General features: G+C 32.8%; 1 protein-coding gene and 1 long non-coding RNA gene across 6 annotated transcripts; both read left to right on the top strand.

Moving 5' to 3' along the window:
• Positions 1–50,034: 50,034 nt before the first annotated feature.
• On the top strand, positions 50,035–51,223 carry LOC107912967 (uncharacterized). The gene is made up of 2 exons (XR_001688371.2): positions 50,035–50,558; positions 50,911–51,223. It is a non-coding gene; the product is annotated as an uncharacterized lncRNA (long non-coding RNA).
• Positions 51,224–54,557: 3,334 nt separating this feature from the next.
• Positions 54,558–69,077, top strand: LOC107912951 (pleiotropic drug resistance protein 3). Of its 5 annotated transcripts, none has more exons than XM_016841355.2 (24): positions 54,558–54,928; positions 55,005–55,128; positions 55,201–55,289; positions 55,365–55,449; positions 58,587–58,746; positions 58,994–59,070; positions 59,214–59,258; positions 59,339–59,429; positions 59,500–59,801; positions 59,901–60,182; positions 60,283–60,596; positions 60,676–60,836; positions 60,914–61,023; positions 64,830–64,983; positions 65,068–65,184; positions 65,258–65,331; positions 66,030–66,362; positions 66,454–66,744; positions 66,849–66,932; positions 67,029–67,162; positions 67,583–67,816; positions 67,905–68,076; positions 68,163–68,417; positions 68,690–69,077. In XM_016841355.2, exons 1-24 carry the CDS (start codon positions 54,642–54,644, stop codon positions 68,954–68,956), a joined length of 4,242 nt encoding a protein of 1,413 aa, XP_016696844.1. In that variant the 5' UTR covers positions 54,558–54,641; the 3' UTR covers positions 68,957–69,077. The 5 variants fall into 5 exon arrangements, with proteins under 5 accessions (XP_016696844.1, XP_040947474.1, XP_040947472.1 ...); XM_041091540.1 differs by having other exon boundaries at positions 54,645–54,928; positions 59,336–59,429; positions 65,068–65,178; XM_041091538.1 differs by having other exon boundaries at positions 54,646–54,928; positions 59,336–59,429.
• Positions 69,078–72,089: the final 3,012 nt, after the last annotated feature.

The raw sequence follows: 72,089 nt of genomic DNA, 5'->3' as shown, positions 1-72,089 counted from the left end.
TCCTTCTTACTCTCTTCTCCTCACGTTGGATGCATGGAAGATGATGGGTTGGTTTCTTTTCATCTTTCTTTTCACACATATATATACAAAATAAATTAATAATAAAATGATAAAATATCATTTAAAAATCGAATTAAAATATTAATAAACTAATATTTAATTAATTAATTAATCTAAAATATCACCAACATCATCATTGCCTTCTAGATTTCTCTCTCGTCTAATTGACCATTTTGCCCTTTATGTTCTTTTAAAATTGCATCCTTGAGTCATCACTTGATTTGGTAAAATTACGATTTAGTCCCTCAAAATTTTTCACCTTTTCAATTTGGTCCTAATCCATCCATTTTCCTTGGTTTCTAGATTATTCTACCCTTTAAATATTTAAACTATTGGTCCTTCAAATTTTTCATATTTACACTTTAACCCCTTAAATTTTGAGTATTTACTCTTGGGCCACAAAACTTTTCTCACTTTTGCAATTTAAACCTTTCTTGAATTAATATGTCATAATATACTTCTCAATGTTGACATAACTCAAAATTACCCTTTTTATCACTTTATTTCATTATTTTACTATATCAGGAATATTATCTTACTTTCTTACTGTAGTAAATTTTTTTTTGGGTATTACAGTGTTGGCTGGGTGGGTCGATTTTATCCCCATATGGTGTGTTGGTGGTACGGAGTGGTGTGTTGGTTGGATTGGGATGGGATGGGTTGCATTATTGCACTGTACTAGTTACTATATTGGGCTAAGGCCCACACTGTTACAGTATTAGGCTAAGGCCCACAGTGTTACTGTATTGGGCTAAGGCCCACACTGTTACTGCATTTTTGTACTGTACTAGTTACTGTATTGGGCTAAGGCCCACACTGTTACTGTATGGGGCTAAGGCCCACATTGTTACTATATTGGGCTAAGGCCCACACTGTTACTGTATCGGGCTAAGGCCCACACTATTACTGTATCAGGCTAAGGCCACACTGTACTGTTACTGAATAGGGTTCAAGCCCAAACTGTCACTGTTTGTTGTATACTGATTAACTAATAAGGGATTACACACTGAGTTTTGTAAATTCACTCTTTCCTTTTAATCGTGCAGATAATCCTCAGTCTTAGGTGATTTGGTGCTGTGAGAGACTTGGAGGTGGCCACACAACTGCAGTAGTTCTACATTTTCTTTCATTTAAATTTAATGTTTATGTTGGGTTTTTTTTATGTAATAAGGCCTTTAAGTTTGTTTAAATTTTTAATTGGGCTCTTGCTTACTTATTTTAAACTGCTAGTTTAGGAGATGACGAATTTCAAAATAATTACTGTTTTCAAATACATGAAATTTAAACATTAGAGTTTTCAAAAGCTTCCGCGACTTTAGATCAACCTTTTATATCAAAAGTAGACAACAAGACAAATGTTTTGGGTAGATGATTTGTTAAATAATAATTACGGGGTTTTTAAGCCTAAAATCAAAATTTTACCAACGAATTTAGTTTTTCGTTAAACACCTCAATGTGACACCGCCAGATTCGACCGTAACGTCTAGGTCAGGTTTGGGTTGTTACATTAATTACTTCTATTGTGGTTATAATTCCTGGTTGAAACATGTGGGCACGATGATATAGATCTCAGATTTATAAAGATTGTGTTATTGCACTAGTTATTATTGAAACTACATTTGATTTTTTTTCTCTTTTATTTCGGAGTGCACTATTGATGGTAGAGGTATTGTTCTATCTATACGATTGTAACGCTAATTTTATTATAGCACTATGCTTTTAATTCATCTAATGGTTATGGCTTCGATATGGTTCAAAACTCTGATGTTAATAATTGAAATAGTTTCATTATATATTCAATTTTTAGATTTCATGAAGGGGATAGGTAATGAAAAAGTATAGATGGTGGAAGATCAAGCTTAACCTTGCATATTGGTTCTCATTACTCAGGTAGTCTCGAGTTATGTCAACGAGTCAAAACGAGATGTTATATTTTGAGTGAGTTAATGTAGTTTGTGGTATTCTAAGGAAAGTACAATAGATTGTATGTCTAGGTTGTCTTGACAACAAGAAGAAAGAATTATTCTGAAATGTTATTACCCGAATGCTAAGATCGACTCATTTGTTTTAATCAGAATGGATTATTCATTTGAAAATTTAATTGAGTTGTATGCATATGAGTTTATCCCTAGGTTCAGAAATCAATTTTGTGAATTCACAAAAAAATAGATGGACTGCCAGAATGGGAAGTTCATATTGCAGAAGACATGATACAGATGATACAGTTTGAAGCTTTTTCATGAAATACAACTTTTGTTAGTTGGAAGTTACAGATGCAGATATGTTAGAAACATCGGTTAGAGTCTGTTGTGAAAATTACGAACTTTAACTAAACTCTTTGAATTGTCTAATGTGCCTAGAATCTGATAATTTGGGTTTTCTTTCGATTATATTTTGATAGATGATTGTTGGAAATTCGTTAATATTACTGATGATAAAGTTATGACAGGAGAACTTAATAGTTGTTCAGTTAAGTCCAGATATAGCATCAAGTTCTGATATGAGTTTTGATTCGAGACAAGTTATGATTGATTTATTTATGCACTACTATTGAAAAGGTGGAAGAAAGACTTGACTTGATGGCTATTAACAAGTGAGAAATTTCAAGGACAAAATTTTCGTAAGGGGGGAGAGTTGTAACAATCCGTTTTTCAATGGTGTCAGAAACAGTGGTTTTAGGGCCACAAATTCAATGAGTAAGTTCGTAAATATTATTATTTAATATTTACGAGTCAAATATGGTTTTAAAAGGTTTTTGATATGATAATTTATGTTATATGAACGATTAACTAGGTTTAAGTGGTATGACCCTAAAGTCAAATGATTAAAAATGTTGTATCAAAGTTTCATTAAAAAAATTGTAATGTTTAGATTATTAATTAATTGAAAAGGACTAAATTGTAAAAGCTGCAAAAGTTGAATTTTATTAACTAAATGAGTCAAATAGATTTATGGAAAGGATTTAAATGGAAATTATACTATGTTGTATTATGTTGGACGGTAAATGAGTGATTTTAGTGATTTAAATTAAAAGTTTATAATTAAAATATTATTAATAATAAATTAAACATAAAATAAGTAAAGAAACAAATATACCATCTTTTTCATTTATTCTCTACCACCGAATGTCACCATGGAAATGGAAGTTGAAAAGCTTCAAGCTTTGGTTTTACTTTGGATGATGCATGGTAAGCCATTTTTCATCCATTTTTTTATAATTTTTATATTTTTGAGATCGTTGCAATTAGGTCCAGCTTGCTCGTACCTTTATTTTTGAAAATGTTAAAGATTTTGAATGTTGCCATTGATGAATCTATGTGATTTTAGATGTTAAATAATGAATTTGAAATATTAGTTGTCATTTATAAATATTTTGTTAAATGATTTTTGATGAATTTAATAATTAGGGACTAAATTATTGAAATAGTAATAGTTCAAGGACTTGACATGAAATTGTTGTAAAAATTGGCTGAAATGGAAGCTATGAATATTCAGTTGGCATGTTTTTTCAATAAAAATGGTTAATTTGCATGTTTTAGGCTCAGAGACTAAATTGAATAAAAGTAAAATGTTAAGGACAAATTTCTAAAAATGTCAAAAATGAATAAATTGTATAAAATGAATTAGTTTTACTATATAAATTGATGAATTGAATAAAATTATTAATTTAGATCAAGAACGAGTGGAAAATCGAGGAGAAGGGAAAATTACGAAATAGCCCATGTACTTAGTCAATTCTGTAATTTAGCCAGGTAAGTTTATATGAACTATTATCACTTAAATGTTGATTAAATTGAATGTTTAATGTGTTGTTCTAATATAAATGAATCAATATATATGTTATTATGCAATTTATCATGTAAAGAAATGATGGAAATCCAACAATATTTCGACGATTATCGAACCCCGTTTGACCATTAGGAACATATATGATACAAATGACATGTGATTAGGGTTTTCATGTTTCGGGTGCTGGTCCTGAATGTTCTACCGATAGCTGAGGTCCGACATTTGTTGCAGAACTCACCAACTTGTGTGAGCAGCATTGTGTAGCTTACATTCCGACCGTCTGCTTGTGTAAGCAGACCCAGGTTACCATGTTTTGGGTGTTGGTCCTGAATATGCTATTGATGGCTGAGTTCCGGCATTTTTTGCATATACTCGTCATCTTGTGTAAGCGGCATCGTGTAGCTACATTCTAACCGTCAACTTGTGTGAGCATACCCGTTTATGGCTCGAGCGAGCAATGGTGAGAAACAATGGTTTCAACCATATGTTTAGCACACTTTGTATGAGCTTTCTCGCATATCTGATATTATTTCTAAATGGTTCAACGGGAATGAAAAGGGAAGGAATGGTAAGTATTCAAATGACTTATATCATGAAAACTATGAAAAGGAATGAAAAGGAAATGTTAAATGAAAATATATCTATGTCCATGAAATTGATGATTTCAAGTGAGGTTATTCATGTTTAATGACTTATCTTATGTTAATTCAAGTGAATTGTGAATTGATGCACTAACATATGTTGTTGATGATACTTAGGCTTGTGTCAAGCTATTGGTTGGATTGTATTATGTTTAATTTTAAAGTTATGCATTGAAACGGTAAGTGTCCAAATGAAAATATGCTTAAGTTCATGAAATGTTGGTAAGAACCAAAGTATGTATTTTCTAATGAAATGGTTTATCATGTGGTTGATGTTTATGCTTATGTCTTGCATTATGCAAATGAAATAGGTAAGAAAAGGTAATGAAACAGTAAGTTCAAACTTGAGATGTAATATGATGAAAAAGGGATTGATGAGTTGAAGAATGTACTTATATATGAGAAATTTAAGTATGCTATGGATGAATTTACCTAGTTCATGAACAAATATAATAATTAGTGAGTTGATGTTGTTATTTAAGCTTATGTTAAGTAAATTAAAAGGAAAGTAAATAAGTGGAATGGTAAGAAAGTAAATGGAGTGGTACATAGTTTATGAAAAGTTTAATGATTTTATAATAGGTCTTATAAATCCTATGATGGTAGGAATGAAAAATATATGTGATATTGATGGACTTGCTCATTTGTGAGTTGATGATTATGGTTTGATAAATCTTGTAGCATTGGTATAGGTTTATATTCACCTATAAAGTTCGTTACTGAAATTAAATGTTATGTTTAAGTTTATATGAGCTTACTAAGCATTCATTGCTTACGTAGTTATCTTTCTCTTACTTTATAGATTATCGGAAGCTCGATCGATTTTGAAGCTCATCAGAGATCTATCACACTATCCAGAGATTATAACGGTAGATTTTGATGTTTTAATCAAGGTTATAATGGCATGTATAGGTGGATTTGTGTATAAATGATGTAGTTGTTGTTTTGGTATGTATAAGTGTCATTACGGTTAATGTACTTATGGTATCTTGATGGTTGGTGTTAATATGGTTAAGTTGATGCATGGTTTTATGACCAAAGTGGTAAGTTTGTCATGTTTGCAATATGGTTAGTTAAGTTATGCGTAAATATGAAATTTAGTTAAATATGATTGTATGAAAAATGATCAATTGGGTATATGTTGGTGTAGTTCAATGTGGTTAATTATGGTATAACTTGGTATGGAATTAAGCTAGATATATATATGGATGAGTTATGGCCAAATATGTACAAGTTTAGGTATATGTGTTTGAGATGCATGAGAACAATGGTTCAAATGGTAAGTTATATTGACATGGTATAAGTCAAGTATGGTATGTTTTAAAATGGTAGCAAGGTGACCAATTATGCATATGTGTAGTTAAGTTGAATGATTGCTTTTGAGGTGCCTTATATGGCATATTGGTTTAATGAAATTTGGTCATTCAAATTGTTCATATTATGTATGTTTTGGTATGTTTATGATGCCTTGATCATATGTGCAAAATGTGTTTAAGTACAAACTTGAAATGGGTGAAAGAAATGACTTGATTTTGGCCATTTTCATGTCCACACGGCCTAAGACACAGGCGTGTGTCTTAGCTGTGTGTGACACATGGCCATGCGACACAGCCTTGTGTCCCCTGTAGGTTTTAAAGGTTGCTTTTTGAAAGTTACATGGCCTAGCACACGGCCTAGCACATGACCTGGCATACGAGCGTGTGGCCTGGTCGTGTGACACAACTCAAAGAGTTACACGGGCACGGACATGGGCTAGGACACAACCGTGTGTCCCTATTTTGAATGTTGCACGGCTTGAGACACGGGCATGTGTCTCAGCCGTGTGACCCCTTCAGTTTAAAATTTTCTAACTATTTCTTCAATCAATGTTTCAAATTTTTTCGATTTAGTCCTGAATTATTTCTAAAGTGTTTCTAGGGACTTGAAGGCTCGATTAAGGGACAATATGCATGTGTATGAAAGGAATTTGCTATGCTTAATGAAATTTTTAGAAATGAATGCTTTGATGATACAATTTTATGATAATGCTCAGTAACCCTATTCTGGTGACGGATACGAGTTAGGTGTGTTACAAGATGATATATTGGACTGGACCCAAGATGAATTAATTCTGAATCCGTTTGTGAATTAATTCACTTATGACGTTCATAGTGTGATTTATCTAAATCTTGAGTTAGTCATTAACCATGCGTATGCAACTTATGTGCTTTGATAAAATTGGAGGCTTAGCTTTAAATATGATCAAGTGCATAGCCGATATGTTGGGTACATGACTTGTGTATGACATGGCTTTACGAGCAAAAATGGAATTCATATCTCAATTAAAGAGTTAACGATATCCTCTCATTGGCATTATGTGGATTGATAAATATGGAATATGGTCACGGGTTTCTTGTTCTCGAACGAGTAATTTATCATAGTCATTTGTTGACAGTGATTATATTAATCATTAAGAAGACACAATAGTGACAATGAGATAAAATAGAATTGTATTGAGTGAACATATTTAACTCAAAGGAGTCAAGGATATCATATGAGGGTAAAACACACATGACGAGGTCATTGGATAAAGCAGTTGGATGAATTGTTTTCATAAAGAGTATACAATAAGAAGTTTTCAATCATGGTACTTCTTGTGGACTGACTCTATAATTAAGTAATTGGGAATTATCGAAATGATGCTTCTAGACATAATTGCAATCACTAGAGCCTAATTGTATATGTTTGATTAGTCCCTTTGCTATCTCAATAAAAGCTCAATCAGACTGTATTTGAATCAGAAGAAAATTCTACGACTTTGGGAATAATTTAATTGAATCAATTTATTCAATGTGGAATTAAATTAGGTGGTCATGATAATTGTTCAACTAGAGAATTTGATTAAAGAATTTTCCTAAAAAATAATTTTGGAAAAACTAAATGATTTTTGGAAAAATTAATTTTGATCAAGTAAAATTAAATTAATCAAATCAATTAAAATTAATATGATATTTTTGGAAGTTAATTTTCAAGTTAGACAATTGGCCCAATGGGTAATTGAACTTGAAAATTAGACATAAGATCGTAAATTGGGCCCTAGAGCCCAAAACCGAGACCAAGACCCAAAAACTGGTCAAACCAGGATAAGTATGTGAAACCGGGCCGACGGTCCAATCGATGGCTAGACCGAACTGGTCAGGTCATCACTGATCTGGACCGAACCGACACCAGTCGAATCGGCTCGGGGTGCCGTAAGGGTGTCAAACCTGCATTACCGGACACAATGGTGCTAATGGCTATGATGGCGGCATTTCAATGGCCGGCAGCGGTTGGTCGTCGGTGGTTGAGCAGTGGATGAGTTATAATCTTATTGGGGCTCTACCAGAGAATTTGATTTCAGATTAATTATTCCAAAAATAATATTATTTTAATAGTTTAATATTAAATTAAATTTAATACTTATCTTAATAGTATTTTATTAATTTAATATTAAAATGATTATCTTAATATTAAATTTAATTTAATGTTTACCTTGTAGATAAACATTCTATTATTTTAGTAAGATTTAATATTAAATTTAATATATATTAAAGTGATTAAGTTTAATCATAGTTAAACTCTTTAAACTCTTCCTATATAAAGAGAGCCTTGGGTCATTATTTATACACGCTTGAATTTAAAAGAAAGTTGTAGAGGTAAAATTTTTTTAAGAGATTATTCTAGAAATTTTCTAGAGATATTTTTCTAACTTACAACTTGCCCAAAAGTTTAGAGAAATTATAAAATTACCCCACTGGTAATTTTTGTGGAAAATTTTTTGATTCGAAGCGAGCCCACACTCGACAAACGTGAGCTTGAGGATATCGAAGAAGACTACTTGGTCGAAGCGCTCACCCTAGACGAATCGAAAAGGTACAACTTTGATTAAGTGTTTATTAATTTAGTTATCACAACCAGGATCTAATTTTGGAAAAATATTTAAAACTTTGGTTTTTCACTAAATTTATTTTCCACTGCATTTTTCAAACCTGTTTTTCTAATGTCAAGTGGACTGAGGAGCAACAAGGAAGTTTTGAGAAGCTTAAGTCTGTGTTGACTCAAGCACCTATTTTGATCCAGCCTGAGTTCGGGAAAGACTATGTGGTATATAGTGATGCGTCTCATACCGCTCTTGGTTGCATTTTGATGCAAGATGGTAAGGTTGTGGCCTATACCTTGAGACAACTTAAGCCACATGAGCGTAATTATCCAACCCATGACCTTGAGCTAGCATTGTTGTCTTCGCCCACAAGATTTGGAGGCACTATCTATATGGTGAGAAGTGTATCATATACACAGATTACAAGAGCCTTGAGTATCTCCTCACCCAAAAAGATTTAAATTTGAGGCAAAGGAGATGGATAAAATTACTTAAAGATTATGACTGTACCATTGAGTACCATCTGGGAAAGGAGAACGTTGTGTCTAATGCATTGAGCTGGAAATCGATGATTGATTTGAGAGCGATGTTCACTAAGCTGAGTTTGATTGATGATAGAGGTTTGCTTGCGGAGTTGTAAGTGAGACATACCTTAGTAGATGAGATTTAGTCGAAGCAGCCTTTTGATGCATTTGTTGCACCTCGGTTTAGATAGATTAAGGAGGGTAAGACTACAGATTTTTGGCTTAATTTTGAAGGAGTTCTTTGTTTTTGTGGGGGATACTGTGGCCTGATGATCGAGAATTGAGATAGTCTATTCTTTGAGAAGCGCATAGTAGCCCATACGCTATGCATCTTGGAGGGAATAAGATGTACCAAGATTTAAGGGAACAATATTGGTGGCCAGGTCTTAAGCGTAAGGTAACCGAGTATGTGGGTAAGTGTTTAACATGCTAGAAACACGTAAATTTACACATTTGTACATACCCTTTTTAACATAAAATCATACAGTTTCGATAAAATTCTTGTCGAAAAAATAATTAGTTTTTACAAAATAATTAAAGTGCACCTAAAATATGAACATGTTGAATTTTATTTAATTTTATAATTAATTTTGATAAATTTTGGTTATTTTCGACAGATTTGCACAAAGGGCGACAAATGGCTCGACAGACACTGCTAGAAGCGCAAAACTAAGAAGCAATTTGAAGTATCGAGGTGAACTAAATTTCAGCCTAAGACGGTCCAAAATTATATGTATTAATTCATAATATAATTAATTTTAATTTATATCCAATTTAATTGGGGTTAATAAATTATTATTAATTAATTATGAAAAAGTGGTCCAGTTGAACTGAACCGAGTGAATTGAACTGACCAAGAAATGGACAGCCCAAAAATCGTGCCAAGAGCTGACCCAAATCAGCTTATTAGTTAATTATTTAATCTTGCAAAGAGGCCCTTGAAGACTTGTTCAAGTTACATTCAAACCCCTGCACAATTGGTAGCTTTATAGATTTGCCTCAAGCCTAAATTAGCAAAGTTGAAACTATCAACCTTACCTCATGTGTGGCCGGACAAGGGAGGGCTCTTTGGCTAATAATTTTTGCTATTTTTAGCAGCCCTCCTCGGCTATAAAAACCCCCTTAGGCTGGTCATTTGAAAAACACAACTCAAGCATTCACATCTTTCCTGTCTTCTCTTCACTTTCTCTCTTATTTTCCATTCCAAAATTCCCTTGCTCTCTTGCCGATTTCAACTCTTGGGAAAGGGGCATTCATCAGCTATTTGAAGTAGCAATTAAGTGTTCTTGGTCGACGAGGACAATGGAGAAGGAAGAAGGAGCAACTAGTCAAGCCACGGAAAAACACCGGATTTGATTCTTGTTCCCTATCTCTTTAATTTTTGTTGTTGTTATGCTAAACATATCTATGAATATTTATGTTGTTGGAATGTTTAATTTAATAAATTTAGCTTGAATTTAATTTGTGTTAGGTTGATTACACTTCGTTTGTTAAAATTATTGAAATTGTGTTTATGTTGTTATAGGCCTCGGTAAGATGCTTGATTAAGTAAAATCATGACTAAGTTATTCTTACATTACAATTGTTAGGTAACTAATGAATTAATTATTTAAACGGATTGAAATTGTAATTAATGGACACAGTACTTAATCAGTGCATGTTTAATCATCTAAGGTAGCTGAGGGTTAGATTAGCAATGGTATCTAGCGATACATTTGCCTTGCATAACTTGCAAGATTATTGTGATTAAACTATTTCAAGGTAAGGATACTTTGTTACCTCACATAGTCTTTTATGTGCTTATTAAATTGAGTTAATTGTTTGAATTGACATAGGGATATGTGCAAGAGATTATTTCGATTTAATAGGTATGTGTGTGCAATAACATATTGCCTATTAAAATGGATTTTGGTAGGTGAGTATGTTCATAAGTTAGCAAATTACTGACTTGCCGTGAACTTATTCGTAACAATATAAACATGAGTTTAATAATTCTAAGTTAAGAAATGTAATTAATCTAACACAATTATGTTATCTTGATTAAAATCGCATTTTGGAATGGTGCATTTGAGATTTATTTATTTAGTTCACTTAGTTTAAAATCTTAGTTTTTAATCACCATCTTCAAACAAAATATTTTTCTTCAACAAAGTGTTTTAAATAGTATTTATAAATAATTCTTTTCACATTCCTTGTGGGCAAGATAACTCGACATTTACTTGTCACTTTATTACTTGTTGTGATTGTGTACACTTGTATATTTCAATCGTTCCACATGCCAGCAAGTCAAGGCTGAGCATTAGTTCCCCCTTTTTTTTATTACAGCCTATTCAGATCCCTCAGTGGAAGTGGGATCGTGTGACTATGGACTTCGTTAGTGGGTTGCCTTTGACACCTACTAAGAAGGATTGAATCTAGATAATTGTGGATAGATTGACCAAGTTAGCACATTTTCTGCCTATTCTTACTGATTATTCGCGACATAAGTTGGTGAGATTGTATATTTTAGAGATTGTGAAACTTCATGGAGTACCGACATCTACCATCTTCGATCAGGATCCTTGATTTACATCATGATTTTGGAAGAAGTTACACAAGGCTTTAGGTGCCCAATTGAACTTTAGTATGGCTTTTCACGAAAAGTCTAATGGGCAGTCAGAACGAGTAATTCAGATTCTAGAGGACATGCGGAGGGGTTGTGTAATTAATTTTAGTGGCAGTTGGGAGAAACATTTACCGCTAATTGAGTTTGTGTATAACAATAGTTTTCAGTTGAGCATTCAGATGGCTCCTTATGAAACACTATATGGTTTCAAATGTCGTACACCTCTGTGCTGGTCTGACATGGGGGAAAGTAAGGTGCTAGGTTTGGAGTTGGTACAGGAGACTGAAAATGTTGTGAAACTGATTCAGGATCATTTGAGAGCAACATCCGATCGATAGAAATATTACACCGACTTAAGGCAGAGGGATATAGAGTTCAGTGTTGGGGATGAAGTTTTCCTTAAAGTATCACTTTGGAAAAAGGCACTGAGATTTGGTCACAATGGCAAGCTGATCCCAAGATTTATTGGGCCCTACAGGATACTTAAGAGGGTTTGACCAATGGTTTATCAGTTAGAGCTACCTCCGGAACTAAACGAAATTCATGACGTCTTCCATGTTTCTATGTTGAGGGGATATCATTCTGACCCATCACATGTGATTCAGATCGATGAGGTTGAGGCGAGACCATATTTTTCTAATGAGGAAGAACCAATTCAGATTTTGGATTGAGAGGTCAAGATGTTAAGGAAAAAGCAAATCCCTCTAGTAAAGGTTTTATGGAAAAATCATGGAGCTAAGAAAGCTACTTGCAACCCCAAGATTTGTTGTGACGTCAATATCCCCACCTATTCGGACCACATAAATTTCGAGGACAAAATTTATTTTAAGGAGGGTAGAGTTATCATGCCTCATATTATTTTTATTTTATCTCGTTAGTGCATGATAAGAAATTAAAGTAGCTTAGTGGTTAAGAGTTCAATAAATATCCTGAAGGTCTCCTGATTAAGCCCCCACTCTCTCATCTTTTTAATTAAAATTTTTGACAACTTTGCTTGGGTCAACCCCATCATTGTCATCCCTATAGTTTTCTCGTGGGGAAGATTTTTTTCCCCTTTTGTTGAGTCAACATTCCCAATTTGTTCCCTTTTTCACTCCATTTGTCCCCTCCATGATACACTATTCATGCCATTGTCCCCAAACTTACATTTTCTCTCCCTTGACTAGCTTGTCTTGTCCATTGCACCTAGACATAATGTTCACTTTTGTTTTTTTTTTCATTTTGTTTCTTCTCCTCTCCCTTTTGCTACCCCTCCCCCTTACTCCTCCCTTTTTCATCTTTTTTTTTTTTCCATTTCAACTCTTAAACCACCTTTTTTTTCATTTTCTTCCACCTCACCACCACCACACCACTGTCGGACCTCCACCGTGACACCGCCATCACTTTGACGTACGAAAGCCGTGCTATAGTTGTCATTCTCCATCAATTTTCTCCATTTCTCTTCCTCTCCTCCTCCTCCTCCTATTCACAATTGAATTTCCATTCATTTAGACACTTATATTTTTATTATAAAGGATTTATTAACATCTTTTTACTAATCCACCATCACTTTTTATATTTTTATTCTACTTTGTAAGTCGTGAATCCTCCTCTTTAATTGAACTACTGTGGTAATCATTGAGCCTCCTATTCTCTCGATTTTATGTAAGTAATTGGTAAATTCTTCAATAAAAATAGTTTCCTTTCCATCTATTTAGGCTGAATCTAATTTTATTTTTCACACAGTTGTGAAGAGTCCCATTCGAAATCGCTTATATATGCATCCTTACTATAGGAAGTGTGCGTATACTTGGATGATTGATTATGTAAAACATCTTGCTTAATCAACAATGAAGGACCTACATGAATGTATTAATATTCTGATATGGTATTGATTTTATCAAATCTAAAGGATTCAAGGACAGATCTCCTTCCTTAGAGTTTGGAAATGGAATCGGTATTGTTAGAACATACAAATCAAGATGTGGGTTTAATTTACTATAAAAAATGTGAGATTGTTTGTTAAGTAAAATATATGTATTAATGTTAAATAATCTTATAAGAATTCAAAAATGTGAAAATATGAGAATACACTTGTAACACCCCTTACCCAAGACCATTGTCGGAGTTTAGCATGAGGCGTTACTTGACTTAACTTAAAAGTTCGGGGTATAAAATTTTACTATTGAAATTAATCACTATTCACAACAAAGTTGTCCACCTGCGCAACAGTTACTAAATTAATTATAACTTGAGCTACAAAACTCAAAATTTAGATCCATAAATTTTCCCTGAAATTAGACTCAAATATATGTTTATCATAAATTTTTCAAAATATTTGGTTCATCCAATTAGTACAGTTTATTAGTTAAAGTCTCCCCTGTTTCACTGATCGATTGTCCTGACCTCTCGTCACTAAAATTAAATTATCTCATTGTAGAGACTTCATATGGTGTTCTCACTTGTTTCTACAGAAAATATACCCAATAAGGAATCTATAAATATAAATTACAACCCATAACTATTTTTTCACAATTTTTAATGATTTTCCAAATTTAGAACAGGATCTTAGAATACATAATTCCTTTGTCTACACTGTTATTTTTCTATGAAAATAGACTCAATAAGATTTAATTATATATCTCATCCATCCTCTAATTCATTTTCTACTATCCTTGGTGATTTTTCAAAATCACGTCACTACTGTTGTCTCAAAACTGATTCACTACCAACTTTTACTTTTTCATGATTTCTATGCATAATTTATCACCTAGGCATTTATAACAACAAACACCTTCATACTTAGTCATTTTAATAACTATTCAACATCAAATATTTACATATCATCTTTTGGTCATAATTTAAGAATATACAATCGAAATGACTAAGTTGCTATACATGCCATAGCTCGAAACATTTATCGTCTTAAAATACCAAGTTGTGGTGGTTGATAGTGTGAACGCTCTCCGACGTCTTCAAGATCCCGACTATACTTGATAATACTATATGAAAGAAAAAGAAATAAAAGAAGTAAGCATAAAGCTTAGTAAGTTTACAAGTAAATAATTAACAACATTTAACACAAATAATAATATGCAAGTATCATGTTCTTAAGTTTCCTCTATACTTACTCTTATTTACTTGTTTATTTACTCAAGTATCATGTTCTTAAGTTTCCTCTATACTTACTCTTATTTACTTGTTTATTTACTTACCTATTTAGATAGCTTAAGATTACAACTTACTCTTCTCTTGTTGAAATATTGGTTCTCACTGATATCATAACATATTCTTAACTCTTATAACTCACCTGAAGTTGCTAATTATGCTTTTACTTGAACTTCCATAGAACATAATATGTTTTCTAGCCCGTTGAGCCACATTGGAATAATAAGGAAACTTGGGTCTCTTTTCTGATAACAACATGCCAAAGCCATGTCCCAGACATGGTCTTACATGGGATGTTTCTTGTACAACCAATGCCATATCCCAGATATGGTCTTACATGGGAGTTCTCATATCGGTGCCCATGCCATGTCCCAGACATGATCTTACGGGGGACCTCTCATCTCGGTGCCAACGCCATGTCCCAGACATGGTCTTCCATGGGACCTTTCATAACCTCAATGATGCCAATGCCATCTCCCAGACATGGTCTTACATGGGATCTCTTTACCCAAATGTCATAACATTTGTATCCAATACACTCCTAATGTTTCAACGGGGCTTTTATCACTGATTCTCTGTCATCTCATACTTAAGTCAACATTAAATAATTTCATGAAATAAATACATAATTTCTGGAAAATAGCAGAATTAATAATAATTATTGAAATATTGCATTTATTTACCGTAAACTTACCTCGGTACAAAAATGTGATCAAATCTAACACTTTAGTCCTCAATCTTTTTCTTTCCCCGGTCTAGCTCCGGATTTCGTTCTTCTTGATTATGAGCTTTAGAAAGTGAAGAAACCCTAGCTATGGCTTCCTTCAAGTTTCAGCAGCAAGCAAGGATGATTAACACAAATTTACATCTTTTTCCCTTTTAATTCTATTTATTTACTAAATAACTAAAATGCCCTTACTTAAAAAAAATACTATTTCACTTATCTCATGTCCATTTTTGTCCATCACTAACTAATGGTTTAATTACCATATAAAGACCCCTAATTTATAGTTCCATAACAATTAAATACCTTTAACATATAAAACTCAACTTTTGCACTTTTTACAATTTAGTCCTTTTGACTAAATTGAGTCCCAAACGTCAAAATTTTTGAACAAAATTTTCACGAAATCTTTCCGTGAAATTGTAGGCCATAAAAATATAGTAAAAATAATTTTTTCCTCATCGAATTTGCGTCCTGAAACCACTGTTTCGACTAGGCCCTAAATTGGGATGTTACATTTCTCCCCCCTTTTAGGGATTTTCGTCCCCCAAAAATCTTACTTGTGAAGAGATTTGGGTTCTGTTTTCGCATGGCCTCCTCAGGCTCCCATGTAGCCTCATCAACTCCATGCCTATTCCATAATACTTTGACAAGTACAATACTTTTGTTCCTTAGTTGCTTAATCTCTCGATCAAGAATTTTTATCGGTTCTTCAACATAAGTCATGTCTGGCCGAATCTTAAACTCTGTCGGTGAGATCACATGTGATGGATCAGAACGGTAACGACGTAACATAGAGACATGAAATACATTATGAATCTTCTCTAACTCAGTTGGTAAAGCTAACCGATATGCTAAGGGCCCAATTCTTTCAGTCACCTCGAACGGTCCAATGAAACGTGGATTTAGTTTGCCTTTCTTGCCAAATCTAAAAATTTCCTTCCACGGGGATACTTTCAAAAACACTTTGTCACCAACTTGTTACTCAATCTCTTTTCTTTTTAAACCTGCATAAGACTTTTGTCTGTCTGAAGTTGCTTTTAAACATTCTCTGATAACTTTTACTATCTCTTCCGTTTCTTTGACTAAATCAACCCCGTAAATTTGATTTTCCTTAAATTCTGTCCAATATAAAGGCGTACGACATTTACGTCCATACAAAGCTTCATAAGGTGCCATCTTCAAACTCGACTGTTAACTATTATTATAGGCAAACTCTACCAGTGGCAAATATTTCTCCCAACTACCTTGAAATTCTAAAACACAACATTTGAGCATATCTTCAAGTAACTGAATAACTCTCTCTGACTGACCATCGGTCTGAGGATGAAAAGCTGTACTGAAATTTAACTTTGTACCCAAAGCTTCCTTCAATTTCCTCCAAAATCGCGATGTAAATCTCGGATCTCTGTCTGAGATAATCGATAACGGTACTCCATGAAGTCTAACTATCTCTGAAACATACAATTCAGCCAACTTGTCAAGTGAATAATTCATACGAACCAGAATAAAATGAGCTGACTTCATTAGCTTATAAATTACAACCCATACTGCATCTTTCTTTGTCGGTGTCAACGGTAACCCTATTACAAAATCCATGGTAACTCGATCCTATTTCCACTCAAGAACTAACACAGGCAGCAATAAACCTAAAGGTACCTGATGTTTAGCCTTCACCTGTTGACAGATCAAGCATCTAGAAACAAATTCTGAAATATCTCTTTTCATTCCTGCCCACCAGTACATTTTCTTCAGATCATTTTACATCTTTGTACTACCTAGATGAATAGACAAAGAACTGCTATATGCTTCCTGTAAGATCTTCCGAATAAGCTCATCATTCTTTGGCACACATACTCTGTCTCTAAATATCAAACAACCATTAGAACCGATCTGAAAATCTTACTCTACACCCGATTCGCATTGAGCTCTTTTAACTTGCAACTCACTGTCATTTTTTTGAGCTTCATAGATTTCTTCAAGAAATATTGGTTTAGCCCTCAACTCAGCTAAAATGGAACTGTCATCTGATAAAGCCAAACTGGTATTCAAAGCTCTCAATGCAAATAAAGATTTTCTACTCAAGGCATCAGCAACAACATTTGCCTTACCCGGGTGGTAGTCAATTACTAACTCATAATCTTTAATCAACTCTAGCCATCTTCTTTGCCTCAGATTCAAATCTTTCTGAGTCATCAAGTACTTCAAGCTTTTATGGTCAGTAAATATTCGGCACTTCTCACCATACAAATAATGTCTCCAAATCTTCAATGCAAATACAATGGCAGCCAGTTCTAAATCATGCGTCGGATAGTCTTCCTCATGTGGCTTTAACTGTCTGGAAGCATATGCGATTACTTTATCTTCCTGCATAAGTACACAACCCAATCCATTCAAGGATGCATCACTGTAAATCACAAATTTGTTTCCCGGTTCTGGCTGTACTAAAACAAGAGCTTCATTCAATAATGCCTTTAACTTATCAAAACTCTACTGACACTTTTCAGTCCATTCAAACTTGACATCTTTCTGCAACAACCTTATTAATGAGGTAGCTATCATGGAAAATCCCTTTACAAATCGTCGGTAATAACCAGCTAATCCAAGAAAGCTTCTGACCTTTGATACATTTTTAGGAGACTTCCAATTAACAATTGCTGAAATTTTACTTGGATCAAATTTAATACCATCACCTGAGACAATGTGTCCAAGGAAACCAACTTCTCGAAGCCAGAACTTATTAAGTTGCCGGTAATCTATGCATAATCTCATTGAATCGTCTTTCTTTTTCACAAAAGCACTGGTGCGCCCCACGGAGAACAACTAGGCCTTGCAAAACATTTATCATTTAATTCCTGCAACTGAGCTTTCAATTCTTTCAATTCCAACGAGGCCATTCTATAAGGAGCAATAGAAATAGGAGTTGTACCTGAAATCAACTCAATATCAAATTCAACTTCTCTAACAAGAGGCAAACCTGACAATTCTTCCGGGAACACATCTAAATACTCACGTACCACTGGCACTGATTCAATTTTCAACTCTGGATCTTTAGTGTTCAATACAAAAGCAAGATAAGGTTCACACCCTTTTCTCAAACATTTCTAAGCAGACATAACAGAAATCATAGAGAAAGAACCATCTGACTCATCTGAACCAACCCGGATAATATCACCATTTTCACATTTCCACTCAATGTATTTTTTTCCGCAATTTACTATCACATCATGGGCAGTCAACCAATCCATACCAAGAATCACATCAAACTCATCAAATGGCAATAGCATGAGATCGGCCGAAAAACAGTGACCTCTAATCATCAAAAGGCAACTCTTACATACTTTATCTACTAACACATACTAGCCTAATGGATTTGATACTTTAATTACAAATTCAGTTGATTTTATAGGCATGTTCATACTAGGCATCAATCTCATACAAACATAAGAATGAGTCAAACCCGGATCAATTAAAGCAATAACATTAGTATCATAGAGAGAAAATGTACCCGTAATCACAACAAGGAAGGATACCTCTTCCCGAGCACGAATAGCATATGTTCTTGCTGGTGCTCTAGCATCTGATCTAGCTGCTGATTCTCTAGACGTACCCCTGTTACTTGCTCCAACTCCCGGGTTCCTCTGTGATCTGCCTATGTAGGAGCATTTCCTGATCTCGCACTCAATATTACTTCTCTTTTAGTTGTTTCGGGACAATCCCGAATAAAGTGGTCTGGTGAACCACATCTGAAACACACATTTTCATTTGCTCTACACTATCCAGGATGACGTCTACCGCATTGGGCACATTCTGGCCTAGTGGGTCGAGTACTACCCGTACTTGCAACTGTAGTAGTTTGAGCTCTAGAACCCTCAAATCTTCTGCCTCTACTTCAACTAGAATATCTGGTTGGAAAATTTGATCCACTAGGGAACTCTCTAGGCCTCTTGGAAGCAGACTAAAATGATATGCTCATCTGCCTTTTCTTCGTGTCTTGCGCTTCAATTTCAGCCTTTCCCTTTTCTTTTTCTTTTAACAAATCCTCTACTTTACAGGCTCTCTCAACCAGAACAACAAACTCTCTGATTTCTAAAACACCCACTGAGAGTCGAATATCATCATTGAGTCTGTCTTCAAATCTCTTGCACATGTTAGCTTCAGTAGACACAAACTCCCGAGCATATTTACTAAGTCTAACAAATTCGCGTTCATACTCGGTCACAGTCATCTCACCTTGTTTTAACTCAATGAACTCTTTTCTTTTCTAATCTATAAATCTCTGACTGATGTACTTCTTATGGAACTCCTCCTAAAAGAAATTCCAAGTAACCCTCCCACTAGGTACCACTGACACAAGAGTCTTCCACCAATGATAAGACGAATCTCTAAGAAGTGAGACAACACACTTCATACATTCTTCAGGTGTACAAGATAATTCATCAAAATCTCTGATAGTATTCTCGAGCCAAAATTCTGCTTTCTCTACATCATCGTCTTTAGTAGCCCGAAATTCTTCATCCCCGTGTTTTCTGATCTTATCAACTGGTGTCCTTTCCCTGATAACTATACCTGCGGCTGGAGAAGCTACATGGGGAACCTGAGAATCATGAAGGGGTGGAGGTCTAATAGCTGGATTCGTGCGAACGAACTCGGCAAACCAATCATTCATAGCTTGGAAAAAGGCTTCTCGAGCCCCTCCTCCCTGACTAACTGAAATCGACCTTTCACTAACATTAACATTTGGTGGCACATTCCCTTCTACGGGAGCGGGTGCATTACTCTCTACTTCATCTGTACCAGCTCATTCAGGAACCATAACTATAAAAGAAAACATTTCAAAATCGTCAGGAGTCGTAACACTATCAAAATATATAAGTATGGCATGTGTAGTTAGACTCTTATTCATACTGAATATTCCGAGAACTGACTAAACCTGCTCTGCTACCAATAAAATGTAACACCCCTTACCCAAGATCATTTTCAGAGTCGAGCATGAGGCGTTACTTGCCTTAACTTAAAAGTTCGGGGCATAAAATTTTACTTTTGAAATTAGTTTCACTATTTACAATAAAACCGTCCACCTGCGCAGTATTTACTAAATTATTTATAACTAGAGCTACGAAAATAAAAATTTAGATCTGTAAATTTTCCCTAAATCTAAACTCATATATATTTTTACCATAAAATTTTCAGAATTTTTAGTTTAGCCAATTAGTACATTTTATTAGTTAAAGTCTCCCGTGTTTCACTGATCAACTGTCCTAACCTCTCGTCACTAAAATTTAATTATCTCATTATACATACTTCATATGGTGTTCTCACTTGCTTTCAAAGAAAATATACTCAATAAGGAATCTAGAAATATAAATTACAACTCATAAATATTTTTTTACAATTTTTAATGATTTTCCAAAGTCAGAACAGGGGATTCCGAAAACCACTTTGACCTTGTCTAACTAAAATGTAGATATCTTAGAATACATAATTCCTTTGTCTACACTGTTATTTTTCTATGAAAATAGACTTAATAATATTTAATTCTATATCTCATCCATCCTCTAATTCATTTTCTACTATCCTTGGTGATATTTAAAAATCGCGTCACTACTATTGTCTCAAAACTGATTCACTACCAATTTTTACTTTTTCATGATTTCTATGCATAATTTATCACCTAGACATTTATAACAACAAACACTTTCATACTTAGTCATTTTAATAACTATTCATCATAAAATATTTACATATCATCTTTTGGTCATAATTTAAGAATATACAATCGAAATGACTAAGTCGCTATACATGCCATAGCTCAAAACATTTATCGTCTTAAAATACCAAGTTGTGGTGGTTGATAGTGTGAATGCTCTCCGACGTCTTCAAGATCCCGACTATACTTGATAATACTATATAAAAGAAAAAAATAAAAGAAGGAAGCATAAAGCTTAGTAAGTTTACAAGTAAATAAATAACAACATTTAACACAAATAATAATATGCAAGTATCATGTTCTTAAGTTTCCTCTTTACTTACTCTCATTTACTTGTTTATTTACTTACCTATTTAGATAGCTTAAGATTACAACTTACTCTTATCTTGCGAAATATTGGTTCTCACTGATATCATAACATATTCTTAACTCTTATAACTCATCTGAAGTTGCTAATTATACTTTTACTTGAACTTCCATAGAACATAATCTGTTTTCTAGCCCGTTGAGCCACATTGGAATAATAAGGAAACTTGGGTCTCTTTTTTGATAATAACATGCCAAAGCCATGTCCCAAACATGGTCTTACATGGGATGTTTCTTGTACTGCCAATGTCATATCCCAGATATGGTCTTACATGGGAGTTCTCATATCGGTGCCCATGCCATGTCCTAGACATGGTCTTACGGGGGACCTCTCATCTCGGTGCCAACGCCATGTCCCAGACATGGTCTTACGTGGGACCTCTCATAATTTCAATGATGCCAATGCCATGCCCCAGACATGGTCTTACATGGTATCACTTTACCCAAATTTCATGACATTTGTATCCAATACACTCCTAATGTATCAACGGGGCTTTTATCACTGATTCTCTGTCATCTCATACTTAATTCAACATTAAATAATTTCATGAAATAAATATATAATTGCTGGAAAATAGCAGCATTAATAATAATTATTGAAATATTGCATTTATTTACCGTAAACTTACCTCGGTACAAAAATGTGATCAAATCTAACACTTTAGTCCTCAATCTTTTTCTATCCCTGGTCTAGCTTCGGATTTCGTTCTTCTTGATTATGAGCTTGAGAAAGTGAAGAAACTCTAGCTATGGCTTCCTTCAAGTTTCAGTAGCAAGCAAGGATGATGAACACAATTTTTACATCTTTTTCCCTTTTAATTCTATTTATTTACTAAATGACTAAAATGCCCGTACTTAAAAAAATCTTATTTCACTTATCTCATGTCAATTTTTGTCCATCGCTAACTAATGGTCTAATTACCATATAAAGACCCCTAATTTACAGTTACATAAAAATTAAATATCTTTAACATATAAAACTCAACTTTTTCACTTTTTATAATTTAGTCCTTTTGACTAAATTGAGTGACCAAACGTCAAAATTTTTGAACGAAATTTTCACGAAATCTTTCCATGAAATTGTAGGCCATAAAATTATAGTAAAAATAAATTTTTCCTCATCGAATTTGTGGTCCCAAAACCACTGTTCTAACTAGGCCCTAAATCAGGATTTTACAACACTAAGTATTTAGAAAGATTGATAAATCTGTTAAAATGGAGTATTCCAAGTAAGTGATTCTAAACTATCAAACCTGTGGTGTTATGATTGTGATTGTATGTTTTACTGTTAAATGAGCTATCATGTTTATTTCTTGATACTCATGTATTGTGACTATATGGCATTATTTGATAAGCATGAAATAACTGTGCCACTATTTTTGTTGATGATTATTCGATTTGCTTGTTAAGCATGCCCACTAAACTGATTCGTAATAAAAGACTGATTCGCATGTAAAGTATGCCTACTGAAAAATCTATTTTCTGTATGTCATATGACATGCATAGGGTTGGGATTATCTTAAAAGGTGGGAGATTTTGATAGTTTAATAATCTACATATTCTGGTGGTTTAACCACATTTTCTAGTAGTATATCTGTAAATTCTAGTAGCTTGACCACAGTATTATGTATCTGGTAGCTTGTCTACATTATGTGGTGGCTTTTCCACACTACTGGTGTGTTATTAGATGGATGATTTTGGGGAACTCATTTATGGTGTGTAGCGGAGTAGGGTAGGAATGTTTTATGAAAATCTATACTATTTTTAAAAAAGCTTTGCATCGACATCATCGTTATGTGTACTGCTATATGTGAATTTGTGATGATATATATATGATCTGATACTTATAAATTTTATGTCTTAAAATATGTTGCTTAACCAATTAAACTCACACTGGGCTTTAAAAGCTCACCCCTTTAATTTTTTGACTTTTCATATAATAATCGAGGTTAGGACATGGGCTCAGCTTACGAAGATGCACTCGGATATATTTTAAGTATAAATTTTTACACTTTACCATTTGATAATTTGAGACTATTTATGTATTATTGCAGACTGTGGCATGGGACTATTATTTGGATTTTGGATTTTTGGATTTTTTGCATGAGTTGGTTTTTAAAACTATTATTTAAAATGATTTATCAATTTTCTAAAAAAAACTAGATTTTCAACTAAATGACAAAATCAATCCAATATTATCATTTGAAACTCAAGAATACATTTTTACAAAACTTATATCTATTTATTCACTTATTCAATAAAATATGATATGTGTTATATTACGATTTATAAATCAACAAGTACAATTTAGTCATTCTTCCACTGCGACATTTAAAGGTACGATGTTTTCTTCAAAGGTTCAAAATCTTAAAACACAACTCCTCTCAAAGAGATACAAAGAAGCAAATAAAGAAATAATCCTTACAAGATTGATGTGTATGCAAATTAAGCTTAATTATAATGAAAAATAGTTTAGCAGAAGAATGCAAATAAAGCTCACAAGTGTTTGAAGGAAAGGTATGGAAATATATGGCACAAAGGTTGTTTTGATTGATCTTTAAGCTTAAATATTCTTTCTTATTGTTGTAGGACCTTTAAAAGCTAGTATTTATACCCTCTAATTCATTTCCAATTGTTGTGGTTGTTGAGAAAATAAATAGAGCCGTTGGGGATGAAAATACCAAATCATTGAATTCACTTGCAACATAAAGTATTAATACTTTTTATAAGAGTATCGTTACTAGTAGCATTTAATGTTTGATTCAGTGACTGTTAAAGTTAGTTTCTAATGATACCAAAAATGATTTATCGATACAGGGTAAAAAGTATCAATATATTCTAATGGGTATCGATACTTTTGTTATTTTTTAAAGATCATGAAAAACATAATGCAAAATCAGTATGGATATAAAATTTTGGTATCGATAAAATTTTAAAGGTATCAATACTTATTGTTAGTGTTCAATTTTTTATTCAAAAAAAGATAGCAGTTTTTGTATCGATAAAAAATAAGGTACCGATAAAAATTGCACAAGTATCGATACATTTTGGAAAATATCGATACTGCTTGTAGTGTGCAGTTTTGCAATTTATTTGGAATAGTTTAAATTAAGTTCAAAAGTTTAAATTCGTTTTCAAAACTTTTTCAAAAGTATTCGAAGTGCTTCAAAGCATTTTCTAAGATGTTTGGAAGTTTTGAAATATTATTTATGCTTTGAATTCTTTATCCAAAAACAATTTTTTATTGAAAGATATTTTTGTTTTTTATTTCAAAATAATTTATCAAATAAAGCTAGTTCAATAATCTCCCTTTTTTTTTATATAACAAAACATTTTGGTAAAATTTTTTTTGAGTTTGTTACTCCCCTTTTTTCAAGTTCAATTTGAATCAATGACTTGATTTTGAAACAAGGATTAGATATAAATAAAATGGTCATTTCATGTTGGCATTAAAAGATTAGTCATAAAGAAAATCAATCAAATACCAATAATTTACCTTTCTCTTCTGCCCCTTTTTGTTATATAAAAAATCAACAAATAAAGCTTAAGAGAGATATATTGTTAGTCCAAAAAATAATTTGACAACCAAAGAACTAATAGTAATGTACCAAAATAAACCATCAAGCATCTACAAATAAGATACCAAAATAAACATTAAGTTCTAACATAGAGATAGGACATGTGCAATGAAAATGAGTGAAATGCATGAGAAAATGAAATATATATGCATCCTAGTCTTCTTGAGGTGAAGGAGAAGGAGGGAATTGAGACATTAGAAATGCAATATTTTCCTCTATACTAGACATCCTAGAGTCTAGACCACTAATATTTTTATTAACACGCTCAAATGCATCATTTACTCGAGTGCGAAAACCTTTAAACTCCTGAGTTAAGAAAATAATGGCACTAATGAGGGTGGTAGACATGTCATCGGAGAGAGGCAGAGTAGATGTTTGAGTGGAGGAAGAAGTCAGTAGAGGGTCTTGCTAGATCAGAAGAATGCAATCATGATCTTCTTTAAGTTCTTCATCATCATCGTCATATTGTGGGACATGATGGCCATCTTTAACCCAATTTTTAGTAATAAGATTCATTTTAAAACCAACTCTATGAATGGTAGAAAAGCTAATGGGTTCATATTTAACAGCCAATGGAGGATCGACATTTGTAGGGATGTTAAGAAATTTAAAAATATATGACAAGAACATACCAAAAGACAGAGAGAGCTTACTTTCGAGCTTTTGGCCAATGCTTTTGGTAATGTCGTTAAATAAGATTAAAACAATATCCAAACACCTATTACTATAAAGAGAATCAATCCACCAATAGTTGATAGATCTAAGAACGGCATGTTTGGAAATAGAACGTAATATCCATGTAATTATAAAATAAAAAATATGATCATGGACATTTAGCTCAGATGCAAACGAGCGTGGAACGTTTAAGCCTTGATTATAAAGGCCTTTCGCATTTGACTCACCCCTGAGAGGAAGTTTCAAAACTTCACAAAATTTTTCTAAAGTGAGACGAATAGGAGTGTTCAAAAGAAAACAATTAACAGCAACCATAGTCTCACTGGATTCATCATGTCCGAGTCTAGCGTTTGAATAAAATGCTCGAACAAGATTAGCATGAGTTCGTGAACAAATTTTAAAAATGTTGATCCACTTCCATTTGATTAAAGTTTCAAGACACAAAAAACTGATTTTGCCAAAAAAGTTGATATCAAGGGTGCGAGAAATATTATCTTTTCATTTTAAAAAAATTATTGATTATAACGGTAAGAATCATTGTTATCTCTAAAACAATAATCGAAAGAATCGGGTTGACCACTAGATGATGACGTAGGACCAAAATTAGGACGTTCCCTTACAAACATTCTAACTAACTAGACAATAAAAACCCTATTAGCACTTAAAATTTTGGTTGGGGAATTTTATCAAACACTCTGTGGGCAAAAGGTTTAAAGAAAAATCGTAAGAGTTTGGTTAAAATTAGGCAACCTCTTGCATGAAAACACAAATATATATTCCAAATCAACCCAAAACACAATTTCTAACCAACATTTTAATAAAAATCCAACAAATTTTGTAATGAAAAACTAGAAAATTTTACCATGGAAATTTCTCTAAAATTGTGAAATTCGAGAACAAACTTGAAGAATCCTTGTGGAAAATAATAATGTTGGTTGATTTGTGCCAAGATTTTGCAGAAAAGGTGAAGATTTTGAAGAAAAGGGTTGAGAGGGGTTTAAAAAAAAAATTAAGGTTTAGGTTAATTTGTTGAAAATCATGCTGCAGATACCTTTAAAATCTCACGTGTATCGATACTTTTTAAACGAGTATCAATATTTTTCAAAAATTATCGATAAAATAGTATCGGTATCGATACCAAATGCTGAAACTATTTTTCAAATTGCAGAAAATTTTCCCAACATGGATTTTAAGTTTTAGCAAGTTCTCAACTAACTTAGAATGACTTAACAACAATTTCTAATGAATTCATATCCTTGAATATGCTAAATTTGAGTATAATGCATATGAAACATAGGGGTAAGGTATGCAAAAATTGAATATTAATCACTCAATAAAGTTTAATTTAGCACAAACAAAGGCATTCAACAATCATGCAAACTAGATCAAATGAGTAAAAAATAGACCAATGATGCAAAGACAACTCCCCCTAACTAATAGCATACAAGAGCCATATAAAACATGCATAAATACTTTTGCAACAAACTTTAAGTTATAAATCATTTTGAAAATAAAAAAGTACAAAAATTCATTTGAACACAAAATTAAGGCAAGGTAGTAATACCTAATTCTCCCCTAAGTGTCCAAAAATTTTCTTTGTCTAATAGTTTTATAAAAATATTTTCTAATTGATTTAAGGTGTCTAAATACTTTATAACTATTTCTCCTTTTTGGACATGATCTCTAATGAAATTATGTCTAATCACAATATGCTTAGTTCTAGAATGTTGGATGAGATTTTTAGTGAGACAAATAGCACTAGTATTGTCACACTTGATGGGAATGGTATCTACATCAATTCAATAGTCCATAAGTTGTTTCATCCAAAAAACTTGCGCACAAAAACTACTAACATAAACATATTCCACCTCAGTGATGGACAATGCAACATCATTTTGTTTCTTTGAAAACCATGATATTAGCATGTTTCCTAGGAATTTACAAGTACCGGAGGTGCTTTTCTTATCTAATTTGCATCCTCCAAAATCCACATCTGAGAATGCGTACAAGGTAAATGATGAGTCTCTAAGATACTGAAGACCTAAATTAGAAGCGTCTCTAAGGTATCTAAAGATTCTCTTAAGGGCTTGTAAATGTGATTCTTTAGGGCATGATTGAAATCTAGCACACAAGCAAACATTAATCATGATATCGAGTCTACGGCAAGATAAAGAAAAAACCCAAGCATAGACCTATATAACTTTAAGTCAACACATTTACCTTCATCATCTTTGTCAAGCTTTGTAGAGGAGCTTATAGGATTAGCTTGTGGTTTGAGAGTGTCCATCCCAAACTTCTTGAGCATTTCCTTTGTGTATTTAGCTTGATTAATGAAGATGTTATCCTTTTTTTGCTTGATTTAGAGTCCAAAAAAAATTTAGTTCTCCCATCATGCACATCTCAATTTCACCTTTCATTAGCTTAGAGAATTCTTGAAAAAATGATCATTAGTAGAACCAAAAATTATATCATCAACATCTATTTGAACTACTAATAAATCTACCTTTTCTTTTAATAAAAAGTGTTGTGTCAACCTTCCCTTTACAAAAATCTTTTTCAATGAGAAAATTTGATAATCTTTAGTTCCAAGCTCTAGTAGCTTGTTTTAAACCATATAAAGCTTTTGAAAGTTTGAAAACATGATTTGGCAATTTTGAATCTTCAAAACTGGGTGGTTGTTCAACATACACTTTTTCATTTATAAAACCATTTAGAAAATTACTTTTAACATCCATTTGATATAATTTTAAATCATTAAAGCGTGCAAAAGTTAAAAGTATTTTAATGGCTTCCATCCTAGCTACAGGAGCATAATTTTCATCATAATCTATTCCTTCTTCTTGAGTGTAACCTTGAGAAACAAGTCTAGCCTTGTTCCTCACTATGTTACTACTCTCATCTAGCTTGTTCCTAAAAACACATTTAGTACCTATACTAGATTTATCACAAGGTCTTTTAACTAGGGTCCATACTTTACTTCTCTCAAATTGATTTAACTCTTCTTGCATACCTAATATCCAATATTCATCATTTATGCTTCTTTGATATTTTTAGGCTTAATGCATTAGATAAATGCAACATAATTACAAGTATTTCAAAGAGACGGTCTAGTAGTTACCCCTTTGGATGGATCTCCTAAAATCTTACCATCCTTCACATAGTCGAACTCTCTTGGATGAGTGACTTCCCTCTCCTCTATTGTAAGCTCCTTTAGAACATCTTGTGTTTGTTCCTGAATTTTTTCATTTGATGAGTGATCAACTTTATCATTATTTTGAAAATTTTCTACATCATCATCATCATCATTATCATCAATACAAGAATCATTTCTAAGAGGAAAGTTAGAATCATCAAGAACATGTATAGACTTTTCTACTACTAAATTTATTTTTTTTAAACACTCGAAAAGCTTTAGGATTTAAAAACTAACCAAGAAAAATTCCTTTATCACTTTTTGCATCGAATTTACAAGATTATCTTTGTCATTGTTTAAAACAAAACACTTGTATCCAAAATGATGAAAATAGCTAATGTTTGGCTTTTTATTTTTGAAAAGTTCATATGAAGTTTTCTTTAAAAATGACCTAATCATTACTCTATTAACAATATAGAAGGTGGTGTTTATGGCTTCTGCCCAAAAATATTTTGGTAAATTATTTTCACAAAGCATGGTTCTAGCCATTTCTTCTAAGGTTCTATTTTCTCTTCTCAAAAATTCCATTTTGTTGAGGGATTCTAGGTGAAAACAAATTATGGCTAATTCCATTCGAGTTCCAAAAATTTCAAAACCAATATTTTGAACTTCAGTTCTATGGTTACTTCTAACACTTGTAACAAAGTAACCTTTTTCATTTTGATTCATTTTTTAAAATGTGATGAATTTTTCTAAAGCTTCATCTTTAATACTTAAGAAAAGAACCCCAAGTAAACCTAGAATAATCATCAACAAGCACAAGCACATATTGTTTTCCACCTAAGGTAGTTCCCTAATAAGACCAGCTAAGTCTATGTGAATTAGTTGAAGAACTCTACTAGTTGATACATCATTAATAGGTTTAAAAGATACTCTTCTATGTTTATCAACACATGCATCACAAACTTATTTAAGTCAAAATCAATTTTAGGCAATCCTTTAAGTCATTTTTAGATAGTTTATGCAATATGCTCATGCTAGCATGTTCTAGTTTTCTATGCCATAACAAAGAATTATTTTCATTTTTAGCGGCAAGGCATATGAGTGAATCATGCAAATCATTTAAAAACACCATATATATATTTCTTATCCTGTGTCCTACAAGCATAACCTTGTTAGACATAATTTCAACTATTTTCCATCCATTAGACTCAAAAAGAACATTGAGACCACTATCACACAATTGGCTAATACTAAGTAAATTACACTTAAGACCGTTGACATAAAGAACATTTTCAATAAGAATTGAAGAGCTTGTACCAATAGAGTCGATTCCTTCTACTTGTCCTTTAGATTTGTCACCAAATGTAACTATTCCTCCATTTTTTGGCTTCAAATTGATGAAGTGGCTCTTGTTATCAATCATGTGCTTTGAGCATCCACTATCAAGGTACCATGAGTTTTTTAATGAATCGTCCACCTTGAAGCAATGTTCCTTTTCCTACAAACATATAATTAAACTTTGATTTTTGGTACCCAAATTCTTTTGGGTTCATAAGCATTAGTTCCTATATTTTAGTCCCTCTAAGTATCCATTTTGAAAGGATGTCTTTATTTAAAGTGTTTATGAGTCCTTTAGGGACCCAACACTTTTATTAATTTTTTCTTTGTAAAAAAATTTGGGACCTCTATGTTTATAGAAATTAAAGCTAGTTTTGACAAAGAATTCATCATCAGATGTCACTGCAAACTCCTGAGAAAGTATTGTGCTTTGGTCATTGAATTCTTCCGCAATTAAATCATCTAGCACATCGATAGTATGACATTTTTATTTATCCTTACATTGAATAGATTCAGAAACACTAAAGGTAACGTGTTCATCATTAAGTCGCATAGTCAGTTCACCTTTGTAAACATCAATAAAAGTTCGTCTGGTGGCTAAAAATGGTCATCCCAAAATTATGGGAATCTCGTTGTCTGTCTCGAGTCAAATATGATAAAATTAGCCGAAAAAAATTATCCACACAAACTAAGATATCTTTAATTTGCCTTTCAAGTTGAGCCAAATATTGATTAGCTAGTTGCAATGTCACTGCAGTATGTTTTATGTGACCAATTCCCAACTTTTTGAAAGTTGATAACAGTATTAGGTTGATGCTAGCTCCCAAGTCGCATAAAGACTTGCACAAATAATGGTTTCCAATTGAACATGGGATAGTAAAGCTCCCAGGATCTTTCATTTTGGGGGGTAACTTATTTGTCAAAAGAGCATTATAACCCTCTGTGAGTGCAATAGTTTCCATATCACTGAGCTTCTTCTTCTTGGACAAGAGCTCCTTCATAAATTTCCCATAATTTAGAGTTTGCACAAGAGCATCTACTAAAGGAATATTGACTTGAAGTTGCTTCAATCTGCTCAAGAACTGTTGGCGCTGCTTATCCTGTTCATTCTCCTTGAGTCTTTATGGAAAAGGTAAGGGTGGAGATACATCTGATTGGGCCGACACCTTTGGTTGCATCGATAGTTTCAAGGGTCAGACATTAGGCATATGAGTGACAATTTGTGGAACTTCTTTATCCGATGCATCGACAAGCTCTTCAGATTCAACTTTCTCACTAGGGATCATTTCACTAGTAGTTGTGGTGCGACTATAGAGTCTGTAGTTGACTCGCCAGTTTGTTTACTACTCCTAAGCGTGATAGCCTTACAGTGTTCTTTCCCATTGGACTGGGATTTTTCGTGTCACTAGGTAGTGTGGCTGGTGGTCGAGTATTCAAATTCAAAGCAAGTTGTTCTAATTGTGCCTCCAACGCCCGAATGGAAGATGAATTCCTATGCATAATAGCTTTTGTGCAAGTTATATGCTCTCGCATTAAAGCCTCAAGAGCAGCTAACGGGTTAGAAGGAGAAGCTTGCGTGTACTATTTCGTCGATGTTCTGAAGCATACTGATTTGACATTAAAGAGTGTTGTGATTGTGTCTGATTCTGGTGTGGGTGCATCTGGCTTTGTTGTACCTGTATCTGAGTGTGCTGATTATAGTTCTATTATTGTTGATTGTAATTCCCTTTTTTTTAATTATAATTGCCTTGAGTAGATATATTCCCATATCGGAATGTCACAACATTTTGTGCAGCATTCTGAGTTCCCCAACACTGTTGATTGCGTGCAAAATTATTATAAGAGTTGCCATAAGAATTGTTGCGGATGTTACTGACATAAAAATTATTATAAGAATTATTATAAGAGTTGCCATAAGAATTGTTGCAGACAATCTTCATAGTTGTGGTTGTCACTGCAAATCTCACAACAAAATGTAGGAACATCAACTTGTTCAGCGACTTGTATAGGTGCAACTTCACTAGTCCTTTGCATATTTTTTTATCATAATTGCAAGAGAAGAAACTTGAGCACTAAGTGCAGATATTGCATCCAATTCAATAACTCCCGAAGTAGCTTTTTTTGTACAGCTCTAGAGATAGGGTATTATTAATCATTCTGAGCAATTCTCTCAAGAATTTCAATCGCATCATTATAAGTACAATCCAGAAAAGGTCCATTGGCTAATGCGTCGACAACATTCCTCATGTGTGAACTTAGCCCATTATAAAAAATCTCAATTTGTGTTTCCTGTTGAATGTCGTGCATGGGACAACATCGAAACAAAGATTTATAACGTTCCTATGTGGTGTGAAGATTCTCATCGTCCAGCTGATGATAAGCTGTAATATCATTTTAGAGACGAACATTCATTGTCGGTGGGTTAAATCATAAAACAAGCAATGTTGCTAGTGCATTCCAAGAAGTATTTGAGCCGGTAGGTAGCCCAAGGAACCATGTACGAGCTCTTCCCTGTAAGGAATAAAGAAATAATTACATCTTCAAAATGTCATTAGGAACGCCTTGTTGACTAAAGGAAGAACAAATGAATAAAAATGATTTAAGATGTTCTCGGGCATCTTCATGTGCCAGCCCAGCATATTGCCCACTAGAATTCAGCCTTTGAAACATTACTGGCATGAGTTCAAAATTTCCAACTTGGACTATTGGCCTAACAACTCCGTTTGTATGTCATCCAAGACAAGTACAACAAAATCTCGTATAGTCCTATTTTGTATTTGAGCGTCTTGCTGCAACAGTGGGTCATTAGCATTTTGGTTTTGCATCGGGGGTATGACTGCATTGTTTCTTGGTAAAGCCATATTCCTTTTTTTCTCGAAGTCTCTTTTGAATGGTTCTTTAAATTTCTAAATCAAAATGGGCAATAAACTCCGAATTACTTTAGGTCACACAACACCTAAAATAAATTGTAGAAATAACGACAAAAAGAAAACCAGTTAGTAGTAACTAAATATTTTGAAATCAAAACAAACAAAAATAAACATCAAACAAACATCATCCCCGACAACAACGCCAAAATTTGATCGGTTGTTTAACGTCACAGCAATAATGTGCAAGCCTACATTCTCAATGCAAATATAGTAGACAGATATGAGTTTGCCGGATATCGATCCCATGAGGATGGTTGTCTTTTGTATGTCAATGCAATAAATAGATAGGAATGAGATAAATTGTGAATGTAGTTGTTGAAGAAACAACTTGAAAACAATAAGATAAAATATGATACTGATAAACTGGGATCCCCAACGTGAATATTCAATAGAATGCTAAGTGCTCACAAGGTATAAAAGGATAGGTGATTATCGATACATTTAATTGCAATGAATATATTACCAAGCTTAACTTCTATATTTAATCAAAGACTTAAACATGCACATTAGCCACACCTTTCGATGATGGCAATGGAGCACTATTAAAAATAAATGGGTTAAATTCCTCTAATCCTCAAGCAACTTCTGTTGTCATGCTTGTTAGCTTGAACTGTCACTACACTTCCAATGTCAGTGACCACAATAACACTTCCATGCTAAAAACACTCAAACCCAAAGATTAAACCATAGAAGCAAGATTGAATAAAATAAATATTAACCTAGAAATCATATGTACTTCTATACTAACATGAAAAAGAAAGTAATCACTAGTGTTTAGAAAAGAAAAAAAAAAGAAACAAGTGGAGAATACTATTCCTAGACAACTTGACTTAAATCTATTTATTCCTTTTTGTGTCGCACTCAGGGATCCTCATCAAGAGCTAAGCTACATCCTTTTCACGTCGGCTCACCCGTCGGAGCTTAAGCCGCCATAGTCGAAAGCTTCAAGGGATAAGTTCAAGAAGATGATCCAAAAGCTCTATCCTTTTTTTCGTTTTGTGTGAATATTTATCTTTTCCCAAATAGCCCAAGTGTCATTTCATCAGAATCATGCTACCTCTATACGTACAAGTTAGCTGCAGCTCAGGCATTTGTTTTCCTATTGAATAGCTGTTAGGTGCGGTGACAATTCTAGGCTCAATCTGAAATTACTCATGCAGCGACATCAGTACCAAAATATGACAAAATTAAGGGTAAATAAGCTAAGATCCACTGAGTCATAAAATGTAAATTACTGAACTGAAAATACTAAAATATGTGCTAAAGATAACTAAAAGGGAACAAATTAAACAATAAGTAAAGAGAAAACATATGTTCTTTCTAGTACTATCAGGTCCGTTAAAGGATTCTCGACGATTACTACACTGTTGATGAGACTATTGCAAAAAGATGTGAAATTTGAGTGGTCTGAGAAATGTCAGCAAAGCTTCGATCAGTTGAAGGCATTGTTAACTGAGGCACTAGTGTTAGTTCAGCCTGAATCAGGTAAAGAATTCGTGATTTATAGTGATGCATCTTTAAATGGTTTGGGATGTGTTTTGATGCAAAAAGACAAGGTGATACTTTATGCTTCTAGACAATTGAAACTGCATGAGAAGAATTATCTGACACCCGATTTAGAGCTTGCGACGATTATTTTTGCACTGAAGAGCTGGTGACACCATTTGTACGGCGAAAAATGTCACATCTTTACAAATCACAAAAGCTTGAAGTATTTAATGTTGTAGAAAGAGTTGAATTTGAGATGCAGATGACTCAAGCTATTGAAAGACTATGATTTGATCATTGATTATCATCTAGGAAAACCAGATTTAGTTTTTGATACTTTGAGTAGAAAGTCTTTGTTCGTTTTAAGAGCGTTAAATACGCGTTAGACGTTGCCTGATGATGGTTCAATCTTAACTGAGTTGAAAGTTAGACCAATCTTTTCACAATAGATTTATGAGGCTCAAAAATGTGGTAATGTGTTGTTAGCTAAACAGAAGCAAAGTGAGTTGACTCCTGATTTAGATTTTTAGATTGGATCCAATGAATTTTATACTTCAAAGGTAGAATTTGCGTTCTGAGAATTTCAGATCTCATTCAGAAAATTTTGCACGAAGCTCATTATAGTAGTATGTCTATTCATCCTTGTAGCAACAAAATGTACAATGATTTGAAATAAATGTACTGGTGGCCAAGTAAGAAAAGAGAGATTTATGTGTTCGTATCAAGATGTTTAGTATGTCAGTAAGTTAAAGCTAAACATCAGGTACCTTCTGGTTTTTTACAGCTAATTATGATTCCAGAATAGAAGTGGGAATGCATCATAATGGATTTTGTATCGGGATTACCTTTGTCTCCAATAAAGAAATATGCAATATAGGTTATCGTTGATCGTATGACGAAGTTTGTACATTTTATTCCAGTACGTATAGATTATTCTCTTGAGAGATTAGCCGAGATATATGTTGTTGAGATTGTCAGATTGCACAGGGTGCCAGTTTCTGTTATTTCTGATAGAGGTCTGCGGTTTACATCACGATTCTGGAGCAAGTTACATGAGGCTCTAGGTACTCGTTTGCATTTTAGTACCGAGTTTCATCCGCAGACTGATGGTCAGTCTGAGCTAGTAATTCAGATACTCGAGAATATGCTTCGATGTTGTGCTTTAGAGCTCGAAGGCAACTAGGAGAAATTTCTACCGTTAGTTGAATTAGCGTATAATAACAGTTATCAATCAAGCATAAAGTTGGCACCGTACAAAGCTTTGTATGGTCGTAAGTGCCAAACTTCATTGTATTGGACTGAGCTCAGTGAGAAAAGCTTCACGGGGTTGGTTTAGTACGGGAAACTGAAGAAAAGGTAAAAGTGATTCGAGACAGTTTAAAATCAGCTTCAGATTGACAGAAGTTGTATGCGGATTTGAAAAGAAAAGACTTCGAGTTTCAAGTCGACGATAAAGTGTTCTTTAAAGTATCGCCCTGGAAGAGAGTTCTTCGATCCAGTCGTAAAGGAAAGCTAAGTCCACAATTTATTAGGCCGTATGAGATTATCAAAAGAATCAGGCTAGTAGCTTACCGGTTAGCTTTGCTGTCAGAGTTGGAAATGATCCATAATCTGTTCCACGTATCTATGTTACGACGGTACCGATTAGACCATTCACATGTAATCTCACCTATTGATGTAGAGATTTAGACTGATATGTCGTACAGCAAAGAACTGATCAAAATTTTAGCTCAATTGCTTAAAGAGTTGAGGAATAAAAATATAGCTTTAGTACAAGTCCTTTGACAACGACACAGTTTAGAGGAGGCCACTTGGGAATTGGAAGACGCTATGAAAGCGCAATACTCGAACCTCTTTTCTAGTAACATTTTCGAGGACAAAATATTCCTTTAGGGGGAGAGTTGTAACACACCGTTTTCAATGAAATCAGAACAGTGGTTTTTGGACCACAAATACGACATGAAAAATATTTATTTTATTATTATTTTAATGTTTATAGAATGATAGTAGTGTCATATAAAAATTTCGTTAAGAAATTTTATTGTTTGCATGTTTAATTTAGTAAAAAGGACTAAATTGTAAAAGATAAAAAATTAGAGTTCTATAAGCTAAAGGCACTAAATTGCTATGAAATTAAATGGTTAATGGATTTAAATGCTAATTATACCATAACTAAATTGAGTGGACAAATATGGACATTAATTAAGTGGTTTTAAGGTTTATAATAAAAGGTTAATTAAGTAAATTAATAAATAAGGTTAGTAAAATAATCAAAACAAAGGCCATCATCTTTGTTTGTCCATTTTTTATAGAAACTAAGATTAGAAAGAAGCCATAGCCAAGCTTGAGTATCCGGTCATCTCTTCCTTGTGCATGTAAGTGATTTGTCATCCCGTTTTTAATGATTTTTATGTTTTTGAAGTCGCTGTAGCTTAATCTAGCTACCCTAGGGACTAATTTACAAAATTGTTAAAAGGTTAGGGTTTTTCCATAAATGTATTCATGTGGTTTTTGATGTTTGATGGAAGAAAATGGATCCTTGTTAATTTATAAACAACTTTTGTAAAGTGAATTTTGTTGAAAATGTAAAATAGGTATTTAATTGAAAAATGTGAAATATTCATGGCGAAAATTGTGAAATAATGAATTGTATGAATTGATTCAGACTTATGTTGAATTCGGGTAACTTGGGTTAGTGATGAATTTGCATGAATTTCAATTTACGAGCTTAAGAACTAAATTGTAAAGAAATTAAAATAATAGGGGCAAAAGCATAATTTGTAAAAATATGATTTTTGGATTGAATTGAATAGAATGATTATTGAATGGATTGAACTTGATTATTTAGATCAAGTTAAGCCTTGTACGGATTCAAATCAAGGGAAAGATAAAGTGTCAGACTAATCGATCGTATTTCATTGTTTTGAGATTGAGGTAAGTTCGTACGTTTAAATAACATTTTAATGTATTTGATTTAAATGCTATTATATAATTTTTCATATCATGTCATGACAGAAAATCCAAGGATGTTTCGATAACTATCAAGCCCCGTTTGAACCTTAAGAATATAGAGGATACAAATGACATGTCATTAGGGTTACCATGTTTCAGGCGCCGGTCCTGAACGTCCTACCTATGACTGAGTTCTGAGATTTGTTGTGGATACTCGACAGCTTGTGAGCGGCATCGGGTAGATATCTTCTGACCGTCAGCTTGTGTGAGCAAGCCCATTTATGGCTCGTATGAGCATCTATGAAAAGGAAATGGAAAAGGATGGTTTTGACCATATGTTTAGCACACTTTGTTTGAGCTTTCCCGTGTATCCAGTATTATTCGTAGTGGTTCAATGGGAATGAAAAGGGATGAACCGATAAGGGTTCTGATTAATTTCATTCTGGAATTATGGAAAGGTATGAAGTATTGATGATCAATTTTGTATAGCCATGATATGAAAAGTATGCATTCATATGTATTATGTTCATGAAAATTTCCTTACCATGTGATGATATTATTAAGTGATGTGTTTAATCACTAACTTGTGTTGTTGATGATGCTTAGGCTTGTGCCAAGCTATGTTGGATTGATTCATGTTTGCTTTTAAGCTTATGCATTGAAATGGTAAGCATTGTTCATGATTTACGAACTTACTATGCATTATATGCCTACGTTGTGTTTATTTTCTATATTTTTTAGATTATTGGAAGCTCACCGGTTTGGAAGCTCGTTAGAGAACTATCACACTATCGATCGGCTATATTGGTAGATATTGATGTTTTGAGACATGGTTATAATGACATGTATAGGTGAATTATGTTTGATGAAATGAACATTATATTTGGCTTGTAAATGTGGTGTTTTGGTTGAACTTTTGGTATTTTTATTCTTTGATGGTTGGTGTTGAATTGGTCAAGTGAAGTTATATTTTGAATAGCTCTTTTGGCATGTTTTGAATGACCAATTGGTATGTCTAATTGTGGTTTGGCATATGGACAATTGTGTTATGTTTTGGTATGGAAAAATAGGTAGTTATATATGATTGATTCATGGATAAGTATGTTATGTTTATGTTTAGGTAGATTTGATGCTATGTGATTGATGTGTCTTTTGGCATATTGGTTGTATGGATAAATACAATGTTGAACTATCTTTATTATGCATGTTTTAGGTGCATTTTTGTGGCTTGAAATTATGTGCAAATGGCTTGTAGGTGTAAGCATGGTTTGGGTGAAAGAAATGGCTTGAAAATGGCCTATTTCTTGTCCACATGGCCTAAGACACGGGTGTGTGTCTCAGTCGTGTGTGACACATGTCCATGCGACACGGGCGTGTGTCCCCTATAGGTTTCAAAGGGTTACAAGTCAATCAGTTACATGGCCTTGCACACGGCCTGGCACAACGGCATGTGGGGCCATTTTGAGAGTTACACGGCCTGGCACACATGCGTATGGCTTGGCCGTGTGACCCAAGTCAGAGAGTTACACAGGTACGAACATGGGCTGGGACACGGCCGTGTGTCCCTACTTCGAATGTCCACACGGTCTGAGACACGAGCGTGTGTCTCAGCCGTGTGAGTCATACGGTCGTGTGACCCCTGTAGTGTGTAAAATACTATCTTTTTCCATGAAGATCTAAATGTTTCCGATATAGTCCCGCATCATTTCTAAAGTGTTCAAGGGCTCGAATAAGGGAGGTTATGCATGAGTTTGATTGAATTATGCCATGATTTATAAAATGGTTGAAATTGAATGTTTTAAGTTAAAAATTTTCGGTAATGCTCTATAACCCTGTTTTGGCGACGGATATGGGTTAAGGGTGTTACATGGAGTGGTTCATAGTCTTATGAAAAGGTTAAAGATTGTGTGATATGTCTTATAAAATCCTATTATGTTAGGAATGAAAAGTGCATGTGATGTTGATGAACTTGCGCATTTGTGAGTTGATGGTCATATAGTTTGATAAATCATGTGGCTGTGGTTTAGGTTTAGGTTTATATTATCCAATAAAGTTCATTATTGAAATGAAAGGTTATGTTTAAGTTTATACGAGCTTACTAAGCATTCATTGCTTACGTAATTACTTTCCTTTACTTTACAGATTATTAGAAGTTCAATCGGTTTGGAAGCTCATCGGAGATCTATCACACTATCCGGCAATTATATCGGTAGATTTTGATATTTTTGTCAAGGTTATAATGGCATGTATAGGTGAACTTATGTATAAGTTTTAGTTGATGTATATGGCATGTAAAAGTTACCTTGAATTTGTGGTACTTTTGGTACTTTGATGCCTTGATGGTTCATGTTATTATGGCTAAGTTGATGCATGATGGAATGACCAATTTGGTATATAATGATATGTTTATATTGTGGTCATGTCAAGTTATGCTTTAAGATGGTTATGAGCTATGTGTTTTGGTATGAATATGGTCAATTATGCTTATGGTTAGGTATATTTGATTGCTTGTGTTTAAGGTGCCTATATGGCATATTGGTTGGATGGTTAAATAGCCTATTGAATTGGTATTAATATGCATGATTTGGGTATATTTTAAGGCCTTGGTTAAATGTACAAGTTTTTTGTAGGTTCATGGTTAAATGGGTGAAAGAAATGGTTTGATTTTGGCTACTTTCTTGTCCACACGGCCTCAGACACGGGTGTGTGTCTTAACCGTGTGTGACACACAGCCATCCGACACATTCGTGTGTCCCCTGTAGGTTTTAAATGTTGCTTTTCAAAAGTTACACAGCCTAGCACACAGCCTGACACACGGGCGTGTGGCTTGGCTGTGTGACCCAAGTCAGAAAGTTACACGGACATGAGCTGGGACACAGTCATGTGTCCCTATTTCAAATGTTGCATGGCTTGATACACGGGCGTGTGTCTCAGCCTTGTGAGTCACACAGCTGTGTGACCCCTGCAGTGTGAAATTTCCTATCTTTTTCCATAAATTTCTAAATGTTTTTGATTTAGTCCCGAATCATTTCTAAAGTGTTTCTAAGGCCTTGAGGGCTTGAATAAGGAACGATATGCATGTGTTTGAATAAATTGTGCTATGATTTATGAAATTTTTAGAATTGAATGTTTTAAGTTACGATTTTACAATATTGTTCTATAACCCTATTCCAGTGACGGATACGATTAGGGGTGTTACATTTAGTGGTATCAAAGCTACGGTTTAGTCAATTCTCGGACTAAACGTAGCAAGTATGAAGTCTAGCAATACATGTCATTGTATAACTTGTGATAGTGTGATGTCTCCTGACTTTGATTAGATTTGTTTCACTTATAGATAGAGATGTTTTTCAACTGAGCTAATTCTGATAATGCTGAAAGCGATACTAAAGTATTTGATTAAAAAGTTGCTCTTAATGGGCAAAAACTCATAAAGGTAGGAGTAGAGGTCCATAATGTTGTGTTGATAATGACATTTATGTTTGAAGTGTATATATGATAATTAAATTTAGTGGCTTTACGACCTCCATCCCCTCACCCTCAAAGTCTTATACAATGAAATTTACAATATTTGTGTTGATTAAGTCGGCAAACAACAAGCTAATGAATTCAGCTATTGAATTAGTAATAATGTGGTTAGAGCCGAGAATCGGTTAGGAAGTAAAGAAGAAGTTATTCACTGGTAATCGACTTTATCAGGTATGGTATCTAAAAAAGGGTTAGTCGGGATTTCTTCTGAATTGATTTCTTTAGTGAAACGGGATAATGTGAAATCATTGATGACTTTAGTAGTCAATGGAATAGTGTTTGAACTGCAAATATATCTGAATGCAACTATTAGGTCCGAGTATCTTACAATGATGTCCTCTGGATATTCTATATGTTCTTTTATCCTTAGAGACATATACAACTGTTCATTTTCAAATGTGATTCTTATCATATGCACATAATCAAGACATCAAAACTTTACCAAAACATACATATAATGACCAATCCAAGAGTCCTGAATCAACCAACCAATATGCCATTCAAGGCACCTCAAATACATTCATCCAAAACCTACCTAAACATGTATATGTTACCATATTTCAATCATCCACATTAGCTCAATATTTTCCCAAAACATACCATATCTTGACCATATCCAAACTAATTCAACACATACCATTTCAGCCATTCAAACATGCATCATAACATAGCCACATTAACACAACTAGCAAGGCACCAAATGTACCAAACCAAAATAACTTATACATACCAAATCATCAACTAAACATCATTATAAGTCCACCTATACATGTCATTATAACATTTTCCAAAACATGCAAAAACTATTGACATTTATGTTGGATAGTGTGATAGATCTCCGACGAGCTTCCAAACTGATCAAGCTTCCAATAATCTATAAAATGTAGAAAAGAAGCAACGTAAGCACATAATGTTTAGTAAGTTCATAGAACATGAAACATAACTTACCATTTCATTTATATAACATTAAGTATGATCATAATACAATCCAACCACAAGTTTGACACAAGCCTATGCATTATCATCAATACATAAGCTAGTGCATTTATACATTATTCACTTTAATTAAACAAATGATAATTCATTTCTATATGAACATACACCATTTGATTCATTCGTCATTTTCATAAGCATGTGCATAGTTCCATTTGGAAACTTACCATTTCAATCCCTTTTCTTTCCTGTTGAACCATCTAGAATATCATTAGATACTCAAGAAAGCTCACACGAAATGTGCTTAAACATATCATTGTAACCTTTCCTTTACATCATTGCTCACATGAGCTGTGAAATGGTTCTTCTCACAAGAGCTCTGGGTTGAAATGTAAGCTAGATGATGTTGCTCACACGAGATATGAAGTATCCGCAACAAATGCAGAACATCAGCCATCGATAGGACATTCAAAACCAGCACCCAAAACATGAAATCCCTAATGACATGTCATTTGTATCCTACGAATTCCTAAGGTTCAACCGGGACTCAATAATTGTCATAACATTACTTTGGATGTAGATCGTTCAATAGCATTACAATTACATAATAACATACAATTGAATAACATGAATATAGTAATTCGTACATACGAACTTACCTCGACGACTAGGGCATAAAATAGAAGTCGAACTAAACCAAGGCTTTAGCTTTTCCCCGATCTAAATCTGTACGTGGTCTCTATTGATCTAAATAAACAAATTCAATCCATTTAATATCTCTAGTATTCAGTTTCGTCCAAATTTCATATTTATGCAAAATTACCATTTTACCCCTAACATTTTAATTTTTCACAATTTAGTCCTTAAGCTCATAAATTGAAATCTAAGCATTTTAATCCTCTTTTCAAGCTAGCCAATTTTTTCTAGAGACTTAAACCAAACCATACAAACCATCATTTCATTAATTTGCCTTGAACTTTTACTATTTTTACATACAAGTCCATAAATGAAATTTTCATCAAAATTCACTTTACAAAACTTGTTTATTTAACAAGGACTCATAATCTATCCTTAGACATCAAGAATCATATAACAACATTCATGGAAAGTCCCTCAATCTTTAACAATTTTCCAAATTGACCCCCGGGCTAGCTAGATTAAACTAAAACGACTTCAAAAATATAGAAATCATTAAAAACGAGGTTTAAAATCACTTACATGCAAGACTTGAACATAACTGAACCTTCAAAGTGCATAAACACAGTTTTTCTTCTCTAAATTCGGTGGAGAAATGCATTCAAGAAGATGCTACTATGTTTTTACCATATTTTACTTTAACCTAATTATTAAATTACCTTTTTAACTTTACCTATTAACCTTAAAAATCATTTAAATTGTGTCCATAATTGTACACTAGCTTTATAAATGGTATAATTACCATTTAAATCCACTTACTTCAAGGTTTCATAGCTATTTGACTCCTTTAACTAATAGAACTCTACTTTTGTACTTTTGATGATTTAATCCTTTTCACCTAATTAATCATACAAACATTAAATTTTCTTAACGAAATTTTAATACGACCTTACTAACATCCTATAGGCATTAAAATATTACTAAAAATGGGCTGTTACAACTCTCTCCCCTAAAGGAATTTTCGTCCCCAAAAATCTTACTAGAAAATAAGTTCCAATATTGCACTTTCATAGCTTCTTCATGTTCCCAGGTAGCCTCTTCTATTTCGTGGCGTTGCCAAAAAACTTTAACTAAAGCTATGCTTTTATTTCTCAATTATTTAACTTCCCGAGCTAGAATTCTAATCGGTTCTTTACTGTATGTCATATCTAACTGAATCTTAACATCTATCGGGGAAATCACATGTAAAGGATCTGATTGATTCTATCGTAACATCGATACGTGAAATACATTATGAATCTTCTTTAACTTTGTTGTTAAGGCCAATCTATAAGCTACTGGCCCAATTCTTTCAATGATCTCATACGGCCCGATAAACCGCAGACTAAGCTTTTATTTTCGGCCGAATTGAAGAACTTTCTTCCAAGGAAATACTTTCAGAAATACTCTGTTGTCGACTTGAAATTCAATATATTTTCTTTTCAAATCTGCGTAAGATTTCTATCTATCCGAAGTTGCTTTCAAACTATCACGTATCACTTTGACCTTTTCTTCAATTTCTCAAACCAAATCACCACCGAATACCTTTTTCTCACTCAACTCAGTCTAGTATAACAAAGGTCAAAACTTTCGGCCATACAAAGCTTTGTATGGTGCCATTTTAATACTCATTTGATAATTATTATTGTCTGCAAATTCAACCAACGGCAGAAATCTCTCTCAGTTACCTTCGAACTCTAAAACACAACATCGAAGCATATCTTCGAGTATCTATATTACTCGCTCAGACTGACCATTGGTCTGTGGATGAAACGTTGTACTAAAATGAAGTCGAGTGCCTAGAGTTTCATGTAACTTGCTCCAGAATTGAGACATAAACCGTGGATATCTATCAGAGATAATAGAAACTGATTCACCGTGGAAGCTAACAATCTCAGCAACATACAACTCTGCCAATCTCTCAAGTGAAAAATTTGTATGCACTAGAATGAACTATGCAAATTTCGTCAAATGATCTACAATGACCCACACAGCATCTTTCTTTCTCGGAGATAGAGGCAATCCCGATACGAAATCTATCGTGACACGTTCTCATTTCCATTCTAGAATCAAAGTTGTAATAAACCTGAAGGTACCTGATGCTCAACTTTAACCTGCTGACAGACTAAACACTTTAATACAAACTCTGAAATCTCTCGTTTCATTCCTGGCCACCAATACATTTGTTTCAAATCACCGTACATTTTATTACTACCAGGATGAATCAACAAGCTACTACTATAAGCTTCCTGTAAAATCTTTTGAATGAGATTAGAATTTTTTGGAAAACAAATTTTGTATTTAAAGTACAAACTATCATCGGAACCAACATGAAAATATGAATCAGTTGTCGTCTAAATCTGTTTTCGTTTTATGATCAAAACATCATCACATTTTTAGATTCACAAATATGTTGTAGAAACATCAGTCTAGCTTTTAATTTAGCTAAAAATAAATTGTCATCAATCAATGTTAACCATGTGTTCAAAGCTCGCAAAGCAGACAGAGATTTTCTACTCAAAGCATCGACAACAATATTAGCCTTTCCCAGATGATAGTCGATAATCAAGTCATGGTCTTTCAACAACTGAAGCCACTTATGTTGTCTCAAATTCAAATCTTTCTATGACATCAAATACTTCAGGCTTTTATGATCCATGAAGATATGACATTTTTCTTCGTACAAATAGTGTCCCAAATTTTCAAATAAAATACAATAGCTACAAGCTCTAAATCATGAGTTAAATAATTCTTTTTGTGCGGTTTCAACTGTCGTGAAGCATACACTATCACTTTGCCCTCTTGCATCAAAACACAAACCAAACCATTCAATGAAGCATCACTATAAATCAAAAATTCTTTACTGGACTCAGGCTGAACTAACACAAGTGCCTCAGTTAACAAAGCTTTCAACTAATTAAAAGTTTGCAAACATTTCTCAGACCATTCGAATTTGACATCTTTTTGCAATAGTTTCATCAACGACGTAACAATAATAAAAAATCCCTCAAAAAATCTTCTGTAATATTCGACTAAATCCAGCAAAACTTCTGACTTTGGATACATTTCTCAGAGGTTTCCAATCTACTACAGTTGAGATTTTACTTGGATCAACTCTAATACCGTATGTCAATACCACATGTCCCAAAAATTTGAATTCTCAGAGCCATAACTCACATTTCCTAAACTTAACGTAAAGCTTGCAAAACAATTCTCAAATGCTGGGCATGCTCTGTCTCATCTCATGAATAGATTAGAATATCATCGATGAATACAACAACAAATCTGTCTAAGTACGGTCTAAATATTCTATTCATCAAGTCCATAAACACAACAGGTGCATTAGTTAAGCCAAATGGCATCACAAGAAACTCATAATGTTCATACCTGGTTCTGAACACATTTTCTGACAAATCTGAGTCTTTAACCCGTAACTGATAATAACCAGAACGAAGGTCAATCTTTGAGAATACTATTGAACCTTTCAACTGATCAAACAAATCACTTGTACATGGAAATGGATATTTATTCTTGATCGCAATTTTGTTGAGTTGTCTATAGTTGATACATAGTCGCACTGACCTGTCATTTTTCTTAGCAAACAAAACAGGAGCACCCCAAGGAGAAAAGTTAGGCCAAGCAAAGCTACTATCTATCAACTCTTGCAATTGTGATTTCAACTCTTTCAATTCTGTAGGTGTCAATCTATACAGAGCTATCGATATCGAAGATGTTCTTGACATTAATTCAATAGCAAACTCAACTTCTCTGGTCGGTGGTAACCTTGGTAATTATTCTAGAAACACATCTGTAAACTCACACACAATGAGAATTGATTCTAACTTCAATTCTAAAACTCTAGAATCAAATATATAAGTGAGATACGCTTCATAGCCTTTTCTAACATAATTTTGTGCCCTCATAGTTGAAATAACATTAGATGCACTATCCAGTCTGTCTGATCCAATTTGAAGCTTTTCACCGTCCTGACACTTTAACACAATATGCTTTCGTCTATAGTTCACAACAGCATCATGTAGAGTTAACCAGTCCATACCCAGAATCACATCGAATTCATCAAATGGTAGTAACATCAAATCAACTGGAAAGTTGCAATCTCGAGTAATCAAAGGAAAGTTTTTACAAATTTTATCAACTAACACATAATAAGCTAAAGGGTTCGTTACTTTAACCACAAAATCGGTAGACTCAAAAGGTATTTTTTATCTAACACTAAAGTTGTGCATACATATAAGTGTGTTAACCCCGAGTCAATCAAAACATTAACATTAGTATCAAAGATAGAAAATGTACCGGTGATCACATCAGGTGCTGAAGCTTCCTCTCGAGCATGGATCGCGTAAGCTCTAACTGGAGCCCATGCTTCAGATCTCACAGCAAAATCTTTCGTCCCACTATGACTGTTACCCGCATTTCTAGTGTTTCGGGGTGGTCTACCTCTTGCAGCTGTATTACTCGATCAAGTAGTCTAAGCCTTTTCTTTATCAGACCTTTCAGGGTAGTCTCTGAGATAATGCTCATAAGAACCACATTTAAAACATGACCTGTCTGTCAATCTGCACTCACCAAAATGTCATCTATTACATTGCTGACATTCAAGCTTGTTGTTTTTTACACTACCTACGCTCACTACAAACGTAACCTGAGGTTTCGAGCTTGAATGTTGTTTTCCTCTATCTATCCCAGAATAGCCCACCGAAGCTAATGAACAACTATAAAATTCTTTTGACTTATTTGATGGCGATGAGTATAACTTTCCCATAGGTCACTTTCATGAATCATGAGCCTCAAAATCGACTTTTCTATTCACTTTGCTAAGTTTCTCGGCCTTGTGCGCTTTATCAACTAAAACCACAAATTCTTTTAACTCAATAATCCCGACTAATAGCTTGATATCTTCATTTAAACTGTCTTCAAACCAAGTACACATAGCAACCTCTGTTAGTATACACTCTCGAGCATACTTACTGAGTCGGACAAATTCTCTCTCGTACTCAACTACTGATATGCGACTTTGCTTCAACTCAAGGAACTCTTTACGTTTCTTATCTACAAACCTCTGACTCACATATTTCTTTCTGAACTATGCCTGAAAGAATTCCCAATTTACTCGATCTCTCAGTACTACCGCAACTAAGGTGTTCCACCACTAATAAGCCGAATCTTTCAACAATGAAATAGCACATTTCAAACATTCCACAGAAGTACATGATAATTCATCGAAAACTCTCACAGTGTTTTCTAACCAAGACTCAGCTCTCTCTAGATCATCTTCAGCTGTACCTCGAACTCTTCAGCCCCATACTTTTCAGCCCCAAACCTTGAGGAACTACAAGTGGGGGTAGAGGTCATTGAGCCATTGGGTTCATTCGCACGAACTTAGTAAACCACTCAAACATCATCTGGAAGAAGCTTCCTTAGCCTCTCCTTCCTGACACTCAGATATGGGCCTACTACCGTTAGATGTTGTTCCATGAACGGAGCTTGCGCATTACTTTCTACTTCATCGAAATCAGCTCGTTGGTTGACATCTTATCTATATGAAAATATAGTTCAATTTGAGTCAGGAATTATCACACTACCACAGGTTTTATAATGGCATGTATTTCTAGCCTCATACATGTTACGTTCAATTCAAGAACTGACTAAATCGCAGCTCTAATACCACTAAATGTAACAACCCTAACCCGTATTCGTCACTAAATTAGGGTTACGAAGCATTACCAAACAAACAGAACATTAGCATACATTTCATACATCATTATAAACATAATATGAAACAACCATTCAGATACATATTGTCCCTAAATCGAGGCCTTAGAAATACCTCAGAAATAATTCGAGACTAAATCAGAAATATTTAAAAGGTTTAAGAAAAAAAATTCAAAATTTTGACTACAGGGTGTCGAACCCCTTTTTTTTATATTTGAAAAATAGGTACCGATTTTGAAAATGGAAATGGGGAGTCGCCACCGATCTTTTATTGTGGTGTGATTGGACCACCTTTAAAACAATTTTAGGTCTGCAAATTTTGAGAAAAAAGGTTCGGGAGTCGGTTACGCACGAGGAAGGGTTAGCACCCTCGTGACGCCCAAAATTGGTACCGATTTGATTGTTTAATGTATTAATGTCGAGGCTTTGAAAAGATTTTAAAATACAATCCTTTTTAAATTTGAATAAACCAAAAATAATAAGACGGACTCGTTTTGAAGAAATAAATTGCTACACTCAATGAGTTTTGGTGCATCAATTCGGTCTTTGAAATTAAATTTGTTCTCCTTTAAAGAAAATCATGTGTTTTAAGAAGGATAATTGATTATTCAAGTCAATTGGGAAACCCGAACCCAGTAAGTTAGGGTTCAATTTTCTCGAGATTCTTGAACATCAAATATTGCCTTCATTTTTGAGGTCGAGATACCAAAATGTCGTATCCAAAAATCTTATGAATTTTATTTAAATAGTTGAATGACTTTAATAAAAATGGGCACTTGGTTGTCTCATTATCGAGAAGAATCGAAGCCCAATAAGTTAGGACACGTTTCTCTCAGGAAAATGAATGCCAAGCCCCTTTTTAGGATCGTAAAATAAAACGACTAAGAAGCTTTTAAAAATAAACTTTCACAAAAAAGGATATGATTAATCAATGACATATGTAGTGTAAAAGATAATAAAAATTTAAACTTATGCTAGTGACGATTAAACTAATAATAAGCAAATACCAATATCAACTTTGATTATATTATACAAACATTCATAAAATTTAAGCAAATCATACATTCATAATCAATAAAATTGAGATAATAAAAGAGAGTGATAACAACAAATAATACGAATGTTCGATACAAAGTTGATAAAAATATAATGAAGGATTTTTTTTTTAAAAAAAAAGAAATAAAACGTAGTAAAATAAAAGCAAAACCACTTGAAATTGATATATACATTTTAATTTATGTGAATAAAACTAGTAGAATTAGTAGTATATACTTAATAATAATATACATAAAAGTTAAATAAATAATATGAAATAATAAACTTAAAGGAACAAAGCTTTTGCGTAAAAAAAATTTATCATTTGGAATCAATAACAATATTTTGTTATATGTGTAAATATATTATTAAAATACTATATGTATACGTACAAGAATATACAGCATTATTGTTAGAAATTTTAAAGTTTATATACACGTACATGAGAAAAAATCTATATCATATAATAGTATAAAGTATTAGTATTAATTATCTCTTTATAAAAATATAGGTTGATTATATTTATAGAAAACAAACATAAAAAAAATAATAGTAAATTTCTAAATAAGAAAAATAAAGAAAAAAACTGAATAATAAAGGGATTAAATCATAAACAAAATCGAATTAACAGGGCGCAAATGGAATTAAAGAAAAGCGAAGGACCATGATGCAACACGCGCATTACATGGGGGCCCGATTGGGAAATATCCCGCTTCCCCAAAACGCTGCGTAGTAACGGACCAAATCGAAATGAAAATGAAATAAAAGGTTAGATTTAAAAATAGATAAAAGAACTGGATTGAACCACGCCAGAAAAGCAGAGGGACCCAAAGCGAAATAGACCGCTTGGCTTTAAGGCGCGCGGATCCTTCGCCCACTGGGTCGGGCCGGATCAACGGATCCCACCTTTTAAACGGCGTCGTTTATTTATAACAAACATAAAATAATAAAAAAAACCTAATCTAAATCAGATTTGCCCTTTTGAAAGAAAAACCTAAGCTCTCCCTCTCAACTTTGCGCCGCTCTCCAGCCTTAAACCCGATCGGACTCCGATTCAGACGGAGCAAAACAGGTTACGATGGCGCCTACTCTGGTAAGACACTCCTTCTTCACCCTTTTTCTTTACTTTTTTGCTCTATATACACTTATATATTTGATGGGAAACAAAACAAAAAGAAAAAAGCAATCGAAAAGAACCAAAATGGAAAAAGATGAAAAGAAAATCTTCTTCTCTATTGATTTCGTGTATTTGATACAATATGCGTGGGTAATACCATCTATATCTTTACAGATTTCGTTATGGCTTTATATAGCCAAAAGGAAAAATACAAAAATCGCCCCTTTTTCTGTTTTTCTTTTTTTATAGTTTTCTTTCGATTTCCCTTTTTTCTTTGCCTTCTTCGCTTTTTGTTCATTTTTTGTTTGCTGTGTGCGTGTTGTTGCAGGTATACGGGCGTGAGGGTGCGCATGTACGGAGTTGTGGCAGAGTGCAGGCAGAAGGCGTGGTCCCTGGTGGTGGCGTGGCTCGGCTCGGAGGCGCTACACGAGTGAGGGGGAAGCCTGGCTCAGTTGCGGCGCTGGAGGCTTACCCTAGCTGCTAGGGTTTTCTGATTTTGGTCTCTGCTAGGCTAGGTGTTGGGCCATCAGGCTATTAGGTGTTGGGCTAGTGTTAGGGTAGTTTAGGTTAAAAGTGGTTTGGGCCACGTAATTGGGTCTGTAATTGGACATTTTGGGACATTTAATTATTTTTGGTTTTTATTTCTTTGTGATTTGGGCCCGGGCAAATTGGGCTTATTACACAGGGGTCACATGGTCATGTGGCCAGGCTGTTTGCCTCACACAGCTGAGACAAACACCCATGTCTCAAGCCAAGTAACCTTCGAATTAGGGACACAATGCCAAGTCCTAGCCCATGTCCTCACCTCTGTAACTCTTTTGAGTAGAGTCACACGCTCATGTAACTCTTGAAATAGCCTACACGCCTGTATACCAGGTCGTGTGCTAGGCCAGGTAACTAACTGACTTGCATGCAAATGAACCTACAAGAGATACACAACTGTGTCGCCAGGCCATGTGTCACACATGGCTGAGTCAAACACCTATATCTCAGGCCGTGTGGACATAAATTTGCCCAAAATTCAAGCCATTTCCAACACCAATTCATACATACACCTATAGGCCTTTTGTGCACATAATCAAGATATCAAAACTTTACCAAAACATACATATAATAACCAATTCAAGAGTCCTAAATCAACCAACCAATCTGTCATTCAAGGCACCTCAAATACATTCATCCAAAACCTACCTAAACATGTATATGTTACCACATTTCAATCATCCACATCTAGATCAATACTATCCCAAAACATACCATACCTTGACCATATCCAAACCAATTCAACACATACTATTTTAGACATGCAAATGAAATCACAGTTTCTCTAGTAATGAATGTGGCGTTTCACATCTCGAATTCATCGATTAGATCGAATATGGGGTGTTACAATTATTTTCATAATGTGTATATTATATTCAAATATTTTGAGGCATAAAACACTTTTTTCCATTTTATACTAAAATATTGCACTTAATGTGACCCAAAAAAATTCACACGTTAAATGTACATATACCATATAAATATAGTTTCAGTTGTCATTGAAGCTTGCCATATAAGCTTGTTTCTTTTTTTTTTTACTTTAAATTAAAATATTAATTATAAAACTTTTAAAAAATAATTATAAATGATTAAGGTTTGCAAAAGCAAACATGGAAGCTTTTAAAATTAATTTAATTATATATATGTGCATAATCATGATGGGTGGCAAAAAAAATGTAAAGACCATATGTATTAAAAAAATCAATATAACTTTTGTTGAAATAGAAAAATTGAGATTTTAAAGATCTTTGTGTTGTAAGTTTTTGTTTTTTTTTTTTTGCGAATATGTTTTAAATTTAAGTTTCGTTTAATTTATTTTTAAAAAATATTTGAAGTTTAAGTTATTTTTTAATAAATTTTATAAAGAAAATATAAAAAAATCTCATAACTATATTTATTATTTTTAAAAATAATTTAAAGTTTTATAAAAATACTATCAGATTAATTTAAAGATTTTATAATATTTGTGGAGAGGTATAATGCATTGTGGTATTTATGGCATGAAATTAGAGGGCGGCGAAAAGAAAAAGACATCTGTACTCCTACGAGCGGAAAAATTAACTCCTATTTGTGATATACCGGAACAGAATTATATTCAACTCATTAATATCTCGTACATTCTTTCAACATTCTGCAATGTATTAAGTTTTCAAAACATAACTCCTACATTCCCCTTGGTTTTTTTTTTTGTTTTTTAGTAAGATCAACATTTTGAATATCAAAATATACATTTGTGTTTTTGAAATTTAATTTTTAAAAATTTAGTCTATTTATTTTTTGAATTTAAAAATTCATATCCAATTATTAATACCATTAATTTTTTTATTACATTTACTAGTATGACATTTTAAAATTAAAAAAAATACTTAATAACCATATAACTAAAAAAAGGCATTGTAATGGACTTGAATTATAAATAATTTTAATAACATTAATAACTCTTAAAAATTTCATCAACATTTTAATCAAAACAAAGTATTTGAACTAATCAATAAAATTGTAAAATTTTGAGGTGCTCAATTATGTTAAAAAGTTGAAGTATAAAGATTGAATTTTAAATTTTATTATAGTATAGAAATCAAAATTGAAATTTAATCATTATTATGTAATTCGAAAATTGAGTGTAGCACATAACTAAAATTAAATTTTGAGTGAAGAAAAGGACGGTGTAGGTGATTTGATTTAAAATTTTGAAACTACAGTTCAGAGGCATAGCTAGGGACTGATCCCTAAAATGAAAAAATTTTATTTAGGCCTTTTAAAATTTCACATTAGTAAAGGTAAAATTGTACTTTATCCTCCTAAAAATGATAAAAATTTGATTTAATCCTTTATAAAGTATCATTCAAATGTTAAAATTATATTTTTACTATCATAAAAATTATAATTTAATTTTGACCCCTAAAAAAATTTCTCAATTCCACCTTCTACAATTTGTCTGCAGGCAGCCTCAATGCCGTCTCTGCTCAGGAATGGAAAGAAGGAATAACTAATTATGTATTTAATACTGTAAATTGTCAAAATTGACTTTTCAATATTAAAATTGTCAAAGTAAGTATATGTTGTTCATTATTAAATTTAAAATCGGTATCCTTTTATATAAAATACTTTTTGATATATTGTTGGTGTATAAGTCTCATATATTATCAGTGAATTATAACACATTATTATTCAATTAAAATAAAAAATATGAAGGACTTATAAATAAATACTAATAATTTTATTCAAACATTATTAAACATTAATCATAACTATTATAAAGATATATTAATAATTCTCGAATTTAAGATCTTGGGTTTATGAATTTAGAGTTTAAGATTTTAGCATTTTTTATAATTAATTAGTATTTACTTATGTTTAAAGAAAGTTAGTAGTATTTATTTATAAGCCCTCCATTATTCTTTGTTTTATTTAATGATGAGATGCAATATTATTATTTATCGATGGTGCATGAGATCGATATACCAACAATGCATTCAATATTCTATTATAAATTTATAGAACTACTTACACATGATCCTTTTATGTTCCAACAGTTATGCATATATATAATAAAGTTAATTAATTAAAATCAAGCTTTAATTAATAATCACCTAACAATTACCTAACTTTAATAATTAGTCAGTGTGAACTTATAGGAACTATCCCTAACATTTACTTATCCTAATAAAGTTGAATAAACATTTAAACCCACTTAATTATTTAACAGTTCTTTAAGAAACAATAATATTTAACATTATGTTCTATATTAATATTTATAGCTATACCTATTGTATGCAATAATAAGATATAATGCACTTCCAAATAAAATATAAATTCAAATATTAAAAATAAGGTTATTCGAAAAAGCAATCACGGGCAGAGAATATAAACAACAAACGGAATATAAAAAATACTATTAATCTATAAAAAAAAAGTTGGTAACTATTGCACACATATCACTTATAATTACTAGATATAAAAAAAATTTACACGTGATATAAGTGGTAGATTCTGAAATGATGGTCTCCGCCATATATGCATATATATACAGAGGGCGAGGCCTGCAGACATAAGTTCATAGTGGAAACTGGAAACTATTGTGTTGAGTTGGTTAGTATGGAACGTGTATATGGTGAAATGGAGTCGCAATGTTCAACAGATAAAGGTGATGGGACTGTAGCAGGGTTTGGTAGAGGAGTGGAACTGGTAGATATTAAGAAGCTTAGTGCTGAGGAGCGCCATGTTTTGATAGAGAAGCTTATCAAAAACATAGAGAAAGATAACCTCCAGTTGTTGCACAAGACTAGAAAAAGACTGGACAGGTCCTAACCTAATTTCCCTTTGTTTGTTCCATTTAGACATGTAATCTAAATCACTGGGTATTTTATTTGTTTGTAGAGTTGGTGTAAAGTTGCCCACAGTGGAGGTGAGATACAGAAATCTTAGCGTGGAAGCTGAATGTGATGTGGTTCATGGGAAGCCTCTACCCACGTTGTGGAATTGTCTTCTGTCCGTTCTCTGTGTAAGTAGTATGAAGGAGAAGCTTTTTTTCAAAGATTGCTAGTAAATGAATTGGAAATTTGTTTTTGGACAGTACCCTGCAGTAAGGCTGTTTGGCTTTAAGACACACCGAGCCAAGATAAGCATTATTAACAATGTTAGCGGCATCATAAAGCCTGGAAGGTATGAAAGCCCTAGAATTAATGCTTGATTGATTGATTGATAGATATGTATGTAATTCAATGAGATTTTGTGCAGGATGAACCTGCTGCTTGGCCCTCCTGGATGTGGGAAGACCTCCCTGTTGAAGGCACTTTCAGCGAATCTAAACGGATCTCTCAAGGTATCACCTACATTCTTTCTTGGAAAAATGGCTTTTCCTCTATACTATTTTTATATTCACTCAACTATTCCTTGAATTGGATCAGACTTAAATGACAAGAAAGTTTTTAACGCTTATTTTCTATGATTTAAAACTATGATTTTTCTTAAGGATTTAAATTTGGTAATTGCTTTTTTTGAGGGTTTTTTTTTTAAATTAGGTATTGAACTTAGCAAATATTTTCACATTGAGATTTCAACTTTTTATTCTAGTTAATCTTTAAAAACTTTAACGTGGCCTTAACTTAGGAACAATTGTCAATATCAGCACTTCATTTAGACAAAAAAAATCAAATTTAATATGGGAATAATTGTCAAGTTTAAAACCTAACTTGAAAAAAAAATTACTAAATTTAGACCCAAATAATGGTTTAATCTTTTCTTAAAATACATCAAATATTTTTTTATGAGAATCAATTTTTTTCTAATAATTCATTCAGCTTTAGAGCCACTTGAGAAAGATTTAGATGAGTTGTATTTGAACATGACCTTAGTTCAATAATAAAAAATAAAATTGATTCTAGTTTTAACTTAGATCTACAAGTAGGGACGTTTTGTTGGTGTATATATAAAAGTCACGATTAATTCAGCATTTACTTAAACTTATACTCCCAATATCCATGATGAAATTTTTTCTTATATGTATGGAAGTAACAATATTATAAAATAAAGTGATATATATATACAATTATATATATATATAATCAAGCCCTCTATTTTTGTTGCAGAAAAGAACAAATCTATCTTCCTTGTGAGTAGGGGTGTGCATAATTCGGGTAAAACCAAAAAAATTCGGTTAACCGACCGAATTCGGTTAATCGGTCGGTTAACCGAATTTTTTCGGTCGGGGGTCGGTTAATTTTTTTATGATTTTTCGGTTAACGGTTAATTCGGTTCGAAAAAATTAATAAATAAAATTATCCAACCCAACCCAAACTCAATTACCCAACCCAATAAAACTAAAACTAAAGTTTACCCAATTACCCAATCCAATAAAACTAAAACTAAAAGACAACCCAATTTACTAAAGTCTAAAACCCAATTTACTTTAATAATTTATAAATTTTTTAAATTTTAAAAATAAAAAATAAAAAAAATTCGGGTATTTTTCGGTAATTCGGTTAATTCGGTTAATTCGGGTAATTCGGGTAATTCGGGTAATTCGGGTAATTTTTAACCAAAAATAAAAAATACATAATTTTCGGTTAATTCGGTTAACCGACCTTATTAACCGAAAAAATTTCGGTTCGGTTAAATTTTTTTAAAAAAAAATCGGTTCGGTTAACGGTTAAAATTTTTGGAAGGTCGGTTAATTCGGTTATAGTAATTTCGGGTCGGTTAACCGAATGAACACCCCTACTTGTGAGCGCACCAGCAACTTGATATAGAAATGATACAACATATCATATCATACCATATTAAAATATGATATAAAATATAAATATGTGGCATAATATAATTTCTAATTTTGTAAAATAATTCATTTATTAGATTTAATATATTAATTTTAAATAATTAATATTGTAAGAGGTATATATTCTAAAAAAAAATATTCTTTTAAAAAATTGTAATTATTTTTTAAACATTTTATGTATATAAATTAAATTTGTTAAGAAAACATACTTAAGAATCAATTAATTTAGTAAGGACTATTTTATCAAAAAGATTAGTAGGGACTATTATAGTAAAACAGAAGAGGTATTTTTAGAAATAGTTAAAATACAAAAAATGGGAGGACTATTCCTATAATTTAAAAAGACTGGGAGTCGTTTTCTAAGATATATATATTAGACGATCGAACCCCTTCATTTTTTTTTTTGATAAAACGACACTAAATAAATATGGTCTAACATAGTTGGTCAAATAATGGTGGCATCTTTTTTTTAAAAAATATTTTATTGGTTAAAATATGAGATAAGTTTCTATATTTTTTAAAGTTTAAAATTTATTTTTTTTAGTTTTTATATTTCAAATTTCAGGTCAAAATGTTAACGTTGTTAATTTTTTCTCTAAAATTTGTTGGTGTGACATTTTGAAAAAAAAACTCACTTAGTAACCATGTAATAAAAAAATGACGTTGTAATGGATTTAGATTTAACGGAAAAAATTTAACGGTGTTAATAGTTGGATATTAATTTTGAAATTTGAAAGTGGAGGGAATATATTTCCAGCAATAAAAGTATAAGGACTAAATTCTAAAATTTTGAAAGTTACAAGGACTTATGGCATATTTTGACCATTTTTATTTCTCTAAAATAATAAAAAATTATATAATTATATAGAAGAAATTACGTATAAAAACTATGATAATTTTTCATACAAAATAATATATGATAAAATCCTTTTAGTGAATGAACTATAAGATACAATAAAAGTATATTAAAAGTTAATTGCACTAAACATCCCCAATTTATGGTCTTTATTTTTAATTGGTCCCTAAACTTTAAAACATCTAATTACATCTCTAAACTATCAATGTTATATCAATTAGTTTCTTTTGTTAGTAAAATCGTTAATTTAACTGTTAAATGACAAGTCGGATATTATGTGACAAAATTTAAAATTAAAAATTTAAGAAACATGAATACTATAAAAATAGATACATATTTTAGAAATCTTAATTTTAGAAATCTTAATTAAAAATTTAAGAAAAATGAATACTATAAAAATAGTTTTACCGTTCACTAATTTGTTTTCAGCTTTTACTTTTAAAAGTTATGCGATAATGTTCTATTTATTCATTTTAGATTTAGCTATATAAGGTTTGACATGTTATTTATTGGATAATTTAATAGTTTTAACAATAAAATGACCTAATTTATATAACGTGAATGGTTTGAGGATGTAATTAGAAAATTTTGAAGTTTAAAGGCTAATCTAAAATGAAGGTAATAGTTTGAGAAAGTCTTGTGCAATTAACTCTTATATTAAAGATAATAAGAAATAGAATTTATTTTGTTAAGTTTTCGTTTTAAATATACTATTCATATAATGTTGTGAAAGCAGGTTGGCAAAATGCAAAAAGTATATAATAGGCTAAATTTATAGAACAAGTAAGATGGTTTGAAGAATCTCTACTTTTTGGGTTGATTGTAATAGGTAAGCGGGGAAGTTTCTTATAATGGATACAAACTAGAAGAATTTGTTCCACAGAAGACGTCAGCATATATAAGCCAAGATGACTTGCATATTCCGGAGTTGACAGTCAGGGAAACACTTGATTTTTCTGCTCGTTGTCAGGGTTTAGGCAACCGACAAGGTGCTATTTCATTAATCAATATTTTGTATTCTTTTCCCACTATTTTTAGCAAAGAAACATAAAAAAAATGAGCATGCAGTCTCACTCGCTCAATGATGAAGATATTGTTCTCGATGTGTTTATGCTTAGTTTTAATCTCGAGATTTTATCTCCCTATTTTAATACTCGAAATAACATTTATCTCTTCTGTTCGGAAATTTTTCTGGCTTGGTTGGTACTCAATAACATTTGTTTTATGGTTACGAAGAATTAATGATGGAGGTAAGCAGAAGGGAGAAGGAAGCAAGGATTGTTCCAGATCCAGATATTGATGCTTACATGAAGGTATATGACAAAACAAGATGAAGTTTAAGTGTCAGAATATTTGGTTTGAACTTTAATTTTTTGGATTTTGCATATAGTTTGTTCTACTAGTGGATGTTATTTGAGAAATTTATAAATTATAACAATTTGGTCTGATTATACAGGCTACATGGGAAAGCCGAACCCTTCAAACGGACTACATACTAAAAGTAAATTTTAGTGACCAAGCTTAATCATGCTTCCTTTTATAATGCGTAGGTCTTATGTTTCCAAACCCTTGACACAGCAGATTCTTGGACTTGATATTTGTGCTGGTACAATAGTTGGAGATGCCCTTCAAAGAGGTATCTCTGGTGGTCAGAAGAAGAGGGTGACCACAGGTAATCATTTCATGTTGAATAGTTGAGCTATTCAATCTTGTATTGATATACATGTATGTAAATTGTGCAGGGGAGATCATTGTTGGCCCTATAAAAACTTTGTTTATGGACGAAATCACCAATGGTCTTGACAGTTCCACAGCATTTCAAATTGTTTCTTGTCTGCAGCAACTGGTGCACATCACAGACGCAACTTTGTTGGTCGCATTGCTTCAGCCTTCACCTGAGACCTTTGAGCTTTTCGACGACATTATATTGATGGCTGAAGGAAAAATTGTATATCATGGACCACGTGACGCCGTTGTCGAATTCTTCGAAAGCTGTGGCTTTAGATGTCCTCAAAGGAAAGAGATTGTAGACTTCCTTCAAGAGGCAAGTGAAATCCAGCTTCAATTATTCTTCTTTTCTCGTAACCCCAGAGTATTTGTCTTATTTCTTCAGCTTGAAGTTTGATATATGAGTATGCTGTAGGTATTATCCAAGAAAGATCAAGCACAATACTGGTACAATACTGAGTTACCCTACTCCTACATTTCAGCCGATGTGTTCTCCGAGAAATTTAGAGCATCTCCTTTGAGAAAACGGATAGAGGAGGATCTGTCAGAGCCATATGATAAATCTCAATGCCACAAGAATGCTCTTTCCTTTAATTTCTATTCTGTTTCAAGATGGGAAATCTTCAGAGCTTGCATGTCAAGAGAAGTTCTCCTCATGAGAAGGAACAAATATTTGTATATATTCAAATTCACTCAGGTCTCGTTTTATTTATATTTATAACATCATCATCTCTGCTTTAGTTTAGGAAACATAAATTGAGATGTAAGTGTTAACTTAAAAACTTGTTTCATGGCAGGTTGTCATCATTGCAATTGTGACAATGACTTCATTTCTTAAGAGTGGTATGGATATTGATGCGCTTCATGCAAATTACTACTTGGGAGCAATATTTTATGCAGTCTTGATACTTGTTGTTGATGAATTTTCTGAGCTAGCCGTGACTGTTTCAAGACTCTCAAGTTTCTACAAGCAGAAAACGTTGGGGTTTTACCCAGCATGGGCTTTTGCAATCCCATGTATTATTTTAAAGATTCCCGTTTCATTTTTTCAGTCCCTGGTTTGGACATCTCTTACCTATTACGTCATAGGATACAGCCCTCAAGTTTGGAGGTGAGTGAGTTTCAAAAACTGTAATTTTTGAAAGAAATTATTGGCACTCAGGTTTCTGTGACCTTTACCTTTCCTTCAGGTTCTTTCGTCAGTTCCTTATGTATTTTACTATGCAAGTATCATCGGCATCCCTGTTTCGTTTCTTGGCATCCGTTTGCCAAACTATGGATTCTTCAATAGCAGCTGCCACTCTTATAATTTTCACGAAACAGATAGTTTGTGGCTTCATCATTCCACAATGTAATATAGTTCTTAGTAAGTATGAAACCTACTAACAATCAATGATGATTCCTTTAATGTTATTCCTTTGGTTACAGCATCCATGCCAAGCTGGTTGAGGTGGGTGTTTTGGGTTTCCCCAGCCACATATGCAACCATAGGGCTCTCAGGAAATGAATTACATGCTCCAAGATGGCAAAGGGTAAGGGTAATGACATCTCTCTCTCTCATCAATTTGACCATTATTTTTTCGAATTAAATTTCACCATCAACCTTTTAAAAAAGGTTGAATTGTTAATCTTTTAACAGAAATACTAATTAAAATACTAATATTTTAATCATGGCAGCCTACATGACAGACCATGTATCATTCATACTATATTTTTTTATTTTTTATGAACTTATATATATATATTGAATTTTGAACTTATTTTTGTTTTTAAATATTTTTATAAAGTTTAATTTATTTGTTGACGTGATATATAAGATAAATAGTGTCATATCAGCATGAAGTACATGTAGACTACCATGCAATTTGCCATATCAACATTGTTAAAAAATTAACATTTTAGCTAACATTTTCATTAAAAAAGTGATTTGACTCTTTTTGAAAGACCAATGGTCAAATTTAACTAAAAAGAAGAAGAAGAATCAAATTGACAAAAGATATAAATGTTGAGGGCTAAATTTAATATTATGCCTTTTGTTAATCCATGAAACAATTTAACAACAATTTAACTATAGTAGGATAGGTCCAATTTAGCCCTTAACGTGTACATCTTTTGTTAATTTGACCATTGACTTTTCAAAAAGAGTTGAATTCAACCCTTATTTCAAAAAGAATTGAATTGTTAATTTTTTAACAGAAATATAAGATAAAATGCTAAATATTTAATCATGCCAGCTCGCATGACAATCCATATGTCTAACTCGCATGACAATCCATATGTCATTCATACTATGCCTTTTAATTTTATGAACTTTATATATTTTTTGGAATTTGAATTTATTTTTATTTTTTTGAATATTTTTATAAATTTTAAATTATTTGCTGACGTAACATATAAGAAAAATAGTGTCATGTCAGCATAAATTACATGTGGATTGCCATGCGATTTGTCATGCTAACATTGTTAAAAAGACTTAATGTTTTTGTCAATATTTTCGTTAAAAAAAGTTTTGACTTTCTAAAATGTTAGTGGTCAAAAGAGTCAAATTGATAAAAGATGTAAATGTTGAGAGCTAAATTTATTATTATACCCCATGAAACATTTTAACAACAATTTAATGATAGTAGGATAGGTCCGATTTCCTATACAACCTTTCCTAGTAAAAGCTGATAACAACTAGGTATTGACATAATAGAAAAGGTAAAGTGATCGTTGTAATTTGATAATAGTAGAAATGATATTATTATTAGCATTTTTTTTTGTGAGAGAATAGATAATTGAACATGGTGAAAATGTTGGTGTTGTGAACTTTCAAAACACAAATAAATATAAAACTTCACCATGTGGTATAAATAATTAACATAGCTATGTTGAAAATTTAAAAATTTAGGGATGAGGTACAAGCCTATAATATTTGAGTCACCCATGATGGAAACTCGACTCAACATTGGTTTAACGTCAAGTCTTAAGATCAATTAGACAAAGTACATCATTAGTATGTGACTACTAGCACTATAAAATGATCTATAATATATCATCTCAAGTTAAAAGTGTTAGGTGCCCATAATGATAAAGGAAGGATGAGCGATATACTCTTAATAGACTTATAACATAAATATGTTTGAGTGATATAATTACAAGAATATCCTCGATGAGATCTATCTATGTGAGTGAAAGTGTGACCGCTTCTAGTAACTCAGGGCTTGACTCTAATAGCACTCATGAAAAGAGGTTATAGACACTGACCATAATAGTGTTCATGAATATTGTGCATTGATTGGCATTGAAATTGTTATGTGAGATATGTTCGGTTAATCAAATGGGATAGTTGGCTCAATGCACAGTCTACCATGCAATTTCGATTAACCTTAACATGTTTTCACTAAGTGACTGTTCAATTGTAAGATACCTTCATTTATGCAATTGATTTCTAAAATTATCAAAATTTAGAATATTTTGAAAATTGGGGGAAATTGTTGAAACATTTTCAAAATATTTGTAATGTTCCAATAGTTACAAGTGAAAGGTTACAAGTGATCATAAAGTTATATCACTTGGCTATTGACCAAGAGTTGTCATTATTCATAATGATAAGGTATGTCTCTTAAATACAGAAACTTGTGTCACTTGGTTAATTAATAAAGAGTTATAATTATTCAAGTATATATTTATTGAATAGATAGATTTATTGGTAATATAGGCAACTATCCAAATAAACATGTTGAATAGTTATATCTTTATGAAAAAATATGAGAACTCTTATAAATAGGAGTGAATTTTCATTTGCATTGTACAACCAAAAAACATAGAAACAAAATTTCTTTCTATTCTCCTATCATTTTTTATATTCAAAGATTGTTTTATAATAAATTCCTGCAAAAGTTTTTTTTTATAGAACTTGATATTCTTGCGATGTTTTGATTAATGCTCAGTGGATTATTTTTCGTCAGTACGAAACATAAGCAGTCGTTGAATTTTATTGTGTCATTGAGATTCATTTACCTAAAACTTTTTTGCATACCAAAATATAGATAAAGTGAATAAAACCTTAAACATAGTGACATGGTGCATACCATGAGAATCCTTTAACTAGTCATTACACCAATCACCCACTTTCAAATTCTTCCGATAGATGTTAAAAGATATTTTATTTGCTAGGGCATGCCATTTTAATACCATTGTTTTGTTTAATAACCAATTAATTTTATTATAAGTATAATAACAAATTTAGTCTTTAATATTTATATCTTTTGTCACTTTGGCCCTTACTATTACTTTTTAAGCTAAATTTGGCCATTAACCTTTTAAAATGAGTCAAATTCAACCATCAACATTTCAAAAATATTTGAATTGTTACTTTTAAAAGAAATACTAACTAAAACACTAAATTTTTAATCATTCCAGTCAATCCATATGTCATTCATGCTATGCTTTTGAATTTTTATGGACTTTATATATATATAGAATATTGAACTTGTTTTTATTTTTGAATATTTTTATAAATATTAAATTATTTGTTGATGTGCCATATAAGACAACCAGTGTTATGTCAACGTGAAGTACATATGAATTGCCATGTGTTTGTCACACTAACATTGTTAAAAATTTAATGTTTTAGCTAACATGTTCATTAAATAAAAAATAATTTAATTCCTTTTAAAAGATTAATGATCAGATTTAATTAAAAAAAGAATAAACATCAAATTGATAAAATTGATAAAAATATAAAGGTTAAAATTAATCCATGAAACAGTTTAACAACAATTTAATGACACTAGGATAGGTCCAATTTTCTATACAAAGCGTTTTGGTAGTAAAATCTGATAACAACCCAGTACTGAGTACTGACATAGCTCGTTTCTGGTTTCCTGCTGGTCCTGACAAAGCCCACATCTACCATCAACTCCCATATCCCATGAAATCAGTCTGTTCTTGGTATGCAGTCTATCTTGGATGGCCATTCAAGCCACCAGCAAATGCTTAGGGATCTGTAAAGGAAACCATGTAGCCTGTCCAGATATATGTTTCTAGGAAACTTCCAAACTAGTGAAGCCTTCTGATAGGTGATGAATGCAGAGATAGATTCCTTACCCGCATGGAAATCCCCATTTTGCTCAGTATTTGTCCAGATGGGAGTCAGAAGTCTCACATTTGTCCTTAAAATGTGCCTTAAAAACTAGCTTTTGAGATCATGTTTTAAGTTTCATTTTTACTCAACATGACATGTATGATGTATCTTAACACAAACAAATGCAGATCCTATGAAAGCTAGAAGTCAACTTAATTCATTTTCCTCATCCCTCATAGCCAAGTAAAACAAATTCATTCTTTGCTTATTTTGCAGGTCCAGGAAACAAACTCTACATTAGGCCAAGAAATACTAAAAAGCCATGGATTTGACTTTGAAGAATATTTTTTCTGGATTTCAATTGCCGTATTACTTGGTTTTGCTTTAGTGTGGAACATTGGATTTACTTTGGCCTTAAGTTTCTTGAATCGTAAGCTCCATTCTTTTGCTTCATTGTTTTCCAGAGAAGAGAAACACATGGTTACTCATTTTTCACTCGTTTAAACTCATTCAGCCCCTGGATCTTCTCGAGTTGTCATTTCTCATGAAAAGCTTTCCACAATAAGGAAAGGGGATTCTCTCAATGGTTCAGATAAGGAAGATGTGTCTAAAAAGGAAGAATCTAGTAAAGGTTCATTCTTTTATCTTGATTTCCTAAAATCACTGCTTTTTGTTTGAACTATTATTCATGTCTGCCTTCACAGGGAGAATGGTATTACCTTTCGATCCCTCAACATTAACATTTCAAAATGTCCAGTACTGTGTTGACACACCTCAGGTAATCACGCCATCTTTTCCTTATGCAACATAACTATAGAGAACCAATTTGGGAAGACTTCATTAATCCTGACATGACTTCTTAATCCATGTATGCCTTGCTTTTTTGTCATGTTTTATGATATCTATACAAATTTTATTTTGTTAAGAATCGTAATGCTCACTGTGAACAGAATATCATGTTTGAGAATTTGTGTTAACATGTGTTTATATTTAACACAGATTTCGTGTTTTACTTATATTATGTATATTCATGAGCCATTGGATAACACAATACTATTGATATCATTATGGTTTTTTGTCCTCTTTAATTTTTTAATATCTTTTTAACTTTTAAATTGTATTTTTTTATCACATCATCATAAAATGAATGAAAAAATTGATTCCGTATTGCCACGAGATGATATGTTAATATTTAATTATTTTTTTAAAATAAAAAATAGTTTTTATTAATTTGAATGAATTTTAATTTTAAAAATTTTTAAAAAATAATTAAATATTAAAGTGTCATCCAGGTGACAATCTATGTGTACATCATGGTAGCAAAATTAATTAATGTTATTTTTTCCTTGATAAAATATAAATTTAATACTTAAAAAAGAAGGGAGAAACTAAAAGAAGGGCTAAAAGTTATATATATTTTTGTAAAATTGGAGTTATGCCTGCTATTATTGGCGCATTGTTTGACTATATTCTTAGGAAATGAGAAAAGGAGGGTATGCCCAGAGAAAACTCAAAATACTTTCAGATATCACCGGAGCAGCTAGGCCTGGTGTTCTAACAGCACTGATGGGGGCTACTGGAGCTGGGAAAACTACTCTTCTTGATGTTCTTGCAGGGAGAAAAACAATAGGATGCATAGAAGGCGAAATCAGAGTTAACGGTTACCCTAAGGTTCAAGAAACATTTGTTAGGATATCAGGTTATTGTGAGCAAAATGATGTACATTCTCCTCAAATCACAGTGAAGGAATCTTTGATTTTTTCTGCTTGGCTGCGCCTTCCTGCTTGTATTGATTCAAAAACTAAAACTGTAAGTCCTCAAAGATGTAGAAATGCTGATTCTTTTCTATCAAAATTCATGGTAATTTGTCTTAAATCTGCTGGTTTAATGGATTCCGCAGGAATTTGTGCAAGAAGTTATTGAGACCATTGAACTTGGTGGAGTCAAGGATGCTTTAGTGGGCACACCTGGTCTTAGAGGTCTATCAACGGAGCAACGGAAACGACTTACAATAGCTGTGGAACTCGTTGCTAATCCTTCTATAATATTCATGGATGAACCTACCACAGGTTTGGCTACAAGAGCTGCCGCCATTGTCATGCGTGCGGTGAAGAATGTAGCTGATACAGGTAGAACAATTGTTTGCACGATCCACCAACCGAGCAATGACATATTTGAATCATTCGATGAGGTGAAAAATCCATTTCTTAGGCTAGAATTATTTGGACCATTATATTTCCTTGCCATCATGAAAAAGTTGAATAAAAGAATCCTATACTCTCTTTTAATGCTCAGTTGATTTTTCTAAAACATGGTGGGAGTGTGATCTACTATGGGCCAATAGGACCACATTCAAGTAAGGTTACAGAATATTTTGAGGTTAGTTGCCCACTTTTGCTTCTTTCATTATCTGATAAATGTACCAAACTTATTGCTTCCTGAACATAAACTGCCGCCTTCTATTCTTCATGATAGAATATACCTGGGGTGCCCAAGATCAAAGATAATTGCAACCCGGCAACATGGATTCTAGAGGTTGCTTCAGCTTCAGCAGAAAGAGAACTTGGGATCGACTTTGCCGAAATTTACAAGAATTCTGCCTTATATGAGTAAGTTAAATTAGAACATAGTAATTCTTGTGTTTTCTAAAGTTGAACCAGGAGCCAGTGATTTCTTATTTAGATACATGTTCTTGTCTAGAAGTTCTAATGTTCATATTGTGGTGATAGATTCAGTTTACAAGTTTTCCTATTCCCATTTGTTTGGTTCCATTGCTGGCTCTAGTCATAACTTAAAAGCATTATTTTCTTTTTCAATTAATTGCATATCCCTGGACCTGATAATTTTGTACATAACACTAGAAAAATAACAAAAATATTACATAAACACAACATGAGTACAAGAACAGGAGCACAACTCGAATATACTATACGGATTGTTAACAGGTAGCCGGGATGCTTAAATATAGTTGAGAGTAGTATTAGTGGATATTTATAAAGGTGCGAATGAACCATTCTTTTCCCTGGTAGGAACAACATAGAGCTTGTAAGGCAATTGAGTAATCCAGCTCCAGGTCCAGCTTCAAGAGAAGTGCATTTTCCAACCCAATTTGCTCAAAACTACTGGGGACAGATCAAAAGTTGCCTATGGAAACTCCATTTATCTTATTGGAGAACTCCTTCCTATAACTTGATGCGTTTCTTTTTCACTATCTCAGTCTCTTTGATCTTGGGCCTACTGTTCTGGAACCAAGGAACGAAAATGTAAGTGTAGTTAAATTTGTAAAGGAATCATTATTATTATAGGCAGCAGTTCTGGTGATACATTTTGATAATCTTCTACTCATTACAGAAACAACCAACAGAGTTTATTCAACATTTTTGGTTCAATGTATGGTGCTGTGATATTCCTCGGATGCAACAGTGGTTCAGCTGTTCAACCATTTGTGGCAACTGAGAGAATCATTATGTATCGAGAAAGATTCGCAGGGATGTACTGTTCCTGGTGTTATACCCTTGCACAGGTAACATAAAAACACATGAACTTAATAAATATTATAATACAGTAAACACAGTTATAACATGTAAAAGTAATATCAATGAATTGCAGGTGTTGATTGAGATACCATATCTATTTACACAAGCTGTAGTGTTTGTGCTACTCACATATAGTATGATAGGGTACAATGTGACAACATATAAGGTGTTTTGGTACTTTTATGCCATCTTCTCTACACTGCTGGGCTTCAACTATTTAGGGATGCTTCTTGTCGCTTTGACACCCAATGTCGCAATAGCTGGAGCTTTAACCTCTTTTTTCTATCCATTGTTTAATCTTTTCTCTGGGTTTTTGCTTCCCAAACCGGTAAGTTGTTTGCATCTCATTACTCTTCATCCTTCTTCTCCTAAAGAAATATATATTAAATTTGCTGTGTATGTGGTTATGAAATATTCCAACATACTGTGTAACATTTAGACTTCCAAATTGTTCATATTTTTTTTGTTTTCCACCTAATCGTTAATAAGTATTAAGTTTGGGTTTAAACGTGTGTAAAAGGTAAATCTTAGCTCATATTCTTGAATATAAAGGAAAAGAAAAATGTAAATAACATAATAATTTTGTTGTTGTTTATGTAGAAAATACCTGGCTGGTGGATCTGGATTTATTATTTAGTGCCCACATCTTGGACTTTGGATGTGTTGCTGACTTCACAATTTGGAGATGTAAATGATGAAATTGTGGTATATACTCAAACTACAACAATAGCTAAACTGCTAGACCAATATTTTGGGTTTGGCAATCATCACATTATGCTTTCCGCAGTTGTTCTCTCTTCTTATCCCTTAATTTATGCATCACTTTTTGTATTTTTTATCAAGCGTCTCAACTTTGAGCGAAGATGAATTATTTTCTCCTAATTTGTCGTAAGAAATTAACATGTAAGGATTTTCTCAATAAGTTAGAATTCTTTGTATTTATTTCTCTGTATTTTTTTGCAAATTCTAAAGCATATGGATTCCTTTATACATGGAACAAAATCTTAGTTGGATCAGTTTGTTTCCTCTTCAGAACATTATATCTAAGAAAATCCCAGCTAAATAATTAATTACTCTCTTGTTTAAATTATTTATTATTATTTATGCAAATTTGTTGTTTTGAGTAAATTTCTTTTACAGTCACAAGCATTGTAGTATTATATAGACCGACTAAATGACACATCCTTATCAGCTGCTTAAGGCTAAGCACCATACAATCTTCGATAATGGATGTTGGATTTGTTGTATCACAACTCTTAATTGTTGACTAAATTGGTGAATATCCGATCTAATTGGCTCTACCTTCCAATGTAACTGGTTTTCATCCAATAGAAACTTCCTCCATCAATTTTGAGAATCCTAGCAAATACACTCTTCAACATTAAGCCTTTGAACCTTAGTTAATAGTTCTTGTGTAACACCTCAAAATAGGGCTTAGGAGTTCAAGGGGTAATTTAGGAATTTTAGTCTTAGAGTGTTTAGAATTTTGCGACGTGGTTTATTAGTAATATTTTCGACTATGGTTTTTAGAAGATTAAATTAATTTCTGAAAATGAGTTTTAAATACCTTTAATTTTGAAAAAAAATAATTGATTTGTAAAAGAGTCAAAACTTAGAGTTTTTAAGAGGTAATTAGACCAATTTTTAAAATCCAACCTAAAAACCCCATTTATAGTTTTATTTTCACCTTAGCCTTCTTCTCCTCTCATACTTGTGCCGTCCATAGTTCTCCCAACTCTCCGAATCAATTTTGAAATCCAAATCCTAATTCATTTTGAATTCTATCATCTCTTTAGTTATAAATCTCCATAGAAGTTAAGAAAAACACCCAAAAACACCATAGTTTTCTCCATTGCTAAGCTTTCGGATTTTTTTGGATTTTTTATCAAACGTTTGATTTTTCGTCAACTAAGGTAATGATTCATCTTCCTATTAGTTTTAAATGTTATTTAGTCTTTAAAACCAAGTTTTTAGCCATTAAATCGAATTTTTTGAATAAAAGCCAATAATTAGCTCGTTAATAGTGGATTTCGAGATTTTGAGTAAAAATGTCGTTTCAAAGTATTTTTCAATTAGTTTTGACATGATTAAGAAGTTTCTAAACTTACTTTAAAATTTCGTTAAAGATTTCTTAAGTTTTAATGAATTTTCAGAAAATAGTCATAAAACATGTCAAAAAAGTCGATTCTATGAATTGAGTATTTTATTATAGTTTAAAGGTTGAGAATTAGTCATAGGTAAATAATTAGATGAATGAAACTCGTTTTAGGCAAAAATATTAAGTGTAGATCGAGATATTTGGATTTCAAGTTGGTTACGTTAAAGGTTTCGGCTACATGAGAACATAGCTTAGGCTTATGTTTTTGATTGCTTGTGGTAAGTCATTAGCTGATTTTTTAATGTATTGTTGTGTGAATTATTGTGTTGAGCTTCAGATTCGTTAGGACCTTCTATGAGTAGAGATAAAGGTAAGGAAAAGCTAGTTCGAGCTTTCGGCTTTTCGGCGAAAGTGTAATTGGTGAGTGTTTGGAATAATTGCTTGTGGACATGATTCAATGCATTATTTGGGAATTTAGTAGTAGCTTAAACCCCTACTCTAAATTCTAAGTGTAAGCTTTCTCGTACCTATGTTATCTTGTGAACTATGTGCTTATGTGTTTGTGAATATGTGAATTGAGATGAGATGCTATAACATGTGATATGTCGTTATGATAACTGTAGTGAAAGTGCAAATGTGTATATGTTATGTATATGTTAAATGTTAGTGGCAGTGTTTTACTAAAAATGCAAATATGCAGTGATAGTTCACGGATAATCGGTAAGTGATATTTGTTTGATTTTGAATATTTTGGCCTTATAATATTGAAACCGTTGAATATAGTTGGCATGCCATAGGATTGTGAGTACTCACCTATATGTATAGTAACTTTGGGCATTGAGGCCCTAGGACATGTTAGAGGGATAAGGGAATGTGAGCTAAGCTCCATTCAACGGGACATGTGAGAGGAAATAAGGAGAGTGTTAGCTTTATGCTTCACTTTTGGGATATGTTTGACTCTATGAGTCTATGTGGTGTGTTGGAGATCCATGTATCCGATGAGTGATGATAGAACTCACTTTTATGTTTCATAGCTCAGTGTCAATTTATCTATAAACATCTTTTTGAGTATTATGCTATATGCTCGAATTCTATGTGATTATATGTGTAATGTGATACATGTAACGCCTCAAAATTTGAGTTTTTGTTACTAAGTTGTGTCGATGAATATGTGTCTGCCTCTGTGGTTGTGTGTTTTGTTTGCTCACTTGAGATCTGAGGTACGAGTCAAATAAATTTTGGAATTTGTTAATTTTTTTTATTTGAACCCTTAGCTTAGGATTCCTTATTTAAGTTTAATTCTGTGCCATTTTGTGTCAAGAAAGAGCTTGCTGGTTCACTGGTTAAGCATCTGCCTATTCTCTGGCTCCGTGTTCGAGTCTTTGCATATGTAACAAGGATTTGTATTTTTTCACATTTTCGTAAAACTAATTTTTAAATGCTCCTTCCCTCTATTGTTATTTAGATTTTTTTTCATTTCTTCCCAATTTGTTTTTTTTGTTTGTTTACGTTCTTCTTAAAATTTTCTTTTTGTCATGTTCATCCTGTGTAATTGCTACATTGGGTTGCGTTATTGCTTGTTTCGGTGTGCTTTAAAGTAAGTTGAGTTGATTGTTTTTGTTATATTTGTTTTATTGTGCAAATTGGGGATTCTTCAAAATCTCGAGGTTTGATAATCTTGTTGTGCATTGTGTTCTGATGCACTAGGGGAGACTCAAGAGACGCCTAACACCTCTTGATTTACTTAGAAACTGAACGTGTACTAGGAATCCTCGGTAAGTAGGCTTCTACCGTTTCATGTAGAGAGTCGAAGGTTTTGACGAAATTTGATTGTCGTTACTTGCGTGTTTTGTGAATGTGTTGTTGAATTGAATATTTGGAACTTGTTTTAGGCTTGGAATT

Source organism: Gossypium hirsutum, chromosome D04, assembly GCF_007990345.1.
Source record: "Gossypium hirsutum isolate 1008001.06 chromosome D04, Gossypium_hirsutum_v2.1, whole genome shotgun sequence".
NCBI classification, from domain to species: domain Eukaryota; kingdom Viridiplantae; phylum Streptophyta; class Magnoliopsida; order Malvales; family Malvaceae; genus Gossypium; species Gossypium hirsutum.
Note: the sequence above shows the minus strand (reverse complement) of the source record. Positions and strands in the feature narration are given on the sequence as shown.

Coding starts and splice junctions, on each gene's coding strand:
- LOC107912951 (XM_016841355.2), top strand. CDS start 54,642: ATGCATATATATACAGAGGGCGAGGCCTGCAGACATAAGTTCATAGTG. Junction 61,024..64,829: donor CAAGATGGCAAAGGGTAAGG/GTAATGACATCT, acceptor CTTATTTTGCAG/GTCCAGGAAACAAACTCTAC. Junction 67,163..67,582: donor AAGAATTCTGCCTTATATGA/GTAAGTTAAATT, acceptor TTTCCCTGGTAG/GAACAACATAGAGCTTGTAA.